This window comes from Macaca nemestrina, assembly GCF_043159975.1.
Source record: "Macaca nemestrina isolate mMacNem1 chromosome 14 unlocalized genomic scaffold, mMacNem.hap1 SUPER_14_unloc_2, whole genome shotgun sequence".
In the NCBI taxonomy this organism is placed as follows: domain Eukaryota; kingdom Metazoa; phylum Chordata; class Mammalia; order Primates; family Cercopithecidae; genus Macaca; species Macaca nemestrina.
The window spans coordinates 449,095-521,183 of NW_027257578.1; the positions used below are offsets into that span (position 1 = coordinate 449,095).

Consider the following 72,089-nt stretch of genomic DNA (forward strand, 5'->3'; position numbering starts at 1 on the left):
TTGCTTTAGTTGGTCTTTCCACCAGACTGTCACTTTAAGGATATTATAATAGCACAAAGCCACCAGCTTTACCATTAGAGAGATCTTCATTAAATTATCTTTGTTGTAATAAAGGTTATCTGGAGGAAATACTGGTCTGGACACAATAATAAATGTCAAGCTTTCTAATATTTTCCACTTTTAGACACAAATTGAAAGGATCATTTATAATGTCAAAAATATACTTTTTTCTAACTAATCTATCCTATGACTAAGACGCTATTAGCAATTAAAGTAGATAGAGCAAATCTAAATGTGGAGAGAAAAAGTAATTTCCACTTGTTTGAACAGATGAAAGCACGAATAAATTGAAAGCCTGAAATATTAGCTTGGGGGAATAAAATCACTCGGGGGAGCAAAAGCAGGATATACCAGCCTTTAACTCTACACTTCCCCCAAGAAAAAATTTATAGATAGCTATGTACAAACCAAAATAGCACTGGGAGGGTTCAAGGGACCACTTAAGAAACTATAGCAACACAGTGAAGCCAAAAAAAAAAAAAAAAGAGAGAGAGAGAGTGAAAGAAAAAACAAACAAACAAACAAAAAAAACAAAAACGAATAGCCATATAGAAAAAACAACTCCTGAAATCAGCATACCTGAGACAGCAGAAACATCTTTTTTGGCTAGGAATGAAAAAAGCAGAAAGGGACTATCAGTATCAGCCACAAGGGGGAACCACTATGGCCCTCAGTAACCCTCTCTGGCAGAAGACACTGGCATTTTTGCCCTGCAGTAAGCAACAGCCATTTCTGAGAGAAAATCCAGAGGAAAAGATGAAGATGTACCATCCCCTCCCACATCCCTTTTCCCCCACCAAAAATACCGTGACTGTTGTGCCAAACCAGGATCGGAACTACTACCTTTCTTAATCTGCATGTGTCTTCTCTGACATATGAGCAGCAACCATTTCAAAAGCTCCCACATAGAAATGCTCATACTAAATTTATTCTGTTACTTAAGAGTGTTTATGGATTTACATTCCATTTGTGGACTATCTCACTGGATCTTCTTTCCTGCAGTAAGAGGTGGTTTGGGTGTTGCTGAAGGTCATTGTCTCAATTTGTCTGGTGTTTGCAGAAGAGATGTCTGCAAAGTAGTAGAAGATCAAATTGGTGCCTGCCGAAGAAGGATGAAGTGCTGTAGAGCATGGTGGATTTTAATGCCAATTCCAACACCACTTATCATGTCAGATTATCAAGAACCCCTTAAACCTAAGTTGAAATGAAACTGATGTAAAATAAAAATACATCAAAAGTGAAGTTATTTGCATCTAAGAATATTGAAGTATACATATTAAGTACTTCCATCTTGATAACCATCTTGTGTTTTCACTTATCAACATAAATGAATAAATACTAATTTCAAATATACCCAATACTATTTCTTTGTGAGTCATTAACAGATCTTAACAAAACCTTTAAAAATGAGAAAACTGTTACTTTTGTTTTCCAAGATGGTGGATTGAAGGCATTGTTAGCCTGCCTCTTGCACTTGGAAAGACAAAATGGTGTGTAGAGATTCACACTGAACTTTCTTTCAAGAAGCAACACAGGAACTTAACAGGAAAATTGAAATAAGCCACAGACCATTTGAAAGAAGCAGCAGGATGCAGCTTACACCATAAGCTAGGCAGAAAATTTTGAGTTTCCAGGGTGTGAGAGGGGGATAAACTGACTGTAAGATATACACTTCCATTGGGAAACCTATCAATCTAGGCCATGGGGGAAGGCCTTAATCGTACTCAGGGCTGGAGTTGATTCAGTGAAGAGTGACGAGTATATGAGGAGTGGCATTGGGATGTGCTTTGAGTCTCCAGCACGTTCCCAGTTTCTGGCAGGATGGAGGGAAGCCATTTCTGATTCTACCTCAGAGAGGACCTCCCAGAAGTCTGCCAGCTAACTCAAATGGTGGTCACAGGTTGAGAGAACCTCCCAACTGAAATGTTTGATATAATTTTCTGTGGGGACAAACTCCCCAGGCCAGAACTGAGAGGTGAGTGGGACGTGTGATGCAGCAGCAAGCACAGGAGCTGGATGCCCCTGCTCGGCAGGTGGATCAGGAGGGGTTTGGCCTGAAGGCTGCAGTTACTGTCTCAATAGGAGAGGCTTATGGTATGGGTCAGTTTTGAGCTCTGAGTTTAGACTTCTTGAAACTTAGCTAACTACTCCCAGTGGAACACTGTGGGTGTGAGACCTGCCTCGCCAAGGATGTGGAAGCTGGATGGGGCTTACTGCCAAGCTGCTACTCCCCATTCTTCATATGGACTCTCCTTGTACAGAGGCAGAGGCAGCTTCACTTCTCTCTGGAAAATTACCCCAGTGGCCTAAGAACTGCCTTCCAATTCCCACTGGAGCCACTGCTTGTCCCATACGTAGAGAGCCAGAGCATCACTTTACCTGACCTAGTTCCCACTTGGTTTTGCTCAACCACCTACCCTGGTAGATTAACACAAATAACAGAAGAAACTTTTAGAAGCCCTTTGGCTCTACCCGTTCCCTGAGACACCAGAGTACCTCCCATGGGTAACATAAGGCAAGTCCAAATCTCACCACTACCACCACAGCTGGCAGTCTTTTGCAAGCACCACCTCCTGGCTGAAAGCCAACTGACACAGTCCATTAGAGCATCTTGAATTCAGAACATACAATGTCATGACAGGCCGGGGAGCCTCCTCTGCCCTAATTTGGCTCTCTATCACACATTCTCTCTCACACACACACACACACACACACACACGTCACACACACACATCAACCTACTGGCAAACCGAGGTAAACACACACACACACACACACACACACACACACACACACACACACCTGCTCAATTCAGGCCATTATCCCTGATGAACATCGATGCAAAAATTCTCAATAAAATACTGGCAAACCGAATCCAGCAGCACATCAAAAAGCTTATCCACCACGATCAAGTGGGCTGCATCTTTGGGGTGAAAGGCTGATTCAACATACACAAATCAATAAATGTAATTGATCACATAAACAGAACCAAAGGCAAACACCAGACAATTATTTTGATACACGCAAAAATGCCTCTGATAAAATTCAACATCCCTTCCTGTTAAAAACTCTCAATAAACTACGTATTGATGGAACATACCTTAAAATAATAAGAGCTATTTCATACAGCCAATATCATAAAGAATAGGCAAAAGCTGGAAGCATTCCATTTGAAAACCGGTACAAGACAAGGAAGCCCTCTGTAACCACTTCTATTCAACATAGTATTGGAAGTTCTTGCCAGGGCAATCAGGCAATAGAAAGAAATAAAGGGTATTCCAATAGGAAGAGAGAAAGTCAACTTGTCTCTGTTTGCAGATGACATGACTTCCTATTTAGAAAACCCCATCATCTCAACTGAAAAACTTCTTGAACTGATAAGCAACTTCACCAAGGTCTCAAGATACAAAATCATTGTGCAAAAATCACAAGCATTCCATTACACCAACAATAGTCAAGCAGAGAGCCAAATCAACAATGAACTCCCATTCACAATTGCTACAAAGAGAGTAAAATACCTAGGAATACAACTAGGAGTACAACGGATGTGAAGGACCTCTTCAAGGACAACTGCAAACCACTGCTCAAGGTAATAAGAGAGGACAGAGACGAATGGAAAAACATTCCATCCTCATGAATAGGAAGAATCAATATTGTGAAAATGGCCATACTGCCCAAACATTATAGATTCAATGCTATACCCATCAAAATACCGTTGACATTTTTCACAGAATTAGAAAGAACTATTTGAAATGTCATATGGAATCAAAGAATACCCCATATAGCCAAGACAATCATAAACAAAAATAACAAAGCTGGAGGCATTACGCTAACTTCAAACTGTACTAGAAGGCTACGGTACCAAAACAGCAGGCTACTGTTGCCAAAACAGACATATAGACCAATGGAGCAGAGCAAAGACCTCAGAAATAACACCACACATCTATGACCACCTGATCTTTGACAAACCTGACAAAAACAAGCAAGGGAGAAAGGATCTCCTATTCAGTAAATGATGCTGGGAAAACTGGCTTGCCATATACAGAAAACCAAAACTTGACCCCTTCCTTACACCTTATACAATAATTAACTCAAGCTGGATTAAAGATTTAAATGTAAAATCCAAAACCATAAAAACCCTAGAAGAAAACCTAGGCAATATCATTCAGGACACAGGCAAGGACAAAGATTTCATGACAAAAATGTCAAAAGCAATTGCAACAAAAGCCAAAATTGGCAAATCGGATCTAATTAAACTAAAGACCTTCTGCACAGCAAAGAAACTATCATCAGCATGAGCAATCAACCTACAGGATGGGAGAAAATTATTGCAACCTACCCATCGGACAAAGGTCTAATAACAAAAATTGACAAGGAACTTAAACATATTTACAAGCAAAAAAAACAAACAACCCCATCAAAAGTGAGCAAAGGATATGAACAGAAACTTATCAAAAGAAGACATTTATCTAACCAACAAATATATTTTTTAACAGCTCAACAATACTGATCATCAGAGAAGTGAAAATCAAAACTACAATGAGATACCATCTCACACCCATCAGAATGGTGATTATTAAAAAGTTAAGAAACAATAGATGCTGGTGAGGCAGAGAAGAAAGAGGAACGCTTTTACACTGTTGGGGAAACTGTAAATTAGTTCGACCATTGTGGAAGACAGTATGGTGATTCCTCAAGGATCTAGAACCAGAAACACCATTTGACCCAGTAATCCCATTAGTGGCTATATACCCAAAGGAATATAAATCATTCCACTATAAAGACACATGCACATGTAAGTTTATTGCAGCACTATATACAATAGCAAAGACATGAAACCAACCCAAATGCGTTTCAGTGCTAGACTGGATAAAGAAAATGTGGTACCTATACACCATAAAATACTATGCAGTCATAAAAAGGAATGAGATCATGTCTTTTGCAGGCACATGGATGAAGCCATCATACTGAGCAAACTAACACAGTAACAAAAAAATCAAACACGGCATGTTCTCACTAATAAGTGAAAATTGAACATTAAGAAAACAAGGACACAGTGAGGGGAACAACACACAATACGGCCTGCTGGGGACTGGGGGTGAGGGAAGAGAACTTAGAGGATGAGTCAATAGGTGCAACAAACCATGATGGCAAAGGATACCTATATAACAAACCTGTACGTTCTGCACATGTATCCCGTATTTTTTAAATTTAAAAACAGGAAATACTTATGTACATACATACGTACATACATACATACACACACACATTCTTCCCGGATCTTCATTCCTGGTAAGCCAAGGAACCTGGAGAAACACCAGAATTCTGTCCCTCTGAAAATGCAGGACAGGTCTACCTTCATCAGCAAAAAATTTTGGACCAAATGTGGTAACTGCAGGTCCACCCCACAATGAGTAACTGAAAATTGAGGCAGTATTTCAGATCCAAAAAAACTGATGAAGCAATTCGTGACACATTTGGGTTGTTTTTGCCTTTTCCTACTATGAAGAATGCTAGTAGGAAGAAGGAAGAACGGTGTACAAATATCTGTTTGATTCTCTGCTTTCAGAATCCTTTGCTTGTTTGTGTGTTTGTTTGTTCTTTCCTGAGACAGGACATCACTCCAGTCAGCCAGGCTTTTCCAGTCTGTAATTTTTGTTCTTTCCTTTTGTCAAGTTTTAGAATATTTTATTTAATTTCTATTGAATTTTAAGGCATTTTTAGATGTGTATTAAAACATTATCTCACATGCTGTGTGTTACATTTCATTTATTTTCATCGTCCCTTTTTTATTTTATTCTTTTATTTTATTATAGTTTATATTCTAGGGAACATATGCACAAAGTGCAGGTTTGTTACATATGTATACACGTGCCATGTTGGTGTGCTGCACCCATTAACTCGTCATATACATTAGGCGTATCTCCTAATGCTATCCTTCCCTCCTCCCCGCACCCCACAACAGGCCCTGGTGTGTGATATTCCCCTTCCTGTGTCCAGGTGTTCTCATTGTTCAATTCCCATCCATGAGTGAGAACATGTGGTGTTTGGTTTTCTGTTCTTGCAGTAGTTTGCTGAGAATGATGGTTTCCAGCTGCATCCATGTCCCTACAAAGGACATGAACTCATCCTCTTTTATGGCTGCATAGTACTCCCTGGTGTATATGCGCCACATTTTCTTAATCCAGTCTATCATTGATGAACATTTGGGTTGGTTCCAAGTCTTTACTGTTGTGAATAGTGATGCAATAAACATGTGTGTGCATGTCTTTATAGCAGCATGATTTATAATCCTTTGGGGATATAGCCAGTAATGGGATGTCTGGGTCAAATGGTATTTCTAGTTCTAGATCCTTAAGGAATCGCCATGCTGTTTTCCACAATGGTTGAACTAGTTAATAGTTGACAGTTCTACCAACAGTGTAAAAGTGTTCCTATTTCCCCACATCCTCTCCAGCACCTGTTGTTTCCTGACTTTTTAATGATCACCATTCTAACTGGTGTGAGACGGTATCTCATTGTGGTCTTGATTTGCATTTCTTTGATGGCTAGTGATGATGAGCATTTTTTCATCTGTCTGTTGACTGCATAAATGTCTTCTTTTGAGAAGTGTCTGTTCATATCCTTTGCCCACTTTTTGATGGGATTGTTTTTGTTTTTGTTTTTTTTCTTGTAAATTTCTTTGAGTTCTTTGTAGGTTCTGGATATTAGCCCTTTGTCAGATGAGTAGATTGCAAAAATTTTCTCCCATTCTGTAGGTTGCCTGTTTATTCTGATGGTAGTTTCTTCTGCTGTGCAGAAGCTCTTTAGTTTAATTAGATCCCATTTGTCAATTTTGGCTTTTGTTGCCATTGCTTTTGTTGTTTTAGACGTGAAGTCCTTGCCCATGCTTGTGTCCTGAATGGTATTGCCAAGGTTTTCTTCTAGGGTTTTTATGGTTTTAGGTCTAACATTTAAGTCTCTAATGCATCTTGAATTAATTTTTGTATAAGGTGTAAGGAAAGGATACAGTTTCAGCTTTCTACTTATGGCTAGCCACTTTTCCCAGCAGTATTTATTAAATAGGGAATCCTTTCTCCATTTCTTGTTTTTGTCAGGTTTGTCAAAGATCAGATAGTTGTAGAAGTGTGGTATTATTTCTGAGGGCTCTGTTCTGTTCCATTGGTCTATAGCTCTGTTTTGGTACCAGTACCATGCTGTTTTAGTTACTGTAGCCTTGTAGTATAGTTTGAAGTCAGGTAGTGTGATGACTCCAGCTTTGTTCTTTTGACTTAAGATTGTCTTGGCAATGCGGGCTCTTTTTTGGTTCCATATGAACTTTAAAGTAGTTTTTTCCAATTCTGTGAAGAAAGTCACTGGTAGCTTAATGGGGATGGCATTGAATCTATAAATTACCTTGCACAGTATGGCCATTTTCACTATATTGATTCTTGATTCTTCCTATCCATGAGCATGGAATGTATGGAATGTTCTTCCATTTGTTTGTGTCCTCTTTTATTTCATTGAGCAGTGGTTTGTAGTTCTCCTTGAAGAGGTCCTTCACATCCCTTGTAAGTTAGATTCCTAGATATTTTATTCTCTTTGAAGCAATTGTGAATGGTAGTTCACTTATGATTTGGTTCTCTGTTTGTCTGTCATTGGTGTATAAGAATGCTTGTGATTTTTGCAAATTGATTTTGTATCCTGAGACTTTGCTGAAGTTGCTTATCAGCTTAAGGAGATTTTGGGCTGAGAGGATGAGGTTTTCTAAATATACAATCATGTCATCTGCAAACAGGGACAATTTGACTTCCTCTTTTCCTAATTGAATACCCTTTATTTCTTTCTCTTGCCTGGTTGCCCCAGCCAGAAGTTCAACACTATGTTGAATAGGAGTGGTGAAAGAGGGCATCCCTGTCTTGTGCTAGCTTTCAAGGGGAATGCTTCCAGTTTTTGTCTATTCAATATGATATAGGCTGTGGGTTTGTCATAAATAGCTCTTATTATTTTGAGATATGTTCCATCAATTCTGAATTTATTAAGTTTTTAGCATGAAGAGCTGTTGAATTTTGTCAAAGGCCTTTTCTGCATCCATTGAGATAATAATGTGGTTTTTGTCTTTGGTTCTGTTTATATGCTGAATTACGTTTATTGATTTTTGTATGTTGAACCAGTCTTGCATCCCAGGGATGAAGCCCACTTGATCATGGTGGATAAGCTTTTTGAAGTGCTGTGGATTTGGTTTACCAGTATTTTATTGAGGATTTTTGCATGGATGTTCATCAGGGATATTGGTCTAAAATTCTCTTTTTTGTTGTTGTGTCTCTGCCAGGCTTTGGTATCAGGATGGTGTTGGCCTTATAAAATGAGTTAGGGAGGATTCCCTCTTTTTCTATTGATTAGAATAGTTTCAGAAGGAATGGTACCAGCTCCTCCTTGTACCTCTGGTAGAATTCGGCTATGAATCTTTCTGGTCCTGGAATTTTTTTTGGTAGGCTATTAATTATTGCCTCAATTTCAGAGCCTGTTATTGGTCTATTCAGGGATTCAACTTCTTCCTGGTTTAGTCTTGGGAGAATGTATGTGTCCAGGAATTTATCCATTTACTCTAGGTTTTCTAGCTTATTTATGTAGAGGTGTTTTTAATATTCTCTGATGGTACTTTGTATTTCTGTGGGGTCAGTGGTGATATCCCCTTTATCATTTTTTATTGCATCTATTTGATTCTTCTCTCTTTTCTTCTTTATTAGTCTTGCTAGCTGCCTATCAATTTTGTTAATCTTTTCAAAAAGTCAGCTTCTGGTTTCATTGACTTTTTGAAGGGTTTTTTGTGTCTCCGTCTCCTTCAGTTCTGCTCTGATCTTAGTTATTTCTTACCTTCTGCTAGCTTTTGAATGTGTTTGCTCTTGCTTCTCTAGTTCTTTTAGTTGTGATATTAGGATGTCAATTTTAGATCTTTCCTGCTTTCTCTTGTGAGAATTTAGTGCTATAAATTTCCCTCTACACACTGCTTTAAATGTGTTCAGAGATTCTGGTATGATGTATCTTTGTTCTCATTGGTTTCAAAGAACATCTTTATTTCTGCCTTCATTTCGTTATGTAACCAGTAGTCATTCAGGAGCAGGTTGTTTAGTTTCCATTTAGTTGAGCAGTTTTGATTGAGTTTCTTAATCCTGAGTTCTTGTTTGATTGCACTGTGGTCTGAGAGACAGTTTGTTATAGTTTCTGTTCTTTTATATTTCCTGAGGAGTGCTTTACTTCCAACTATGTGGTCAATTTTGGAATAAGTGCGATATGGTGTTGAGAAGAATGTATATTCTGTTGGTTTGGGGTGGAGAGTTCTGTAGATGTCTATTAGGTCTGCTTGGTGCAGAGCTGGGTTCAATTCCTGTATATCCTTAACTTTCTGTCTCGTTGATCTGTCTAATGTTGACAGTGGGGTGTTAAAGTCTCCCATTATCATTGTGTGGGAGTCTAAGTCTCTTTGTAAGTCTCTAAGGACTTGCTTTATGAATCTGGGTGCTCCTGAATTGGGTGTATATATATTTTGGATAGTTAGCTCTTCCTGTTGAATTGATCCCTTTACGATTGTGTAATGGCCTTCTTTGTCTCTTTTGATCTTTCTTGGTTTAAACTCTGTTTTATCAGCGACTAGGATTGCAACCCCTGCCATTTTTTGTTTTCCATTTGCTTGATAGATCTTCCTCCATCCCTTTATTTTGAGCCTATGTGTGTCTCTGCACGTGAGATGGGTCTCCTGAATACAGCAAACTGGTGGGTCTTGTCACCACCAGGCCTGCCCTATAAGAGCTCCTGACTATTTATCCAACTTGCCAGTCTGTGTCTTTTAATTGGAACATTTAGCCCATTTACATTTAGGTTAATATTGTTACATGTGAACTTGATCCTGTCATTATGATGTTGGCTGGTTATTTTGCTCATTAGTTGATGCAGTTTCTTCCTAGCATCGATGGTCTTTACATTTTGGCATGTTTTTGCAGTGGCTGGTATGGGTTGTTCATTTCCATGTTTATTGCTTCCTTCAGGAGCTCTTGTAGGGCAGGCCTGGTGGTGACAAAATCTCTCAGCGTTTGCTTGTCTGTAAGGATTTTATTTCTCCCTCACTTATGAAACTTAATTTGGCTGGATATGAAATTCTGGGTTGAAAATTCTTTTCTTTAAGAATGTTGAATATTGCCCCACCCCTCCCTTCTGGCTTGTAGAGTTTCTGCCGAGAAATCCACTCTTAGTCTAATGGGCTTCCCTTTTTTTTTTTTTTTTTGAGACGGAGTCTCGCTCTGTAGCCCAGGCTGGAGTGCAGTGGCCGGATCTCAGCTCACTGCAAGCTCCGCCTCCTAGATTCACGCCATTCTCCGGCCTCAGCCTCCCGAGTAGCTGGGACTACAGGCACCCGCCACCTCGCCCGGCTAGTTTTTTGTATTTCTTAGTAGAGACGGGGTTTCACCGTGTTATCCAGGATGGTCTCGATCTCCTGACCTCGTGATCCACCCGTCTCGGCCTCCCAAAGTGCTGGGATTACAGGCTTGAGCCACCGCGCCCGGCCATGGGCTTCCCTTTGTGGGTAACCCGACCTTTCTTTCTGGCTGCCCTTGACATTTTTTCCTTCATTTCAACTTTGGTGAATCTGACAATTATGTGTCTTGGAGTTGCTCTTCTAGAGGAGTATCTTTGTGGCGTTCTCTGTATTTCCTGAATTTGAATGTCAGCCTGCCTTGCTAGGTTGGGGGAGTTCTCCTGGATGATATCCTGCAGAATGTTTTCCAACTTGGTTCCATTCTCCCCCTCACTTTCAGGTACACAAATCAGACGTAGATTTTTCCTTTTCCCATATTCCCATATTTCTTGGAGGCTTTGTTCATTTCTTTTTACTCTTTTTTCTCTAAACTTCTCTTCTCACTTCATTTTATTCATTTGATCTTCAATCACTGACGCCCTTTCTTCCAGTTGACCGAGTCGGTTACTGAAGCTTGCGCATTTGTCATGTAGTTCTTGTGTCATGGTTTTCAGCTCTCTCAGGTCATTTAAGGACTTCTTTACATTGGTTATTCTAGTTAGCCATTCAGGAAATCTTTTTCCAAGGTTTTTAGCTTCTTTGCTATGGGTTCGAACTTCCTCCTTTAGCTCGGAGAAGTTTGATCGTCTGAAGCCTTCTTCTGTCAACTCGTCAAAGTCATTCTCTGTTCAGCTTTGTTCCATTGCTGGAGAGGAGCTGCATTCCTTTGGAGGGGGAGTGTTGCTCAGATTTTTGGAATTTTCCGTTTTTCTGCACTTCTTTTTCCCCATCTTTGTGGTTTTATCTACCTTTGGTCTTTGATGATGTTGATGTAGAGATGGGGTTTTGGTGTGGATGTCCTTTCTGTTTGTTTGTTAGCTTTCTTTCTAATAGTCATGACCCTCAGCTACAGGTCTGTTGGAGTTTGCTCAAGGTCCACTCCAGACCCTGTTTGCCTAGGTGGCAGCAGTGGAGGCTGCAGAAGAGTGAATATTGCTGAACAGCAAATGTTTCTGCCTGATTATTCCTCTGGAAGCTTCGTCTCAGAGGGGTACCCGGTTGTGTGAGACGTGAGGTGTCAATCTTACCCTAGTGGGGGTGTCTCTCAGTTAGGCTACTCCAGGGTCAGGGACCCACTTGAGCAGACAGTCTGTCTGTTCTCAGATCTCAAACACCATGCTGGGAGAACCACTACTCTCTTCAAAGCTGTCAGACAGGGACATTTAAATCTGCAGAGGTTTCTGCTGCCTTTTGTTTGGCTATGCCCTCTCCCCAGAGGTGGAGTCTACAGAGACAGGCAGGCCTCTTTGAGCTGTGGTGGGCTCCACCCAGTTTGAGCTTCCCCACCACTTTGTTTACCTACTCAAGCCTCAGCAATTGCAAGCGCCCCTCCTCCAGTCTTGCAGCCTCCTTGCAGTTAGATCTTGGACTACTGTGCTAGCAATGAGGGAGGCTCTGTGGGCGTGGGACTCTCCAAGCCAGATGCGGGATATAATCTCCTGGTGTGACATTTGCTGAGACCCTTGATAAAGGACAGTGTTAGCGTGGGAGTAACCCAATTTTCCAGGTGCTGCGTATCATGGTTTCCCTTGGCTAGGAAAGGGAATTCCCTTCCCCCTTGCACTTCCTGGGTGAGGTGATGCCTCGCCCTGCTTCGGTTGTTGCTCTGTGTGCTGCATTCACTGTCCTGCCCCCACTGTCCAACAAGCCCCAGTGAGATGAACCCGGTACCTCAGTTGGAAATGCAGAAATCACCCGTCTCCTGTGTTGCTCACGCTGGGAGCTGGAGGCTGGATCTGTTCCTATTCGGCCATCTTGGAACTGCCTCTCATCGCTCCTTTAATGAACAAAAGGTTTTAGCTTAGATATCTTCCTGTTTGTCAAGTTTTCTGATTTTGACTTTTCAAAATATGCTGTCATATACAAGAAACCCTTGGATATAAAATTCCATGAATATTTCTCTTTTCTTGCAGTCATCACTTCGGTGGATGTCATCAATTAATCTCTGGGTTATAGCATGTTTTCTTGAAAGTGTTCTGCAGTCTATTTTGGGCACTGAGAATTTCATCAAACTTAAGTGAATATTTCTACAAATTGAACGCATAGTCCCTTTTGATGCTTTATTATATGCATATATTGCTTCCACAAGACCATTTCATGCAAAGACTTGTCATGTCCCCACAGCCAGATCATTGCAACATGATATAGAATCAATTGGTCAAAAATGGGAAGGTTATCTCTGGAATGTCTATTTGACTCCATTGATCTCTCCATTTTAATTAAGACACAATATGCTGTGTTAATTACATAACATCGCTGCACATTCTCAAATCAGAAAGTGTAGTTCCAACTTCTTGTCGTTCAATCGCGGAAAGAATGATCTTATCTCCCAGATGCACATGCTTGGAAGTACTTCTCAACACACACACACACTCTCACATCCAGACACAAAGATACAAATACACACACAGACACAAACTGTTTAATACGTACACAATTGTTAACTGGCATTGTTTTACATGAAATAAGGCAAATGTGTAGCCACTGTCCTAACTCAGTTCCACTCCTATCATATTTGCCCATAACAGGGATTAGTAAATCTGATTCAACTGTTCTATAATCACAATTTAAGCTGTGTCCATTAAATTCCCTGAGGAATGCAAAAGGATACAACCTAAGACACAAAACTTAATTGACTGCTGATATTTCATTGTTAAATTGGGTAATTGATGGGTAAATGTAGTGGAACCGGTGGGTGGGCATTAGTTATATAAGGGGTGAAGCAGCAAGATACTTCATTATTAAAAGGTGTTTGAAAGAAATTGAAACACAGGAGTGTGTGTATTCAGCTGAAATAATATTAGAAAACCCGGAAATAAATCTCACTTAGGGTGTTAAAAAATTGCATTAGGGGAGATTCTGGGTCAATCGTCCAACTGTGCAAACTGGATCTTGGAAGCAGGATCCCTTTCCTGCAATGAGACTTGTTTATTGGTGGTGGTGTTTCAGTGGAAACGATTTTAGAGAATGGCCCCTTCCTTTTGTGTATCTGCTGATTAGATTTCATGGCTGATTAGATTTCATGGGAAATCTGGGGTTTTAAACTCTATTTAAATGTTAACATAATTCATTCAAATGACAAAAAATCAACAGGTTCTTTGATGTGGAATCATCACAGATCCCTTTCTTCTTAGGTACAGTTATTAAAGTTGACCTACCAGAGTGAAACAATTATGGAGAATGGCCCCTTCCTTTAGTGTATTTGCTGATTAGATTTAATGGTACATTTATCATTAGGTATAGTGATCAAAGTTGACCTACCCAAGAGTAGAGATGTCCAGGACAGAACTCAGGACTCTGTAGAATCACAGAATCTTGGATGCAACACTGTTCAAGCACATAAATATGCTCATTCAGAGTGTTTCGGTTTGACATGTGTGTGAATTGCAGTGTAATGAGCATGACACGCAGACAGGTTATCAAGTGGACTCACCTCACAATCAGTTATGGGCATTACAGAACACTGATGCCAAGTTCCCGGATCCAGAGGAAAGAAACTCCAGCATCCTGTGTAAAGCCACGGCATCTGGATTTCTCATGCTTCTGGGGATCATGCTCCTGAAAATAGTGACTCCTTCCTCCTTGTGGAGCATCTTTCTCAGCAGCGCTCATTTCTTCTTCCAGGACTCTGTCCAACAGAAAGGGAAAGCCTTCTGATAGAGCACACCTGACCCATGAAAAGAAAAGGGAAAGAAAGGAGGCCAAAGGTCACACTCTCCCCATTCCACCATCCTCCCTAAAATCATCCTGATTTCATGGGCCCTGAGACCGGGGATGCTTCTGTACACCTCGAGGCCTTGCCACCTGGCCTAAATTCTATTCTCTTTCTCATTATCTGAAAATTTTTAAGAAAATCCCTAGAGCCAGGATCTTTATTCCTAGTAAGCCAAAAGTCCCAAAGAAACACCCAAATTCTGTCCCTCTTAGTTTGGGAAACAAGTCTACCTTCATCAGCATGACATTTTCCACCAAATGTGGTAACTGCAAGTCCACCACACAATGCTTAACTGGAATTGGAAGCAACATCTCAGACGATGAAAAATACATGCAACAATCCCTAAGACAAATGGTTTATTTTTCCCTTTCTTACTAAAACAACCGCCAGTTTTAACAATGGTATGCAAATCTCTTTTAGACGCCCTGCTTTTAAATCTCTATGTTTCCTCCTGAGACATGGACTCACTCCCATCACCCAGGCATTTACAGTGTTTAATTCTGGTTATATGCTATTCTCAAATTTACAACTATTTATTTCATCTCTCTCAAATGTTGATCCATTATCACATACGTATTAAAATATTATCTCCCATGCTGTGTGATATGTTGTTTTTATATTCATCCTTTCTTAAATGAACCAAAGGTTTTAGTTGGATTAAATTGTGATTAGTCAAGTTTTCTGATTTCATGATTTCTTAAATTGCGGTCGTATGACCTCAATCACTGGAAATAGAATGTCATGAGTATTTCTCTTTACTTGCAATCATAAATACGGGGAATGTCATCAATTGGTATGTCGGTGATTGCATGATTTCCTGAAAGTCTTTCACAGTCTAATTTGGGCACTGAGTATTTCGTCTAAGTTCAGTGCATGTTTCCAACACTTGATGCTTTATGATTTCGGTATATAGCTTCCACAAGAGCATTTCCTGCAAAGACATGTCTTGGTCCCCACTGGTAAGTCATTTCACTCGAACACAGAATCAATAGGCTGAACATGGAAAGGTTATCGCTAGAATACTTATTAGACTGCACGGATTTCTTCTTTGATATTAAGGAAACAAATACACTATGTTATTAACTGTACTTCATTGATGATTCTCAAGTCAGAAAGTACAGGTCTGACTTCCTGTCCTTCAATGCCTGAAAGGATGATCGTAACTGCCAAAAGCACATAGTTAGAAGCACATCGCAGCTCAAACACACACACACCCAGACATATAAACAAAAACAAAGAAACACTCACATGGGCATGATTCCGCATGCCCACAAGTTCACGCAAGCAAACACATACACACAAACACACACATTGTTTTGTAAGGACAGAATTATTCCCTACCACTGTTTTAAGTAAACTAACGCATTCCCCAGGAGTTTTAAGTGAACTCCCTGGGGAATACAAGGGGACATACCCTATGACTCATTCTTTAACTGAGTGCTGATATTGGATTGGTGGACCGCGTACCTGATGGGTGGGTGGGGTGTTCGCGGTAGGCGGGGGTGAGTTATATAAGGGCTGATGCAGCCAGGTGGCGCGTCATTTGAAGACTCTATCGGAAGAGATAGCGTCTTTCTGCAACGTGTGGTCCCAGCAGAAAAAGCTTGTGATCCTTGCTCCTGGCGACATGGAGGCCGATTCACTCCACTTGGGAGGTGAGTGGCAGTTCAACCACTTTTCAAAACTCATATCTTCTCGGCCAGATGCAGCTTTTGCTGAAATTCAGTGGACTTCTCTACCTGAGAAGTCACCACTGTCATCTGAGACCCAAGTCAACCTCTGTGATGATTTGGCTCCTGTGGCAAGACAGCCTGCCCCCAGAAAGAAGCTTCCTCTCAGTAGCAGGAGACCTGCTGCAGTGGGGGCTGGGCTCCAGAATATGGGAAATACTTGCTACTTGAATGCTTCCCTGCAGTGTCTGACATACACACCGCCCCTTGCCAACTACATGCTGTCCCAGGAGCACTCTCAACTTTGTCAGCGTCACAAGTGCTGCATGCTGTGTACGATGGAAGCTCACATTTCATGGGCCCTCCACTGTCCTGGCCACGTCATCCAGCCCTCACAGCCATTGGCTGCTGGCTTCCATCGAGGCAAGCAGGAAGATGCCCATGAGTTTCTGATGTTCATTGTGGATGCCATGAAAAAGGCATGCCTTCCCGGGCACAAGCAGGTAGATCATGACTCTGAGGACACCACCCTCATCCACCAGATATTTGGAGGCTGCTGGAGATCTCAAATCAAGTGTCTCCACTGCCAGGGCGTTTCGGACACCTTTGACCCTTACCTGGACATCGCCCTGGATATCCAGGCAGCTCAGAGTGTGAAGCAAGCTTTGGAACAGGTGGTGAAGCCCGAAGAACTCAATGGAGAGAATGCCTATCATTGTGGTCTTTGTCTCCAGAAGGCGCCTGCCTCAAAGACGTTCACTCTACACACTTCTGCCAAGGTCCTCATCCTTGTATTGAAGAGATTCTCCGATGTCAAAGGCAACAAACTTGCCAAGAATGTGCAATACCCTGAGTGCCTTGACATGCAGCCATACATGTCTCAGCAGAACACAGGACCTCTAGTCTATGTCCTCTATGCTGTGCTGGTCCACGCTGGGTGGAGTTGTCACAACGGACATTACCTCTCTTATGTCAAAGCTCCAGGAGGCCAGTGGTATAAAATGGATGACGCCGAGGTCACTGCCTGTAGCATCGCTTCTGTCCTGAGTCAACAGGCCTATGTCCTCTTTTACATCCAGAAGAGTGAACTGGAAAGATGCAGTGAGAGTGTGTCAATAGGCAGGGAACCAGGAGCCCTTGGCGCTGAACACAAAGACAGGCGAGCAACGCAAGGAGAGCTCCAGAGAGAACCCTGCCTCCAGGTACCCGACTTGGAGGAGCACTTGGTGGAAAGAGCCACTCAGGAAAGCACCTTAGACCACTGGAAGTTCCTCCAAGAGCAAAACAAAACCAAGCCTGACTTCAACGTCAGAAAAGTTGAATGTACCCTGCCTCCCAACGTGCTTGTGATTCATCCATCAAAATACAAGAGTGGGATGAACAACCGTCATCCTGAACAGCAAAGCTCCCTGCTGAACCTCTCTTCAAGGAACCTGACACCTCAGGAGTCCATGAACACTGACACACTCACTTCTCTGCAAGGGAGGACCAGGAGATCCAAAGGGAGGAACAAACACAGCAAGAGGGCTCTGTTTGTGTGCCAGTGATCTCAGGAAAAGTCTCCACCCAAACGCAGGAGTGCATGCGCACACACACTGACACACACACACATACACGTACACACACACACACCCACGAGGGGGTTCACGCACGCACACACACACACCATCACATCACATACACAGTCAATCCGACATAAAGTAATGAGGAGCCCAGGTTTCTGTCTACACAAGAGGGACAACTGGATAGTGATGGCTGCGTTTCAGGATGAGCCCAGACATGGGAAACATCGAGTTTTGCAGTCGTGAGTCTTCTGAACCTGTGGAGGCAGTGTCTGTGTGTTTGTGTTCATGGTAGATGACATTCAGTGTGAATTTCTGAATATGACATATTGCGGTGTAGGATTGCGCGTGAGGTTATTGCAGGGGACGGGGTTGACTATTTTCTCTTGGGTGTGTTTCATTCGTCAGTTGTTGGTGAGCACCAGAAGTTGAAATTTTGTGAACGTGGGACTTCTGTGGATCCTTCTCCCTACCTTGAGTAGTGGAAACTGGGACGCATTTGAAGAGAGGAAGGGTGTTCTTCTTTTGAACCTGCCTCGCAGTTTTTACATTGCTTGTTGAATGGACCTCAGGCGCCCTAGGACTTGTGCCCTTGGTGGAACCCACAGAATGCTGGAGACAGACAGACAGACTCACTTGCCTATTGAATGCTGTCCATTTCCAATGAATTGAAGCAGAAAATCATCCCACTGGTATGTGAGTCATTTGGAAGTAAGTCGTATTGATAATAAAGGAAATCAAACACAGGAGCGTGTGTGTATTCAACTAAAATAAAATCAGCAAGTACTGAAATAAATCTCATTTGGTGTGTATCAAAATGGCATTTGGGAGATTCCGGGTCAATCGTCCAGCTGCGAAAGGTGCATCTCTGAAGCACAGTCCCTGAGCTGCAATGAGACTTGTTCATCCAAGGTGGTGTTGCAGTGGAAATGATTGTGGGAAATGGCCCCTTCCTTTTGCGTATTCGCTGACTGGATTTCAGGCTCCGTTTCTCGTTCGGTACAGTGATCCAAGTTGACCAACCCGAGAGTAAAGATGTCGAGGGCATAACTCAGGGCTCCGTACAACCACAGAATCTTGGGTGCAACCCTGCTCAAGCACACAAATGTGCGTATTAACAGTGTCTCTGTGTGACGTGTATGCAAAGTACAGTGTGATGAGCATGACTGGCAGACAGTATGTTGCCATCGTATGTCCCCAACCACCGGAAATAGAATGTCATGAGTATTTGTCTCTTCTTGCAATCATAAATTCGGGGAATGTCATCAATCAGCCGGTCGGTGATTGCATGATTACCTGAAAGTCTTTCACCGTCTAAACTGTGCATTGAGTATTTCGTCTAACTTCAGTGCATGTTTCCAACACTCGATGCTTTATGATTTGAGTATCTAGCTCCCACCAGAGCGCTTTCTGCAAAGACTTATCTTGTTCCCCACTGGCAAGTCATTTCACTCGGATATAGAATCAAGAGCCTGAACATGGAAAAAATCAAGAGGCTGGAATGTCTATTGGATTCCCCGGATCCCTACACACACACACGCACACAGGTGTACAGTCATTTCTACATAACATAATGTGGTCCTCAGGTTTTTGTCTATGTAAAAGGGACAACTGGTTAGTGATGGCCACATTTCAAGATGATCCCGTATCTAATATGTTGTTGTGGAGTTGTGAGTATTCTGATCATGTGAAGGGACTGTCTCTGTGCATGTGTTTTCACAGTAGATGACATCCTGTGTGAATATCTGTAGACTACATTTTGAGGTGTAGGTTTTCCCCTCAGGTTACTGGATGAATTTGAATTTATTGTTCTGTCTTGGTTTGTTTTGATTAGTCAATTGGTAGGCGAGAGTAGGTGAAATTTTGCTAAAGTGGGTTATAGGTGAATCATTCTCGTGAATGTGAATAATTGAGACTGGGATGCATTTGTAACATTGGAAGGGTGTTCTTACTTTTTATTCCAACTTTTTTTGCATTTGTTTTCAACTGATCTCAGGTGCCCTGGGTAGAACCTAGGTAATTCTTGGAACAGACAAACAGATGCTGCTAATTTTATGGTATGAGTTTAAGTTTAATTTAAAGGGAAAATTGTCTCACCAGTATGTAATTCATTTTCAAATAAGTTATACTTATCATCAATGGAATAATACACAACACACTGAAGTGTGTGAGTATGAAACTACAGTCAAATTAGAAAGTTCTTAAATAAACTGCATTTCATGAGTAAGGGATGGAATTTTCAGAAATTCGAGATCAACCATCTAGCTGTGAAATCTGTGTCTTTGAAGCAGTATCCCTGTCCTGAGAGTTGTTTTTCTCTGGTGGTATTTCAGTGGAAACTACTTTGGGGAATAGCCCCTTCACTTTTTATATTTGCTTGTTACTTTTCATTGTAAATCTGTGTTTTTAAACTGTATTTAAATGTTAATAGAATCCATCCCAATAAAACATAACCAACAGATCTTCTCATTTCTAATCATCACAGATCAATCTCTTGTTAGTTATGGTGATCAGTTTACTTACCTGAGAGTAAATGACACCTGGGCAGAACACAGGGCTCCATAGAAGTACAGAATCTTGGGTCCAACCGTGTCCAAGCATCAAAATGTGTATATTAACAATGTGTCTGTGTGAATTGTGTGTCAAGTAAACGGAGTTTAGTAAAACTTCCAGTAGATTATTAATTTGGCTCACTTAGTAATCAGCGAATGAGCTTTAAAGAGTATCAATGACCAGTGCCTACCCCTTAGAGATAAGAACTTCCAATGTCTTGTGTGAAACCATGGCATCTGGATTGCTCATGATTCTGAAGATAATTCTGTCCCCCATGGTTTCAGAATCACTGCAGGAGGTGGAAACAGATAACACATCAGTCCCTTGCTCTCTCTGCTCTCTTCACTCAGGAAAAGTCTCACTGGGACCAAGGAAAATCCTATGGTTTCCTAGGGAGAAGGATTTTTCTCAGGAGAGAAAATGGTGACTCCTTCCTCCCTGTTGAGCCTCTTCCTCAGGATTGCCCCTTTGTCTCTCCAGGACTCTGTTCATCAGACCTGAGATGCCCCCTGGTTGAGCACATCTGTCCTATGAACAAATAAGGGGAAGGAATGGTTCCAAAGACTGTACTATGCTCACTCCACCATCCCCTCTGAAACTATCCTGACTTCATGAGCCTTGGGTCAGAACCTGTTTCTTTATATCTCTAGGCTTTGCCTCACAGCCTAAATCCTGCCCCATTTCCTACATCTTGTAACTTTTGACAAAACCTGTAGAGTCTAGATCTTTATTCCTGACAGGGCAAAGGGAGACACACCAGAATTCGGTCCCTCTGAGACTGCAGGACATCTCAGCTTCCATCAACATGAAATTTTGCCTCAAATATAGTTACTGCAGGTCCACCTCACAATGAGTAATGGAAGTTGAGACAACATCTCAGACCCTGTACAGTTTTTGACCAAGCTCATTTAGTTTGGCAATGCTTTTACTCTATAAATCAGTTGTGAAAACACTTAGGATTCATGTTATTTAGTCTTTTAATCAGTCTGTTATTTTCAATGTATTTACTACACATTAGCTTAATATTTCTGATAAACTTTGTTGCAAAATTCTCAATATAATAGTGGCAAACCAAATCCAGCAATACATCAAAAAGCTTATTCACCAAGATCAAATCGGCCTCATCCCTTGGGTGCAAGGCTGGTTCAACATATGCAAATCAATAAATGTAATTCACCTCATAAACAGAACTAAAGACAAAAACCCCATGATTATTTCAGTTGACTCAGAAAAGGTCTTTGATAAAATTCAACGTTCCTTTATGCTAAAAATTCTCATGAAACTAGGTATTGATGGAGCATGCCTCAAAATAATAAGCGCCATTTATGACAAACCCACAGTCATTATCATATTGAACAGGCAAAAGCTGGAAGTATTCCATTTGAAATTTGGCACAAGGCAAGGATGCCCTCTCACCACTCCTATTCAATATAGTGTTGGAAGTTCCGGCCAAGGCAATCAGGCAAGAGAAAGAATAAAGCATATTCAAACAGGAAGAGAGGAAGTTGGACTTTCTTTTCTTGCAGATGGCATGATCCTATATCTATAAAATCTCATCACCTCAGCCCAAAAGATTCTTAAGCTACAAGCAACTTCAGCAAAGTCTCAAGATACAAAATCAGTATGCAAAAATCTCAAGCATTCTTATACACCAACAATAGACAAGAAGAGAGCCAAATCACAAATGAATTCACATTTACAATTGCTACAAAGAGTATAAAATACCTACCTAGGAATACAGCTAACAAGGCAAGTGAAGGACTTCTTCAAGGAGAACTACAAACCACTACTCAAGGAAATAAGAGAGGACACAAACAGATGGAAAAACATTCCATGCTCATGGGTAAGAAGAATCGATATCATGAAAATGGCCATACTTCCCAAAGTAATTCATAGATTCAGTGCTATTCCCATAAACTACCATGGACATTCTTTACAAAATTAGAAAAAACTACTTCAGAATTCATATGAAATGAAAAAAGAGCCCATATACCCAGGACAATCCTAAGTAAAAATAACAAAGCTGGAGGCATCCTGCTACCTGACTTCAAACCATATTACAAGGCTACAGTAACCCAAACAGCATGGTAGTGGTACAAAACAGACACATAGACCAATGGAATGGAATAGAGATATCAGAAATAAGACTGCACATCTACAACCATTTTATTTTGGATGAAAACAAACAATGGGGAAAGGATTCCCTATTTAATAATAAATGGTGCTGGAAAAACTATCTAGACATATGCAGAAAACTAAAACTGGACCCTTCCTTATACCTTATACAAAAATGAACTGAAAATGGATTAAAGATTTAAATGTAAAACCCAAAACTATAAAAATCCAACCCCATATAAAAGTGGGCAAAAACTGGGTGCAGTAGCTCATGCCTGTAATCCCAGAAGTTTGTGAAGGTGAGGTGGGCAGATAACTTCAGGCCAGGAGTTCAAGATCAGCCTGGCCAACCTGGTGAAACTCAGTCTCTACTCAAAATACAATAAATTAGCCAGATGTGCTGGCAGGTGCCTGTAATCCCAACTACTCAGGAGGCTGAGACAGAAGAACCACCTGAATCTGGGAGGTAGAGGTTGCAGTGACCCGAGATTGTGCCACTGAACTCCACCCTGGGTGACACAGCAAGACTCTGTCTTAAAAAGCAAAAATAAAAATATTTTAAAAAGTGGGCAAAGGATATGAACAGACACTTATGCAGCCAACAAACATATGAAAAAAAAAGCCCAACGTTACTGATCATTAGAGAAATACAAATCAAAACCACAGTGAGATGCCATCTCATGCCAGTCAGAATGGCGATTATTAAAAAGTCAAGAAACAACAGATGCTGGTGAGACTGTGGGGAAACAGGAACACTTTTACACTGTTGGAGCGAATATAAATTCAAACGCTGTGGAAGACAGTGTGGTGATTTTTCAAAGACCTAGAATCAGAAATACCATTTGACCCAGCAATGCCATTACTGGGTATATACCCAAAGGAATATAAATTCTTGTATTATAAAGATACTTGCATGCATATGTTCATTGCCACACTATTCACAATAGCAAAGACATGGAATCAACCCAAATGCCCATCAGTGACAGACTGGATACAGAAAATGTGATACATATACACCATGGAATACTATGCAGCCATAAAAAGGAATGAGATCATGTCCTTTGCAAGGACATGGATGAAGCTGGGAGCCATTATTCTCAGCAAACTAATGCAGGAACAGAAAACCAAATACACATGTTCTCACTTATAAGTGGCAGATGAACAATGAGAAAACATAGACACAGGGAGGGTAACAACATACACTGGAGCCTGTCTGGGGGTGAGTGAGGAGGGAGTGCGTCAGAATAAATAGCTAATCCATGTGGGGCTGAATACCTAGGTTACGGGTTGATAGGTACAGCGAACCACCATGGCACACACTTACCTATGTAACAAACCTGCACGTCCTGCACATGTATCCTGGAACTTAAAATGAAATAAAATAAAATTTTTAAAAACTTTATTTTTTCAAAGTCGTGTTTGCAATTTTCAATGTGAACTTTCTAGTAGACATTTATCATATATAGAATTATATAGTTGATTTTTGAACAACTATGGGTCTGCCATTCTTTAAAATGCAAATTCTTTATGAGTGTGTGTATATGTACACATATGTGTGTATATATATTTGTGTGTGTATATATATGTGTACGTGCAGATAGATAGATAGAGAGATAGATAGATAGATAGATAGATAGATAGATAGACAGACAGACAGACAGATAATGCTCCTGGTCTTCTGTTTGAGTAGGCTGAGAAGGAGGAGGGGGAGGAGTGATTGTTCTTGAAGTCTCAGAGGTAGCTAGGTGGAAGAGAATCTGCACAAATGAACACATGAAGTTCTCATTTGTAAGTGTGATTTAAATAATTGTACACCTGGACATAGAAGTGGAATGATAGACACTAGAGATCTGGAAGGGTGAGAGGGTGGGAGGGGCAAATAATAAACAATGGTTCAGATATCTGGATTCCTTGATCCCAAATGGTGTACAATTATTTCTCTTTAATTTGTGTCCATTTACCAGCAAGTTTGAGAGGAGTGAGCCAAGCTCAGAAAGGCATTCAGCTCTAAAATCAGATGTGCATGGCAATGGGCAGAAGTACCCTCTCCCTTTCTCAGAACAAATCCAAGCTTCCTTTATACCCCTTACGTACAGGAAAGTTATGTTCCAAAATGTATTTCTGCTGGAGGCAAAACATTTTATATTTTATGAAAAAAAAAACTTGTAACTTGGTAGAACTTAGAAATTAATATTGGAAAAAGAGTAGGGCACTCTCTTTGGGACTTAATCTTTGAGACACTTCAGCAGCATATACAGCTTGTAATTCGTCCTGAGAAAATCCAGATAGTATAAACTTGAGAATGTTCATGAGGAACGGAAAAGTACACATTTACTCACATATTTTACATTAAAGTTTATCAAGGGTAGAAATTCAAAAATCTGTTTTACTATGAATGTTCATATGAAAGTACAGACATTCACCTAAATTTTCCTGAAATTATTTAAAAATTAATTTGTCATTGGTAACAGAAACTTCCAAACATCTCCATTTTACAAGTTTCATTATCCATATTTTCTCTAAAATATTCAGAAGTAGAAAAAAATACATAGATTAAAATAGCTCCTATTTTTCAAATTTAAAATAATTGTTCAGTAACTGGGAAGAAAGGTTTACACAAATTGGAAATTCTGTATGTACATAGAAATTAATAAGATGAGAAAATTATGGCAAATAATAGGGGGCTTCAATAAGTTCATGCAAAATAACAATTATGAAAAAACTATGCATGAACTTTTAGCTTTTGCTTCAAAACACACATATGCTAGTTTATTTTAACTTTTCTTTTATTTTTGAGACAGGGTTTCACTCCTCTCACCGAGGTTGCAGTGCAGTGGAGCAATCTTGGCTCAAAGTAACCTCTGCTTCCCAAGTTGAAGCGATTCTCCTGCCTCAGCCTTCCAAGTAGTTGGGACCTTGTCTGGTTAAATTTTGTATTTTTTGTAGAGGCTAATTTTTGTATTTTCTGTCGAGGCAGGGTTTTGCCATGTTGGCCAACCTCCCAAAGTGCAGGGATTACAGGCGTGAGCCACCATGCCCGGACCTGTTTTAACATATATGAACAGGATTTAAAACATCAGTCTGAAAAGAGCCACATGAATTCTGCCGAACTTGAATCCTGCCAAACCTGAAATAAGAACAAACATCAAATTTATGGTGAAGCTGGGGTACAAAAAACGGTGAAATAAATTATTCTTTATGAAAAGTCTATGGGAAAAATGACCTGAAGGATCAGTCATTTACAAACGGATACCTGATTCTAAGAAGAGGTAAGACAATGTTGAAGATGAAGCCCACAGAGTAGGGGCACCCATTCCAATTTTTGAGAGAAAAAAAATTGTTTCTATGCCCTAATTGAGGAGAACTGACAATTAACGAGAGATATTATAGCCAACGCCACAGACATCTCAATTGGTTCAGCTTACAGAACACTGACTATAACGTGAAAGTTGAGAAACTTTACATTTGATGAGTCCCGAATACCCTTGTGCCTAGATCAGCTATGGACAAAAGCAGAGCTATTAGTGACTATTTTGAACAAGCAGAATCAAGATCCTGAAGCATTATTTTGAAGAATTATAACAGGGAGTGAAATTGACTTTATCAATAGGATCCTGAAGGCAAAGCACAATTAAAACAATGGCTACCAAGAGGTAGAATTGCTCCAGTCAAAGCAAAAGCAAACTTCTCAAAAGCAAAAGCCATAGAAGTTTTGGGGATGCTCAAGGCATTTTGCTTGTTGACGTTCTGTAGGATCAAAGCACCATAATATTTGCTTAGTAGGAGAGTTCTTATAGAAAATTAGCAAATACTTTTGCAGAAAAGTGCCCTGTAAAGCTTCACTACAAAGTCCCTCTGCACCACAACAACACTTCTGTTCCTTCCTCTCGACAAACACCAGTAATTTTCAAAGAGTTTTCATGGGAAATTATTAGGCATCAACATTACAGTCCTGATTTGGTTTCTTCTGACCTTATTTTTCCTAATCTTGAAATAACTGTAAAGGGCACCCATTTTTCTTTAGTTAATAGTAGAAGACTGCATTGACATGGTTAAATTCCCATGACCCTCAGTTCTTTAGCAATGGACTGAATGGTTGGGATCATCCCTTAATGCAGTGTCTTGACCTCAGTAGAGATTATATTGAGAAATAAAGTTGATATTTATATTTTTATTTTTAATTCCATTTTCACTGACATTTTTAAATCCCTTCACAATTCGCATTTGTCTCAAAGGTATTTAAATTTAGAAATCATATCCAGTGAGGTTGGTGCCACAATGGCCGAATAGGAACAGCTCCAGCCACCAGCTGCCAGCGTGAACAACACAGAAGATGGGTGATTTCTGCATTTCCAATTGAGGTACCGGGTTCATCTCACTGGGGCATGTTGGACAGTTGGTGCAGGACAGTGGGCACAGCCCAACGAGTGAGAACCGAAGCAGGGCAAGGCATCACATCACCTAAGAAGTGCAAGGGGGAAGGGAATTCCTTTTCCTAGTGAAGGGAAACTGTGACACAGAACACTGGAAAATTGGGTCACTCCCACCCAATACTGTGCTTTACCAAGGGTCTTAGCAAACAACACACCAGGAGATTATATCCCATGCCTGGCTCGGAGGGTCCCAAGCCCACAGAGCCTCTGTCATTGCTAGCACAGCAGTCTGAGATCGAACTGCAAGGTGGCAGTGAGGCTGGGGGAGGGGTGCCCACCATTGCTGAGGCTTAAGTAGGTAAACAAAGCAGCCAGGAAGCTCGAACTGGGTGGAGCCCACTGCAGCTCAAGAAGGCCTGCCTGTCTCTGTAGACTCCACCTCTGGGGCCAGGGCATAGCTAAACAAAAAGCAGCAGAAACCTCTGCAGATGTAAATGTCCCTGTCTGACAGCTTCAAAGAGAGTAGTGATTCTCCCAGCATGGAGGTTGGGATCTGAGAACTGACAGACTACCTGCTCAAGTGGGTCCCTGACCCCCGAGTAGCCTAACTGGAGAGCCTAACTGGGAGTAGCCTACCTGGAGTGGACCTCAAGCAAACTCCAACAGACCTGAAGCTGAGGGTCCTGACTGTTAGAAGGAAAACTAACAAACAGAAAGGACATCCACACCAAAACCTCATCCATACATCAACATCATCAAAGACCAAAGGTAGATAAAACCACAAAGAGGGGGAAAAAGCAGTGCAGAAAAGCTCAAAATTCAAAAAATCAGAGCACTTCTCCCCATCCAAAGGAACGCAGCTCCTCACCAGAAACAGAACAAAGCTGGATGGAGAATGACTTTGACAAGTTGAGAGAGGAAGGCTTCAGTTGATCAAACTTCTCAGAACTAAAGGAGGAACTATGAACCCAGCACAAAGAAACTAAAAACCTTGAAAAAAGATTTGACGAAAGGGTAACTAGAATAACCAATGCAGAGAAGTCCATAAACGACGTGATAGAGATGAAAACCATGACACAGGAACTACGTGACAAATGCACAAGCTTCAGCAACCGACTTGATCAACTGGAAGAAAGTGTATCAGAGATTGAAGATCAAATGAATCAAATGAAGCAAGAAGAGAAATTTAAAGAAGAAAGAGTAAAAAGAAATGAACAAAGCCTCCAAGAAATATGGGATTATGTGAAAAGACCAAATCTACATCTGATTGGTGTACCTGAAAGTGATGGGGAGAATGGAACCAGGTTGGAAAATACTCTGCAGGATATCATCCAGGAGAACTTCCCTAACCCAGCAAGGCAGGCCAACATTCAAATTCGGGAAATACAGAGGATGCCACAAAGATACTCCTCAAGAAGAGCAACTCCAAAACACATAATTGTCAGATTCACCAAAGTTGAAAAGAAGGAAAAAATGTTAAGGGCAGTCAGAGAGAAAGGTTACATTACCCACAAAGGGAAGCCCATCAGACTAACAGCAGATATCTTGGCAGAAACTCTACAAGCCAGAAGAGAGTGGGGGCTGATTGTCAACATTCTTAAAGAATTTTCAAACCAGAATTTCATATCCAGTCAACTAAGTTTCATAAGTGAAGGAGAAATAAAATCCTTTACAGACAAGCAAATGCTGAGAGATTCTGACACCACCAGGCCTGCCCTACAAGGGTTCCTGAAGGAAGTACTAAACATGGAAAGGAACAAACAGTACTAGCCATTGCAAAAAGATGCCAACATGTAAAGACCATCGATGCTAGGAAGAAACTGCACCAACTAATGAGCAAAATAACCAACTAACATCATAATGACAGGATCAAGTTCACACATAACAATATTAACTTTAAATTTAAAAAAGCTGGATGGAGAATGACTTTGACAAGTTGAGAGAGGAAGGCTTCAGTTGATCAAACTTCTCAGAACTAAAGGAGGAACTATGAACCCAGCACAAAGAAACAAAAACCTTGAAAAAAGATTTGATGGGTTAAATCTTTAGATAATTTATCTTTAAATCTAAAGATAAATGGGTTAAATGCTCCAATTAAAAGACACAGACTGGCAAGTTGTATAAAGAGTCAAGACCCATCAGTTTGCTGTATTCAGGAGACCCATCTCACGTGCAGAGACGCACATACATAGGCTCAAAATAAAGGGATGGAAGAAGATCTACCAAGCAAATGGAAAACAAAAAAAATGGCAGGGGTTACAATCCTAGTCTCTGATAATACAGACATTAAACCAAAAAGATCAAAAGAGACAAAGAAGGTCATTACATAATGATAAAAGGATCAATTCAACAAGAAGAGTTAACTATCCTAAATATATATGCACCCAATACACGAGCATCCAGATTCATAAAACAAGGCCTTAGAGACTTACAAAGAGAGTTAGACTCCCACACAATAATAGTGGGAGAATTTAACACCCCACTGTCGACAATGGACAGATCAACGAGACAGAAAGTTAATAAGGATATCCAGGAATTGAACTCAACTCTGCACCAAGCGGACCTAATAGACTTCTACAGAACTCTCCACCCCAAATCAACAGAATACACATTCTTCTCAGCACCACATTGTACTTATTCCAAAATTGACCACATAGTTCGAAGTAAAGCACCATTCAGCAAGTGTAAAAGAACAGAAATTATAACAAACTGTTTCTCAGACCACAGTGCAATCAAACAAGAATTCAGGATTAAGAAACTCAATCAAAACCACTCAACTACATGGAAACTGAACAACTTGCTCTTGAATGACTCCTGGGTACATAACGAAATAAAGGCAGAAATAAAGATGTTCTCTGAAACCAATGAGAACAAAGATACAACATACCAGAACCTCTGGGACACATTTAAAGCAGTGTGTAGAGGGAAATTTATAGCACTAAATTCTCACAAGAGAAAGCAGGAAAGATCTAAAATTGACACCCTAACATCACAATTAAAAGAACTAGAGAAGCAAGAGCAAACACATTCAAAAGCTAGCAGAAGGCAAGAAATAACTAAGATCAGAGCAGAACTGAAGGAGACAGAGACACAAAAAAACCCTTCAAAAAATCAATGAATCCAGAAGCTAGTTTTTTGAAAAGATCAACAAAATTGATAGGCAGCTAGCAAGACTAATAAAGAAGAAAAGAGAGAAGAATCAAATAGATGCAATAAAAAATGATCAAGGGGATATCACCACCGACCCCACAGAAACACAAACTACCATCAGAGAATACTATAAAAACCTCTACGCAAATAAACTAGAAAACTTAGAAGAAATGGATACATTCCTGGACACATACACTCTGCCAAGACTAAACCAGGAAGAAGTTGAATCCCTGAAGAGACCAATAGCAGGCTCTGAAATTGAGGTAATAATTAATAGCCTACTAACCAAAAAAAGTCCAGGACCAGAAAGATTCATAGCTGAAACCTACCAGAGGTACAAAGAGGAGCTGGTACCATTCCTTCTGAAACTATTCCGATCAATAGAAAAAGAGGGAATCCTCTCTAACTCATTTTATGAGGCCAGTATCATCCTGATACCAAAGCCTGGCAGAGACACACCAAAGCAAGAGAATTTTAGACCAATATGCCTGATGAACATTGACACAAAAATCCTCAATAAAATACTGGCTAACCGAATCCAGCAGCACATCAAAAAGCTTATCCACCATGATCAAGTGGGCTTCATCCCTGGGATGCAAGGCTGGTACAACATACTTGAATCAATAAACGTAATCCAACATATAAACAGAACCAAAGACAAAAACCACATGATTATCTCAATAGATGCAGAAAAGGCCTTTGACAAAATTCAACAACACTTCATGCTAAAAACTCTCAATAAATTCAGTATTGATGGAACGTATCTCAAAATAATAAGAGCTATTCATGACAAACCCACAGCCAGTATCATACTGAATGGGCAAAAACTGGAAGCATTCCCCTTAAAAACTGGCACAAGACAGGGATGCCCTCTCTCACCACTCCTATTCAACATAGTGTTGGAAGTTCTGGCCATGGCAATCAGGCAAGAGAAAGAAATAAAGGGTATTTGATTAGGAAAAGAAGAAGTCAAACTGTCCCTGTTTGCAGATAACATGCTTCTCTATTTAGAAAACCTCATCATCTCAGCCCAAAATCTCCTCAAACTGATAAGCAACTTTAGCAAAGTCTCAGGACACAAAATTAATGTACAAAAATCACAAGCATTCTTATACACCAATAACAGACAAACAGAGAGCCAAATCATGAATGAACTCCCATTAACAATTGCTTCAAAGAGAATAAAATACCCAGGAATCCAACTTACAACAGATGTGAAGGACCTCTTCAAGGAGAACTACAAACCACTGCTCAATGAAATAAAGGAGGACACAAACAAATGGAAGAACATTCCATGCTCATGAACAAGAAGAATCAATATTGTGAAAATGGCCATACTGCCCAAGGTAATTTATAGATTCAAGGCCATCCCCATTAAGCTACCAATGACTTCCTTTACAGAATTGGAAAAAAAACACTTTAAAGTTCATATGGAACCAAAAAAGAGCCCGCATTGTCAAGACAATCCTAAGTCAAAAGAACAAAGCTGGAGGCATCACACTACCTGACTTAAAACTATACAGCAAGGCTACAGTAACCAAAACAGCATGGTACTGGTACCAAAACAGAGCTATAGACCAATGGAACAGAACAGAGCCCTCAGAAATAATACCACACTTCTACAACCATCTGATCTTTGACAAACCTGACAAAAATGAGAAATGGGGAAAGTATTCCCTATTTAATAAATGCTGCTGGGAAAACTGGCTAGCCATAAATAAAAAGCTGAAACTGGATCCCTTCCTTACTCCTTACACAAAAATTAATTCAAGAGGGATTAGAGACTTAAATGTTAGACCTAAAACCATAAAAACCCTAGAAGAAAACCTAGGCAATACCATTCAGAACATAGGCATGGGCAAGGACTTCATGTCTACAACACCAAAAGCAATGGCAACAAAAGCCAAAATAGACAAATGGGATCTAATTAAACTAAAGAGCTTCTGCACAGCAAAAGAAACTACCATCAGAGTGAACAGGCAACCTACAGAATGGGAGAAAATTGTGGCAATCTACTCGTCTGACAAAGGGCTAATATCCAGAACCTACAAAGAACTCAAACAAATTTACAAGAAAAAAACAAACAACCCCATCCAAAAGTGGGCAAAGGATAAGAATGGACACTTCTCAAAAGAAGACATTTATGCAGCCAACAGACACATGAAAAAATGATCATCATCACTAGCCATCAGAGAAATGCAAATCAAAACCACAATAAGATACCACCTCACACCAGTTAGAATGGCAGTCATTAAAAAGTCAGGAAACAACAGGTGCTGGAGAGGATGTGGAGAAATAGGAACACTTTTACACTGTTGGTGGGACTGTAAACTAGTTCAACCACTGTGGAAGACAGTGTGTCGATTCCTCAAGGATGTAGAACTTGAAATACCATTTGACCCAGCCATCCTATTACTGGGTATATCCCCAAAGGATTATAAATCATGCTGCTATAAAGACACATGCTCATGTATGTTTACTGCAGCACTATTCACAATAGCAAAGACTTGGAACCAACCCAAATGTCCATAATGACAGACTGGATTAAGAAAATGTGGCACATATACACCATGGAACACTACGCAGCCATAAAAAAGGATGAATTTGAGTCCTTTGTAGGGACATGGATGTAGCTGGAAACCATCATTCTCAGCAAACTATCACAAGAACAAAAAACCAAACACCGCATGTTCTCACTCATAGATGGTAACTGAACAATGAGATCACTTGGACACAGTAAGGGGAACATCACACACTGGGGCCTGATGTAGGGTGGGGGGAGGGGGAAGGTATAGCATTAGGAGGTATACCTAATGTAAATGCCGAGTTAATGGGTGCATCACACCAACATGGCACATGTATACATATGTAACAAACCTACACATTGTGCACATGTGCCCTAGAACACAAAGTATAATAAAAAAAATCATATCAAGTGTGAAATAAAGAAAATTATATATATAGAGGGAGAACAGAATCTATAAATATGCATATTTGTGTACATACATCCATATACATACATATCTGTGTGCATGCAGTAATTTTATTCTCCTAAAGCAATGCCTCTGCCTTCCACCCTCACTGTACATGTCCTAGTCCTGTGATGTCCCTAGAACTGAGCACCTGATTTCCTTCTCTGCCTCCCACATGAACAGGGAATAGAAATGGAAACTATACTCTGTGGTTACTGTTGTGAAAATCCATGTCCCCCACAGGCTAGTTTTGCATCTTACATTCCAGTTCCCATTGTAAAAAAAGCAAGCAACAAACAAAAACTACAAAAGAAAAAATGAAATATTTGAAAGTCTAGAGCCACAGAGGTTCCGGATTCACCCACCACCCACAGTGACCTCCGCCGCCCTCCAGACCTGAAGGCAGTTGCGCCTGAACAGCCTGCCTCTTCACCATCCATGAAAAGAGGTGACCTTAAACTTCAATAGATTTTACTCTGTTCAAAAGGAACCAGGTCAACATTCAAAGTCAGTGGTCTGGCAACTCTAAACTTTGGCCAGAAAGTATTGGAAACATTTAACGTGCAGTGGATGAAGCAGCCTGGCTCCACTGCACACAACACACTCGTGGGGACTCAAAGGAGGATACTCAAGATCCGCTGGGTGGAAGTGAGGACAGACCCAGAAACACGGGGGGTAGGGGGGTCAAACCAGGAAGGCTCAGGCCCTGACCTCCTCCTAGGCCCTGCCCCTCCAGAACTTGCAGTTTTTTCTGACCCAGAAGTGGATTTCACTGATGGAAAAGAAGTTCAGTATTTCTGGTCCAGCCCAGTAAGCTGCTCCCGTCGCCCAGCCTTCCACACCCCTGCAGACGTCACAATGCCTACTCCCACTAACCCCACAAGGGAGCTATGCATCGCCTAGAGACGGTCCTTGGCCTGCAACCCCGCGATGGGGTCCAGGGTCTGTGTCCATTTCTGGTTAAAATTGCTCTAAGGCTGGTCGCTGTCTTGGCCTTCCCTGCTTCCTCTCTGTTTACTTCTCCCCTCCTCACCCCCTATGAAGCTTTTACTCAGGAGATGGATTATCGCCCCTCTTCGAGTATCAAGGACACCACCACGACACCGCACTGTCTCCTTGACCCTGGGATTCTGCAGACCTCAGTCTTCCTCTGAGGTCCCCTCACTCCCTACCTCATTTTTTCCATCCTTCTGGGGCCTGGGTCTGCTATACCTCAGGCTTCCTCTTCACAGTCACAGACGGAAGGAGCCCCCTTCATCCTTGGGCTCTGGCCACAGTTCACCTGCTGCAGGACATTCAGTGGCTTTCAGTAGTTCATCCAGACATCCAGATGGAAGTGGGATTTCCTGGAAGAAAAGCAGGACCCCAGAATTACACTGAATTCTAACACAAGAGCCCAGAGTCCCCTTCTGCATGGGACATTAAGCTGCAAACACTACATAGGCACTTAATGCTCAGCTGCCTTTTTAACATCTGGTCCAGCTGTGTCCCTCCTCCTTGGAATATCTCAGAAAATATATCTCCACATAGAGTTGTTTAAACGCATCATCCTATGTGATTCCAGACCATCGGGGGTACAATGGGTCCTCACCAGAACTTCCACTCTGCTTGGAAGACTTAGAAAATCCTGGGGCTGCTCAGAGGGTCAGATTCCCATTTCTGTGTTTCAGAAAAACTTCAGTCTTCCCCGGACAAGTGAGGAGACAGAAAATGTCTAGTCTCTGGCACATCTTTTGCAAGCAATGGCGGCTCCCAGGAATCAAAACCATCAATGAATATATTTTTGAGACTCTGGTCAAAAGAAGAGTCATTCTGCAATTTCAGGTAGGATGGAGTGGTTTTGTGGCTCCTGAGGTGATTTTGAAAAGATCTGGACCCTCACAAGAACCATGGAGGACATTTCTGGCATTTCCAGACCAGGAGGAGTGACTGGTGGACCTCCAGTGTTACTAGGAAAACTTTTTGTTGAACAGCTTTGCTTTGGCTTTCAGGCCTTCACATAGGTTGCTTAGATCATGGAAGTGCTTCTGCATTTCTGCATAGGCTCAGGATGCCTTCTCAAGTCGTCCCTGCAATTATGAGACAGTTTCTGTCTCCAGAGGTCACTTAGAATAACACAAGAGGCTTCACCTTCAAAGGGACACCAGACAATATAGCCACAGTTCAGCCAAGATTATCTGTGTTTACATACCTGTAAAGTAACACTCCTAGTTACCTCCATTAACGTGGACATCTTTCATGAATAGAGAAACTCTAGTGATTGTTCTATAACAGCTGCCACAAAAATTAACCAATAAAAATAAATGATAAATGAAAAATATTTAATAATTATGATAGTGAACGCAATGACCTAAATAGTAAGAATTTTAATACTGGTGACAATATGAACATAAGGATACAAAAATCAATGTGGAGATTCTCCTAAATATATGAAAAGTTCACAAATTGGGTCCTCCTTGTGTAATTCGGAGTCAGAGCCAAAGAATTTCACTATGAAATGTGTTCCATGACGGCAAACATGAGAAACAGGTGAAAGGAAAGCAAGCCACAGGAGAGCATGGGCTAATAGGACCACTTGTGTGCAAACCTCTCTAGTCAAGGACTACCAGCCAGAGGTGAAGAGAGTTTGGCTTGTGTCTTGCCTACCACTGGGCACACAAAAGCTTTCGGTAGTGCAACCAGATGGCTGGTTTGGCCTGGCTCCCTGCAAAGAAGACATGTATCTGATCCTCACCAGCCCATCAGTCCTGGAACTCAGAATCCTACATGCAGTAAACATGAAGCTCCAACTCCATAGCTGACTTCACCTCCTTACTGTCCTTCTGCCATCTGGTGTTTCAGGTGCTCTCCAGATCTGGACTTCTTGGCTCCCCTACCTTTATCAAGTGAAGTCAGGATGTATCATTCTCAGAGTTCTCCTGCCAGTCCAAGGTGAAACTCACCAATACAGGCATACCCTGGATGGACTTCCTTGGAATATTTAGAAAACAATGAGCTTGCTCGGGGGTGGTGTGAGCTCTAGGAGTAGAGTTACGGTTTCCCATGGAAACCTGAGAGGACTTAGAATAGTCCCAGAGGCCTAAGCAGTCCAATCTGCCCTGGAAACATCAGGAATGATGTACTTGGTCTTCCTGAGGCTCCAAACTTTTTCTAAATAAACTCAGAGGTTACAGAACCATTTTTCTCTCAGGAACTGAAGTGGAGTTATTTGCCTTCTGCCAGCATCTCACTTTTTTTATTATCTAAGTTAGCTTTTGAGCCCAGAAGTAGATATTCCTTGTATTTGATTTACACAGGGAGCTTCCTAGAATGCCCATGCGTCTGGATACTTTCTGCATTCACTCAGGTATTCACAAAATGCTGCCGTTCTGCTGAAAATCTATGAGATGATCATTTGATCACCCGAGCAACTTTAGAATGTGTCTTCTATGGAAGCCCTGGAGCCTCCCTTCTGGTATTTCATCCATTGCTGGTACTGAGTACCCAGGGTGAAACCCTCCATCAGACATTGTCAGCAATTCCAGTATGGAGATGGCACTTACGTGATGGGGCTCAAGAATCAGATGGTAGAAGACCAGCCAGGAGGTGAAGTCTCAGTAGGCTTGGGGGCTTAATGTTCGATGCACACCAGACTTCTGAGACTCAGGAAGCGGGTGTGGATCTGTCTGCCCAGTGCTTCTCATCTACAGCCTGGACCAGCCATTTCTTGGGGCGAACTACTGAAAGCTTTTGTATGACCTGTGTCAGGCAGGACTCTGGCCAGACCCTTTTCCATAGTCCATTTGTAATGTATTTCCACGTGGCACAGGCATCTCCACTTTTGCCCAAGCCCTCGTGTGGCTCAGGATTATTCTCCCTACTGCCACTCTTCTTTGCCATCACAGAAGATATTTCAAGATGCAGCCCCAAGCCTCTCCCTGTAATCAATAACATGAGGGCTCATATGGGAACAATGTCACAGGCTTACAGGAATATGCTCTTAAATATCTGCTTTTTTATTATTCTCTTCATTAAAATGACATTTATATCACACCATTGTGATTGCTATTAATGTTATTATTATGTGGGTACAGTTCTTTATCATGGATACATTTGTGGTAGTTATTAGGCAACGTTGAATAATTTTGTTTATGTTCTGAAGACTGTTGAATTTGCTGAAGATGATTAAAAGACAACCTGAAAACATACATACCACAGCAACCCCAAGACTCCTACTGTACCAGCTGGTGTCCTGTAGAAGAATGGGCTTCCTGACTTATTCTTTTCTTTTTCGGGCAAGTACCTATTCATACCAGCATAGGAGATGGATGAAGTGCACCCTGGTCTTGCCATGGGCTCAGAAAGCATTCATACATATGCTTTATGTGCTAGGAATTCTATGTGTAGGCCTGTGAGCCCTAGAATGCACTTTCTTTCACCAACTAGTCCACCTTAAAGTTTTCTAAGTCAAATTCCCCCTCCATGCTTGGATAGGTCATGAATGGCTTTCTGTTACTCACCTAAGATGAAGGGATACTGCTAAATCAGGTTTGTGGCCAAGAAACTTTTACCTGGAGTGGCAGGAGAGGGACTACCTGTTCACCAGAGTCTCTGCAACATTTTCTTTTTCTTCTTCTTCTTTTTTTTTTTTTTTTTTTTTTTTTTTTTTTTTTTTTTTTTTTTTTTTTGCGATAGAGTCTCACACTGACACCCAGGCTGGAGTCCAGTGGCACAATCTTGGCTCACTGCAACCTCCGACTCCCAGGTTCAAGCGATTCTCCCGCCTCAGCCTCCTGAGTAGCTGGGTTACAGGTGCATGCCACCACGCCTGCCTAATTTTTGAATTTTTAGTACAGACGGGGTTTCAGGCTGGTCTCAAACTCCTGACCTCGAAATCTGCCCGCCTCGGCCTCCCAAAGTGCTGGTATTACAGGCATGAGCCACCACGCCCAGCCTCTGCAACATTTTCTAAGTCAGTACAGTAGTTCTTTGAGCCACTTTTTCAGTCAAAGAACTCGTGAAAAAGTCCTCCAAGAACTTGTGACCTTCTGGAAATTGTCAAAATCTCTACAGGTGTCCAGAGTCATCCAGAGCTGTATTGCAAACCACTGACTGGGTTCCACCATTAGTAAAGCAAATGCAAAATATGCCATGCCCACCAAAAAGAACCCAGAAGCCGTGGTATTTAGCTCTTTCCATCTTTCTTGCCTCCTGCAGGTGGGAGAGTACAGAGTATGATGCCCTCCTACGCCTCTGGAGGACATGTCAGTGCCTAGAGGTACCAGTAGAGAGGGACCATGAAAGAGCAGATGACAGTCAGGTGGCTGGGAATGATATTGTCCTGGGGTTTTTTGCTTGTCATGAACTCTGCCGCTGGGCAAATGTACGGGTCTGGACACGTATCTTCTCTGGATCCCTGCCCCATCAGCCAGCTATCTTATCTCCTGAAAGCTGGTAGGTGTTGGTCAGCATGGTGTTGCAGGACCAGGGTTATATTAACATTCCCTCTTAGGCTGAAACAGCAGAAGTTAACACAGGAGTCCCCAGGTGTGCACATGCCAACCTCCAGATTGTTTTTCTTCTCGTTCTAGATGTTCATCCTTGCTTTCTGGGACTTGAAATAACCCTACACCACCAAATATTTATGCCTATTATCCACTTAGGGAAAACTTGTATGTCCCAAGTCCATAGGGTTAGTATTATTATCAGTATTATAACCACTAGTACTAGTATCATGATGATCATCATTCCTGTTAATATTCATCAATATTTTTATTAGTACCATTGTTAGTATGGATTTTTCATTATTGTAGAGCAAGGAATATAGTTTATCCATTCACAAATGGTGTTCAGTTACTAAAGATGACTACAAGGCATGTTCTGCAGACATATACACACACAGCTGTGCTGGAGACCCAGCTTTGCCACCAATTGCTCTTTCATAAGATGAGCTCCCCCAATACCCACCAGTTTTTCAGGACTCGACCTGAGCTGGTTGGGCTAGACCTGCAAAAGTTTCCTATTCTCAGCTGTACCTGGAAAAATTTTAAAGACTCTTCCAAGGCCCAGTAATAGCTTTTGGCAGCTTCCAAGACCAGAGAGGGTTTCTTGGCCATTCAGAGCCATTCAAATATTCTAAGTAAACTCAAGGAACCAGAAACCCCACTTGCAGTCATGAAATACCAGTGAATGGCTTCTGTGAGTCTCTTCAAGTTTTTCAAAGATAACTGCCTGGAAAGGCTGGCCAGGAAGTCACCCAAGCCCATCCCTCTGCAGGATGTTCTGTGTCAGCCAGGGACCCAGTGAATTGCCATTGAACAGAAGGGTGGAACAGAGACAGCATGCCTGAGCTTCTGGAAACATTCTAAGTGCCCTTGTTGGCCCAGAAAAGACTGGTGCTGCCATACGAGGCACAGATATGGCAACCTAGCCACTCTAGGAACCACACAAGATTTAAAGGCTCCCAGGAAGTCCAGGAAGGGCAAACATGGCCTTTTAGAGCCATCAGATTTTATTCTAAGTCTACATGGGAGACAGTGCACTTGGCTTCATAAAAACACCAGTGGAGGTGATATCACTTGCCCCAGTATCCGGTCTTTTCCACCTCATCTCAGAGCCAGGCTGCCACCATTTCCCAAAGCTGCTGTGCAATGAAAGGGGAATATTCTAGGTGCTCTCCTGTGCCCATGAAATTCTGTGGCTGCACTAAAGGCAGGGGTTGTCCTCCGGAATGCTCTTCAGGAATCTGACAACACTAGTCAAGATTAGAGAAGTTCAATTCAACGTCATACAAAACCAATCACAAAAAAAAAAAAAAAAAAAAAAAAAAAAAAAAAAAAAGCATAGTGAGACAAAATGATGAACACACCTGCTAATAATCATGAATGACAATAACAACAATGATGATCTTAGTGATAATGCCACCAACACTGTTAATGGCAATAACAATAAACCTGAGGTAATGGGTGTTAGGGTCCCTATTCACCGATGTGAAGGATGGCGCCAATTTCTGGCCTTCCAGAAATAAAGGAAAAGTAAACACCTGAAGGAGAAGGAGGTGAACCTGGAGCTCCCGCCGGCCTCTGGGCGCTCCTTGGTGGAAGGAGAGGGACTTGGTCCTGAGCCTGCCCAGGATCCACCCGCACCAGAACTCGGGAGTCCCAGTCCCTGGATGGGCTCAGTCCCACCCAGGCCAGACGCCCCGGAGCCCCGGAGCCCGGGTCCTCCAGCCCTCGCTGCCGCCGCTCCTCGCGGAGCCCGGGCCCCCCGCGCCACCTCAACCTCAGCGCGGCTCTGCGAGGGCAGCGCCAAGGATGCTTCGGGCCCAGCGGGGGCATCCTGCCCCAACGGGATACTGACGCCCTGAGGGCGCGGAACAGCGCGGCCTGTGCAGGGCCCGCCATCTTGGGCCTTGCAAAAAGAGCTGCCTCTTCAACGCCCCCACCTGGAACCTCCCCAGAGGCCCCAGCCCCAAAGCCAGGGCGGCGACGCCTTCCTCACGCTGGGTAAAGAAAACTCAGGTCCTCCCTGGAGACCCGGCTCGCCGCGGCAAGCAGACCGCGCATGCGCCCTGCATGGCCGGACCGATGGGTTTCATTGCCCTTTGCCATGAGGTGGCAGCACAGGACGTTTGGCCTTTACTGCTTAGCGGTGGACCTGAGTCTGAATCAATGAAATTCAGGTATGGATCAGTACCTTTCTTTTGGAAGATCAAATGGAAATTGAGTACGATATCTTGTGCTTTAATTAAAGAAGATGGGAATAAAGAAACAAATTCGAAAGTTAGTATACAAAAGTCGATTGATTCCCTCTACGCGAAGGGAAGAAGAGCTTGAATAAGAGAAGCATTCTGTGTTATGCTTTAATGCTGGAGATCTGCCACCATGCATTTGTCAAATCCCGTAGAATTTCACAGCACAAATAGTACATCCTAATGTGGCTCAGGACTACGTAGAATGTCAGCCACAGTTTGAGGGTAAATTACATATTTAATTAAATAGATTAAACAATAAATAATGTTATGAGCTCTACCTGGACACGATCCTTGCCTCTCAAACCAGTTTGCCAAGGGCTCGAATTTCTTGCTCGTTATCCTCACACTTGACATAAACCCTGGCTGCTGAGTAAAATCAATCACTTGTGGAGATTTTTAAATATAATGATGTGTCAATTTCAACCATGGATAAGGCCATTTAGCCTTAGTAAGGCCTATCGTATTAAGATTGTGCCTGTTTTGCAAGATTTCAAGTCATCATCCCACTTATTATTCAGGAAACGTTTTCTCTTGAGTTTTAGGTTCAGTACTGAGGCTCCTTGATGGACAATACATTTTCCAATTCTGAGGACAAGGCAGAGGAGGCCCCGTCTGTGAGAACTTTCATTTTGCTTCTGGAAAAGTACATTGAATCAAATATAGGAAAGGCTTGCATGGTGGCTGACAGGTTCGGCTGTTTTAGCATGCTGGTGTTTTACCTTCTGGACAGAAGTAAAAGGAACACAGCTGTGTCTGTCTCTGTGTAATAACTCAGGACTTACCTGAGTAAACTCTGGGGTGTCATGAGATGAACTGCTACCTCCACTTAGAGAGGCTTCAGGGACAAAATTTCAAGAGATTTCTGAGGGATAGAAGAGCAGGGCTGCCTTATTCTCTGATCCCAGGTAACTACTCAGAGACAGAGGCAAAGGCTGGGGACACCCAAATGCATATACTAGGTGTCTTTGATCCAGCCTCCGTTTCCTTGCTAAATCTATGCAATGACACACTGAGAAATCTGGCGAGTGGGGCTGAAGATCCCTGATGTGTCAGTTCCAGGGTTGGATGGAAACAAGTGGTTTTAGTGGACATGGAAGTAAAGGGAGGTGAGCTGTGAGGAAAGAGCCGTTGAAGACTGGGGAGACTCAGAAGTTGGGGTAGAATCTCGACCCATAATCCAAGGAGTGCAGATGCAAATCAATTTGTTAGGGCTGCATAAATGAAAGAAGGACTTTACCAACACACTAAGTTTTTCCAACAACCGATTGTATTCTTTGAATATTTGTAAGTATTGATATTTTGGAAATGTTTAATGAGATTTCATATATAATTCTGCATTCAATTTATGCCCAGGTCACTTTGCTATTATACGTTTATGTGCTGCATTTTTATGAATAGACATTTTCTCAAATTTCTGAATTATTTTGCCAAACTATATGTTAAGAGTTTTTTCTAGAGGTCCACCTTCTTGACTCACTTTTCTGATGAGAAACCTATCAGGTTTCTCCATAGTGATTTTCAATTTTAATAGCTCCTCAATGTGAGAAACTTAATGTTAACTAAGAAATGAATTACCCCTAAAGAATCTTCTCCTTTCAAGATGCTAACCGTGTTTTGTCCAGTGTGAAATCTCACATGTGCCACAAGCGTTACTCTGTGAAGAAAGGATTTCTCTTGATTTTTCAAGGCATAACTTCTCCAGTAAGAAGTGTTTGGTATTCCAAGAGAATTCATTGCCCTTGGAAAGACTTTCCCTTCTTATTTAGCTTATAAAGGATTTCCTCTCTTATTTTCCATTTTAACAGCATTTTATCACTGTGTTTTCTTGTGAACATCAAGCCTAGTGCTTGGCTGAATGTTTATTCACAGAAAATACAAATAAAGGGTTCATCCAAGTAAAGTTTTCTTACGTTATCTGACAACAAATTGCACATAAAAACATTTTCACACTGAACGCAGAGCTAGAGATTCTCTACCTGAAAGTCCCACACGTTTTAAGTTATTAAAACTGTTGCTGAAGACTTTTAGTTTATTATGTTGACAGTTTCAGCTCTCTCGTGTCATTTATGATCAGATCACTAACAAGCCTTTGGTACATATATGTCGTACAATTTCTCTTCCAGATGAATTTATTGATGTGGACTGAAGAATAAAGGTAACTGAAGTAACGTCCATGTTGATTATAGTAATTCTTCAAAATGTGAGTCCTTTGGCATGTTTAGATGTTACAACTGCAGCTGAAGTCTCTTCCATATTCCTTACATTCGTCATTCCTAACACCATGTCATCTAAAGTCAGAATATGTTCTGAAGACATTTATCATTTTCTCTCCAGGGTGAATTTTTTGATGTTATTTAAGATTAGTACACTGACTGAAGGCTTTCCCACATAAATGGCATTCATATGGCTTTTCTCCAGTGCGTGTTCTCTCATATCATCTAAGGTCAGAAGATAGACTGAAGGCTTTCCCACATAGAAGACAAGCATGTGGTTTCTCTTCAGTGTGAATTCTTGTGTGTCCTCTAAAGCCAGAGGTTTGACTAAAGACCTTCCCACTTTTATCACATTCATAACGCTTTTATCCAAGGTGAGTTCTCTCATGTCTTTGAAGATTAAAGGTTTGAATAAAGCCTTTCCCACACTGATGACACTTATACGGTCTCTCTCCCCTGTGAGTTTTCTCATGTCTTCTAAGGTGAGAACACTGAGTGAAGGATTTTCCACAAAGATGACATGCATATGGCCTCTCTCCAGTGTGAGTCATGTGCCATCTAGGGTGAAAGTAATTAGTATAGGCCTTTTCACATATATTACATTGATATGATTTACCTTTAGTATGAATTTGTTTATGTGGTTTAGGGAACAACTGATTACTAAGGGATTTTCCACACTGTTTGCTGATGTAGGGTTTCTTTCCACTCTGAGTTAACAAACGCTGAGTCATTGTGGAACTGTGAGTGCAATCTTCTCCCAAATCATTACATTCAAAGGGATCCTCCAGAATGAGAGAGTTCTCCTTTAGGGACAAAGATTAAAAGCTCTTAATGATTTACCAACATACATCTATACATTCATTTCACCACCTTTGAATTCTAGACCAACTATTCAGTGGTAGAGCCCAGTTGAAATCTTTCCAATGTTACTTGTGTGAAAGGAAATTAAATTTTGGCACCCCAAACTCATTGAACCAAAGGGAAAAATCGAGCTGGGAACAGGGTCACACAAACCTGCCTCCTCCTTCTGGTTCCTAAATAGTATGGCTACAAGATGAAAAGCTACATGCCTCCCCCATATTTTGCCCACAAGGAAATTCCTCATGAGCTGTTAAAGTTACACCATGGCAATGCAAACTGATAGCTTGTCTTTATAGGCGCAGTCATCCCCAGTTCACCAGACACAAATGCATATCCGATGTTTCCCTGCCCCATTTTGCCTATGTTGTCTTATATAAAATGCAGCTCTCCTGCATTATTCCTCTGCCTCATTTGTTTATGTCATCTTATGTAAAAAAATCCAGATTCAGTGAGCCAGAAAAATGCATGAATGACTATTTTTTTTCTATGAACCTTTTACATGAAAATTGTGTACTTCTCAATATCCCACCCTTTCCCCCTTTAAATTTAGAGAAAATCATCTTTGGAGAAAGGTATACACCTGTCCCCCAGGTACATGTCCTTAACTCTGGCAAATAAATCTCCTAAAATGATTGAGACTTGGTATTGAGAATGAACTGTCATTTTTCTCGTTTGACACTTGCGTACACATTGTCTCCTGCAGACACAGATATTTTCTCTTTTGTAAGATCCCAACTGCAGAGTTATTCTATTGATTGTGATGATATCAATATCTTTCAAAGTCTGAACATGAGCAATGTATATGCACTTGTTCTATTTTAAAGATCTCATGTTATGGTTTAGAACACAGGTCACTTTATTCACTGAATTCACACTATCAATTTTTTTTTTGCTTAGAAAGCACTTAATGCCAGCCTAATTACACTCAGGTGACTGTGCGTCATTACTAACTTAACCCATTACCAGGTCTTTAACTTAGATGACTGGTGTACACAGCTATAAAACTCACCATTGTCATACCGGTGGATGCGGCTTTTCTGATAGGATGCATGAATATCGTGTGTTTTTTCTTAAGGGCACTTTCCTTGTCTGAAATAATTGAAAAATAGTTACCTTGGTATTATGGTAATAAAATTGTTTGAAAAACCCCAAGGCCCTTTTACTTTTTTTCAAAAATTGACACTTAGATGTGGCAAATGTGTCAAATGAAGAAAATACTTCAATAGAAGAAACAGATTGTACAGCGTCGGCAATTAGAAAAGTGCTTTAAAATTAAAATGTGAAAAGAGATAAAATGGAGATGAGATATCAGGCAGGTAAATAGAGGGATAGTCTTCACAGGGGTATCGGGAAAAGAGTCAGCATGTGACAGTTTAATCCCAACAGGTACATGAATTATCCTTTTCCCGAAAGTAAAAGAAAAGGCAAGAGGACACAAGAGTGCCATCTGACATATGAACAAAATGATAATAACATCTAAGGAATTCTGCTCCAGTAGCTTAACCTACATTTTAGAAATTACCACTCATTTAATAAAACTGCTAATTAATATTTGACTGATATTATTCATTGACAAAGCACTTCCTCCTGTTAAAGCACAGGACCTTGTTCCTTACACAGATTCTGGCCTTGGAGAAATTCTCTTCCTTCCCGCCAGAGCTCTTTTCCTTGCTCCAGCTGCAAAGTTATATAGGATTTGCTTATCTGTACCCTGTTAGTGGAAACAGTACATGTGTTTTGAGTTCACTGTCAATAAATGTGCATTATCACCAACTGTAAGGCAGGCTACCGAGGAAGAATAAAAACAGTGAAGGTCAGCTCAGGCCACAAGACCTAGAACACAGAAAACTCCCCAGGATTTTTCTGACCCAACGTGAGACTAGAAAATAAATCCAAACAAAAGGTCCATCAGGAAAAGGAAATTCAAAACAGTCAGGACCTATGAATGCTGAGTCCATGCCTAAGTTCCAAGACACAATGCATAATACACAGTCTTTTCAGAAAGAGATTAATTAAACCTCTGCACAGTATGTTTATTATTATTCTCATGCAGAACAAAAAAAACATTCGATTTACAAAAATAATTGGTGTTCTATACAGAAAAGATATTGCTATTGTTTTCACTAATTGGTCTCAGCCTAAGCATAGCGACTGAAGCAGAAGAGTTATTTAGAAAATAGTTAATTTAATACATTGAAAATATTCATTAAGTTCCTAGGTCTGTTCTGAGTATTAGAGACTTAGTACCAAGGAAACCATGAAATCCCTGTCAAGATTACATTCTAATTGCGTGACACACTAAATAAAACAAAATAAAATAAAATAAAATAAAATAAAATAAAGATATTTCTTTAGACAGATTTAGAGAACTCAAACTTTTTTCAGATAAGATCTGTGAGAGAATCAGAGAAGAGATTAGAGTGAGATATGGGGAAGCTGTTCCAACACTTATTGAATGGATGAGTCAATGTGTGTCTACATACATATGTGAATGTTGAGGGACTCACCGAGGGACACCAGGTGACACACGTTTTCCAGCATTACATCTCTGTACAGTTTTCTCTTGGATGTGTCCATCATGGCCCACTCTTCCTGGGTGAAGTCAATAGCTACATCTTCAAAAGTCGCTTTGTTCTAAAACATCACAGACATTTTAGTTTAGACAGAGAATCCCTTTTAATGTCCAGAGGAGGAAGGCTGAAATGACATAGGTAGGAGCTGGGTATGCAGAACACTCAGTGTTTTAGGTTCCAGCCAGTTCATTCTCAATACTAAGCTGGTATCTGCCTTTCAAATTCACTCACAGAGACATACCCACTCTTACTCCATTAAACTTTCCTATGAAGAAATATAGCATGAGATGTGGCATAATATAGCCCAGATATTTTTTAGTAATGTGTTAATCACCTGTACATAACTGATTATAAAATTTTCACTTGAACTTTCATAAATAAAACAAATTTACCATGAATTTCAAGTAAATTACAGATTTGTCACAAGGCAAATAACCATGATTTACTACTTTTTAAACACGACCGTGATTAAACGAATTATTTCTCTAGATAAAACACAGGTTTCTCACCAATCAAATGGTTAAAAGACCTATTGTGTGTTTTGAATAATCTAAAGAAGTAATAGAAAACATGTTTCCTATCTAGCAAATATTTATTAAATACAGGTCATTGGTCCCTTATTCATTACAAAGTTAGAAAGTGATGAACCAGACTCCAGCATTCTTCAGAACTGAACAAGTTTTACACAGAATATAGGATTCAATTCATACATATAGTCACTCTAATGTTATGTAATTCAGGTGTTCATGACAAGGCTTAAAGACAGTCCAGCCGCACAAGACAAGACCGCTGAGGCTGCTATACTGAGGAAGTCTTAGTCTGATGATTCCTGTGATATGAAGCCTCCTGTTCTCAACTTTCTCTGATCAACCCAAACATCAGTTATCACTGCCTCTCTTTTAACTTTACCTTGTCACTTGGCTTGTTCAAGGATAAAAAGGCCTCTTTACTGTTTTGTTTTTTTCTAACCAGCCCTTATAGAGCATTTCCACAGAACGCTAAATTGTACTATATCTACTATATTCCTTCTCCTGAGTGTGCAACCATAATTAAGTAATTGTATTTCTTGTATGTTACTTTCAGTTACCAGAAGGCAAAAAGGTTAATTATCAGAAGGCAAAACGAATGGGGATAAGAATAATAATGACTTCTTTAGTTGTCCTTTTGCAAAGTTTTTAAAAGCATAAATATATTTTATCAAACTCTCCTTTTTCCTCAACACTGTGCAGCTCTTGCCCAAGGCCTATCACACGGGATTTATTGAACTCAGCTGCTAGAACATCAGCCTCATTATTGGGCTGTGATCTTCTGCTCTTCACGCATCTCTATTGCCTGCATTCATCACAATCCTAAGTCTATGTCAGCCAACGGGACAGTTAATGGGTCAATTATTTCCCTATGAGGTTATAGGATGGATAGAAGAAAAAGAAATACATAAATGAGACCTCCATGTCTTTTCTTGTAAATAGCCTGCATAGGGGCTGGAATAAAGTAGTGTAATATTAGAAATTATATTGATAATTTAGGAATCATTGACACATGATACCCAACCTAGAGTCCTGAGAAAACTTAATTGGAGGCCAGATAGCTGAAAGTCTCCTGACTGCATTTGGAACACCCAGGCTGGGTGGATTTTGCATCATAAAAACAAACAAAAAAAGAATAAAAATGAAACACCCATGCAAACTGGAGAAAACTGCCCATTTGCCAGCAATATGGGTATAATTTCAGTAGAAAGAGCCATCCCCCACTCACTAGTGAATGTATTGTCAAGAACTCAGTTTCTCTCTGTCTTCTTCTGGATTTCCACTTGCAGACGCTTCAGGCACTAAGAAAAGCTGAGGTTGGAGAAAGAACACGTGAGACACCAGCCTTGTACATAATTTTCAGACCAACCTGTGATGAAAAGCCAGACCTTCACTGAAGGGTGACACCACCTGCACCACAGCCTGACCAACAGACACAAACACACAGAGGCCTCTCCTCTTTTCCCATGGTCAAAATTAGGAAGCCTATGACTATGGTTTCTGACAAAGAAGGAACACAGATATCTTATGAATGAGAGCATCAAAAGCACTGGGTTTTGTATGTGAATTGACACAAGTCCAGATATTCAATTCCCTCACTGATTTTAAAACACAGGGATCCCTGACTCCGCCTACATGTGGAATATGATTTCCACCTGTAGGTAAACACTGTGGGATTTCTCAGATTTTATTATCCCAGCTTTATGCCCTAGCAATGTTTCTCCAACACCAATCACGGCCTTCTGAAACCTTACTCCACTTTTACTTTCTCTCAATTTTGACTTTTGTATTTCCCTTTGGAACTCAGAAATCAATCAAGTAAGAATCTGTTTTAGGGACAAGTGCGGTTGCTCTCGCCTGTAATCCCAGCACTTTGGGAGGCCAAGGCAGGTGGATCACCTGAGGTCAGGAGTTCGAGACCAGCCTGGCCAAAATGGTGAAACTCCATTTCTACTAAAAATACACAAATTAGCTGGGCATGGTGGTGTTTGCCTGTAATCCCAGCTACTCAGGAGGCTGAAGCAGGAGAATTGCTTGAACCCAGGAGGCAATTACAGTGAGCCGAGATCCTAACACTGCACTCCAGCCAGGGCAACAGAGCAAGACTCTGTATCACACACACACACACACACACACACACACACACACACACACACACATACACACACACAAAATCTGTTTTAGGATGGGGATAATCAACTCAGGAATTTATTTCACTTGGAGGGTCAACACTCCCATCCTGCTGATCTAGCCCTTAAAATCCCCCGCATCAGAAATTCGCAGCAGTACCCTGCGTCATGGTGTTTTTGTCCTGTGTATACAGTCACAATCCTCTAGGATGCTCAGAAAATACAAAATGACTTAGGGCTGAGAGAAATTTAGCGGCTCAATCTGATATTTTACTAAGGTGGTATCTAAAATTCTTGCAATCATGGTTTATATTAGTCTTTGTTAGTTGCAATATCTCTGATTATCATGATACGTATTTGCTGAGAAATACTGATGTTCATGTGTATATTCATACATAGATATGTAGGTATATAGATGGATATGTTTATATGAACGCATGTGTTTGAGATGGGGGAAAACATGCATGTATTATTTCCCTGCTAAAAATATAAAAAGAATTAAATATATTTTATGTACAAATGATAATTATGTGTCATAAACAAAAAATTAACTGACCTATTTGTACATGAAATCCAGGAAAAATAAAAAGGGTAGCTTTGTATTAATTGTGACATTGTGCTTACAGATATACACAAATTTCCTTATTTAACCCTTATAATAACCCTGCTGATTATAGTTTACTTACCAGTTTAATAAATGATCAACAGAGTTTGACAAATATGACAAAATTACAAAACTAGAAAATGACACAGCAATACTTTTAATTATATTCTGCCTTGTCACTGCCTCTTCTTGCTTTTTTACAAAATTACTCCCCTAACCAAGGTTCTCTATGATTCTGGGGACTCCAGGATTTAGACCCCAGTTCCCAAACTTCACTGTGTTTATTTTTACTGCCACATTTTAATGCACATTTACAGACTTCAACAAGCACTTTTCAATATCAACTTTTTTCTTATTTCTTGGACTATTTCCTACATCTGTTCATCAAGACTCCAGTAACATATGACTCCATCTGCCTGTCCCTTCCATGAATGTACCTGACAGTACATGTATTATGTAGTCTATAATTCAAGCAGAACAGATATTCCTTCAAAACAGTAAGGTATTAGAGAATGCCTACAAAGCTTCAGTGAAACCAGCTGTAACCCTTAATACTATTACCATGTAAACTCTTCCTCGAATATCAAAATAAGATTTGGACTTTAGAGAATATCTGTGTGTGATTATAACCCAAACATGAACTAAAAGTAATTTAAATGGTCATATACAGACTGTGCCAGGGACAAAAAAGGACAAATATTATAGGAAAATTAAAGCACACTTATTTCCTAAAGGACTCTTGTGTGGAATCTATAAAAACTATTTCAAGATATAGAGATTAAATATATTTCAAAACACATACATACACAAGCAATCTTTAGGAGAAATTTTTTAAAACTTATGTTATGAGTCTAAAATTTTCATTAATTCATGGAAAAAATGTATTGACAAACTTCTCACCAGAGCAGGAATAACAACTTACGTATTTGGTGACTTCAAGATAAGAGCCTGCACAGCTTAGTATCTCCCTCCAGATCTCTCTCTCTCTCTCTCTCTCTCCTTTTTTGTTTTTTGACAGAGTTTCGCTTTTGTTGCCCAGGCTGGAGTGCAATGGTGAAATCTCAGCTCACTGCAACCTCCACCTCCCAGGTTCAAGCTATTTTCTTGCCTCAGCCTTCCAAGTAGCTGGGATGACAGGCATGCGCCACCTCGCTTGGATAATTTTGTATTTTCTGTCGAGATGGGGTTTCTCCATTTTGGTCAGGCTGGTCTGGAATTCCTGACCTCAGGTAATCCACCCGCCTCAGCCTCTCAAAGTGCTGGGATTACAGGCGTGAGCCACAGCGCCCAGCCCAGATCTCTTAAAAAGTCATGAGGAAGGAGCCATTCTGCATCCTCAATATTCCCTTAATATTTTAAGGACACTCATAACAACTAAGAGGCAGACTTGTGACTTCCTAGCCCTTTCAGGGCTATTTAGGCACACCTTAGTGAAGTATTAGGAATGCAGTATTAGGTCTCAAGTTCCTGGACACCAAAACCATGTTCTCCAACAGATCTTCAGTAAAAATAGCTGATGTCTATATTCTTTTGCCTGTCCTTTCCCTTCCTTTTAATTCAGAACTGCGGTCTTGAAAAGTGCTATTATTTAGTAGGTTCTCTCAATTCTCAACACCAGCACTATACAGTGTTGAGTAACATCTCAGGTGCTAGGGAAACAGCAGCCGACATTCTAGCAATGCACAAATAGAAAAGCAAAGATCACCACAGAGAAAAAGAGAATAGATTTTTTAAAACTATGAAACCAAAACGAATATATATCAGATTACACTATAAATGGAAAATCCTATTATCTTGACTGGATTGCAAGTCGAAACCTCTCATGACTTCCAACATCCAATATATTCAAAGCAGTTCAGGAATGGTGAAAGTGGAATGGAATTTAAAATTATTCTAAGGTTGCATGTGTGAAAGCACCATGCCTTGAAACAAAATATTTATTTTTAAAGTGCATAATGAACACTGCATACAAAGTTTGTGTAACAAGAGAGAGAAAAAAATCTCACATTTTTTAAAAAGGAATATGCAACATATTTACATATAATAAAATAAAATTAAACTAAAATAACAACAATGAAAGACACAATCTGACCTCTGAAAATCAAGGGAGAAATCTCTTTTAAATAAACTTGGCACAATTTTTAAAGTAAGTTATGAAAAATAATAATACCTGAATATAGTATGTAAAAGTACCAACACAATAAAGCTAAAACAATATCCGTGGAAAAATTATTTGCTGTAGATTACTTTTAAAAAATGATCAGCCGGGCGCGGTGGCTCAAGCCTGTAATCCCAGCACTTTGGGAGGCCGAGGTGGGCGGATCACAAGGTCAGGAGATCGAGACCACAGTGAAACCCCGTCTCTACTAAAAATACAAAAAACTAGCCGGGCGCGGTGGCGGGCGCCTGTAGTCCCAGCTACTCAGGAGGCTGAGGCAGGAGAATGGCGTGAACCCAGGAGGCGGAGCTTGCAGTGAGCCGAGATCGCGCCACTGCACTCCAGCCTGGGCAACAGCGTGAGACTCCGTCTCAAAAAAAATAAAAATAAAAATAAAAAATGATCTAAGTCCTTTCCTGAAGAAGGTAAATGAATGAAATTTAAAAATTGCCTGAGAAAAATCTGTGAAAGGAAATGAATATAGAGAAGCAGAATATAATTTAACTATAAAGCACACAAATAGAATTTAAAAATAAGGCCGCGTGCAGTGGCTCATACCTGTAATCCCAGCACTTTGGGAGGTGGAGGCAGGCGGATCACCTGAGGTCAGGAGTTTGAGACCAGCCTGACCAACATGGAGAAACCCCGTCTCTACTAAAAATAGAAAAAAAAAAAAAAAACTGGCAGGCGTGGTGGCACATGCCTGTAATCCCAGCTACTAGGGAAGCTTAGGCAGGAGAATCGCTTGAACCTGGGAGGCAGAGGTTGCATTGAGCTGAGATCATGCCATTGCACTCCAGCCTGGGCAACAAGAGCAAAACTCTGTCTCAAAGAAATAAAAAATAAAAATAAAATAAAAATAAGTGGCAGCCAACATGCCCAACATGATTTTCTGTGATGAAAGAAATTCTCTGTATCTACATTGTCCAATGCAGTAACTACCACACATATGTAGTCACAAAATTTCTACTTTGGCCACAAATTTGGCTATTACTACTAAGGATATGCCATTTAGTTATTTAATTATAATTAATTTACAGTTTATAGCCACATGTGACTAGTAGTTACTCTATTGGTCAATGCAGATCTAAAATCTTGGAGAAGGCAGTTAAAATAATGAGATATGGTCAAAACAAAAATGGAAAAGGTGCACAAATAGTGAACACAGAATATGAGAATGTGAAGTAACAATTCACACAGTAAAATTTAATAATGAGATGCTGCCTTGATGGGACACATGTCTAATGATATTCAAGGCTTGTCTTGTTACAGGTAGAAGAGCAGGAGCAGGGCAGGAGAGGGCTCTTCCTCTACCCACTAGAAATGTCAGGTGATGGCCTGTTAATGATCACTTTGCCTCTCTAAAAATGACAATTAGGCAGCACCAGAGAGAGGCCATTTCATGGTGGTCTACACCTGTTAACATCAAAAATGTTAACTAAATGCAGACCCCAGGAAGAAGCAACTTCTTGGGCATTTATGTTAAGAGACAAAAATGGCAAAGCATAATCTTCTGGGGACACACTCCACTGGAAAAGGAAAGAAAACTTCAGATGGACATGCACATAACTCCCTAAACGCACCGTGCATGCTCAATTCCAAAGGGTAAGGAAAGCACTGTGCATGCCGGAAACTCTCCCTAAAGGAAGAATCGTGGGAAAGAGGCAAGCCCATCCCAGGAGCAAGGTTAAAGGCCCTTCTCTTTTCTCTCTTGGACCTTCAGGCATCCACTTGGGTCTCTTCCAAGAGAATTTTCCTTTCCTTTCTGTTCTAAAGCCTTTTTAAATAAACTTCCACTCCTGCTCTGAAACTTAGCCTCTTTTTCCGCTGTATGCCCCTCAGTCAAATACTTTCTTCTGAGGAGGCAAGGACTGAAGTTGCTTATGGACCCATGCAGATATGCTGCCAGTAACTCGAATCTCTTCTACTGGTAACAGTATCATTGTAAGGGAATGAGACCAGTTCACATCTCAGTGCTCGGAGAACTCACCAAAAATAAAAAATTGGAGGATGCTGTGAACTTATCTACCTTCCAAGGCAAGTCCCACAAGCAAGAAGCAAGACTCTCTTCCCCCAAGGTCTTAAACTCTTCTGATGCTCCTTCTCTGGGAAAACGCATCCTCTGATTGGCTTCCCCTTATATAGGAAAAAACAATTAATAAACCTAATCAGCACTACATTCCAAGAGACATGCCCTGATTGCACAGATACTGAACCTCATCAAAACTTCATTCTGGAGACACATCCGGTTCAATTTGATTGGATTTTTGAGACAACTACTAAAAACCCCACATCAACTTGGAAACCAAAGAGTTAAGGCTATTTTGAAGGAAAAATAGGAAGATTCATTCCTTTTTTCATTCATAAGTACTTTTTTATTTTATTTTATTTTTTTTGAGATGCAGTCTTGCTCTGTCGCCCAGGCTAGAGCGCAGTGGTGCGATCTCGGCTCTCTGCAAGCTCCGCCTCCGGGGTTCATGCCATTCTCCTGCCTCAGCCTCCCGAGTAGCTGGGACTACAGGCGCCCGACACCACGTCCGGCTATTTTTTTGTATTTTTTTTAGTAGAGACGGAGTTTCACCCGTGTTAGCCGGGGTGGTCTCGATCTCCTGACCTCGTGATCCGCCCACCTCGGCCTCCCAAAGTGCTGAGATTACAGGCGTGGGCCACCGCATCCGGCCTTATAAGTACTTTTGAGTGTATTATATGTACTAGAAAGCATTCGCAGTCATGGGGTACAGCAAGAAACCAGACAAACTCGAGTCTTATGGAGACTCTATATTCTAAAATTATTTGGAAGTAAACTGGACCTGAAAACAAATGGGAAGTGAATAGATCTAAAAAGTTTCAATATTCATGATGATGTAAAAAAATAAAATATATTGCAGAAATGAAGTCAGGAAGTGTTAGGGGGCATATGGTACTTTTAAGGCCATTGGTATCCTCTGAAATTCAAGCAGGCTGAATACATTTGCATAACTAAAAGGAAAGCAGATGCTAATAGAAGACAATGAAGAAAGAGCCTGAAAGACATTTCAGAGACCTTGGCTGGTGGCAGCCCCTCCCTTCAAAGGTCTGGAGGCCTATAAGGGAAGACTGGTTTTGTGGGCTGGGCCTAGGGCTGCACCACCCAGGGCAAGCGCAGGACAGTGCTCACAGCATTCTACCTCCCAACCACTCCAGCTCCAGCCAAGGCTAAAAAGGCCCCAGACACAGTTTGGATCACTGCTTTGAGGGTGCAAGCCATAAGCCTCGGCAATTTCCATGGGATATTAGACCTGCAGTTGCACAAAGTACAGGAGTGCGCTGCTGATAGAGACACATCCGAGACTGGGCAATTTACAAAAGAAAGAAGTTTCATTGGACTTACAGTTCCACATGGCTGGGGGGAGGCAGAAGGCGAAAGGAATTTCTTATATCACAGCAGGCGAGTGAGAGAATGAGAGCCAAGAAAAACTGGTTTCACCTCATCAAACCATCAGAACTCGTAAGACTTATTCACTACCACGAGAACGATATGGGAGAAACTGCCCCCATGATTCAATTATTTCCCAGTGGGAACCCTCACAACATGTGGGAATTGTGGGAGTACAATTTGAGGTGAGATTTGTGGGGGGACACAGAGCCAAACCGTATCAGAAGCCTTCACCTGGATTTCAAAAGATGTATGGAAAAGCCTGTATGTCCAGTAGAAGCCTGCTGGGGTGGAGACCTCATGGCAAATGTCTACTATAGCAGTGCAGAGGGAGAATATGGGGTAGGAGCCCCCACAGAGTCCCCACTGGGGCACTGCCTAGTGGAGCTCTGAGAAGACGGCCACCATCCTCCAGACCCCAGAATGATAGATCCACTGACAGCTTGCACCCTGAGCCTGGAAAAGCTGCAGGCACTCAACGCTAGCCCTTGACAGCAGCCATGGGGACTGACCCTTGTATCCAAAAGAAAATAATTGTTCTACCATAAAGACATGTGCACTCATATATTTATTATAGCATTATTTGCAATAGCAAAGACATGAATATTTTCTCTATCATTGGATAGAGAAAATGTAGTATATGTACACCATGGAATACTATGCAACCATTAAAAAATTATGTCCTTTGCACCAACATGGATGCAGCTAGAGACCATTATTCTAAAATAATGCAGGAAGAAAAAACCAAATACCATACGTTCTTAGTTATAAGTAAGAACAAAGCGCTGATTACACATGGATGTAAAGATGGCAACAACGGATACTGGGGACTACAAGAAGGGGAAGGGAAGGTGGGGACCAAGACCTGAAAAACATATACACCATGAAATACTATGTTTTCTACCTGGGTTACAAGATCATTCATACTCCAAGCCTCAGCATCACACAATGTGCCAATGTAAAACCCTGCACATGCATTCACTGAATCTAAAATAAAAGTTGAAATTTTTTTTAAATAGGTGAAGATCTGAATAGACGTTTCCCAGAAGAAGAGATACAAATGGCCAACAAATATATGACAAAATTCTTACCATCTCTAATTGTCAGGGGGATGCATACAAAAACCACCATGAAATGTCACCTGACACCTCTTAGAATAGCTGTTATCGAAAAGATGAATAGCAAGTACTAGTGAGGATGTGGACAAAAGATAACCCTTGTATACTTGTGGTGGAAATACAAACTACTATGGCCATTTTGGATAATAGTATGAAGGTTTCTCAAAAAATTTTTAAATAAAACTACCTGCTGATGAGGCTGTTGAGATATAGGAACACTTTTACACTGTTGGTGGAATGTAAATTAGTTCAACCATTGTGGAAGACAGTATGGTGATTCCTGAAAGACCTAGAACCAGAAATATCACTTGACCCAGCAATCTCATTACTGTGTATCAACCCAAAGGAATATAAATCATTCTGTTATAAAGATACGTGTACACACATATTCACTGCAGCACTAGTCACAATAGCAAAGACATGAAATCAACCCAAAGGTCCATCAATGATAGACTGGATAAAGAAAATGTGGTACATATACACCATGAAATACTATGCAGCCATAAAAGGGAATGAGATCATGTCCTTTGCAGGGACATAGAGGGAGCTGGAAGCCATTATCCTCAGCAAACTAACCCGGGAACAGAAAATCAAACACTGCATGTTCTCACTTACAAGTGGAAGCAGAACAATGAGAACATATGAATACTGAGAGGGGAACAACACACATTGGGGCCTGTTGGGAGGCAGGTGGAGGGAGAGTATCAGGATAAATGGGTAATACATATATGCATTGGAATATTATTCAGTGTTACATAATAATGAAATCATGTCATTTGTGACAACATGGGTGGACTTCAAGGGCATTATGTTATATGAAATAGGCCAGCCACAGAATGACAATTACTATATGATTTCACTTGCATTTGAAATCTAAAATAGACAAACTCACAAAAGCAGAGAGGAGAATGGTGGTTGCCAGGGGCCCTGGTGCAGGGGAAATGGGTAGATGTGGTTAGAGCACAAAGTTTCAGATATACCATAGAAGTAAGTTCTGGAGGTCTCATTTACAGCATAGTGCTTAGAGCTAAGAATACTGTATTGCACACTTAAAATTTGCTAAAAGGGTGGATTCTGTGTTCTTACCAAAATTTCTTACCAGTAATAATAATAATAATGGGGGGGGACTTTAGGAGGTGAAGGATATGTCTATAATCTTAAGGGTAGTGGTGTTCATGATGTATACTTACCCCAGACTCACTGAGATGCATACCTTAAACATGTACAGCTTTTTAAATGTAATCATAGCTCAACAAATTGGGTTAAAAAAATAAAAAGAGGGGGTTGGTTAAAAAATTTAAAAGGAGGGGTAGATGTTCCCTTGTTTTTCTCTCTTGGCTATTTTCTTTCCTGGTGCCTGGAATTAAAAAATGATAGGTGGGCATTTAGCAGCCAAACTGGAGCATCTTCTAAAGTACAGCAGAGCAGACAGCTGGAAGGGGCCTGCGTCCCTAATGAATTTGGCAAGCATCTGTACCAGCCGTGATAGGTGTAACTATAGATTTAAGTGAGAAAGAAATAAACTTCTGCCTTGTTTAAGCCACTTTGTTCAGACATTAATTTCATATGCATATAGAGAATATATAGAATATATGCTCCTTATGAGTAGGAAAAATGTTTATGCCATATGGTTCGTAATGGGTATTCCGCAATGTAGGATGATGCTGATTATGATGACAATGATGACAAACAGCATGAAATAATAAGTAATGAAAAAAAGTGGCTTAATAGTTGTATATGGTTACTTTATTTAAATATTCTGCTGCTAATATCATTCAATGTATTTGTATGCCGGTGGGAGTTTTATTTGATGTAGACTAAGAAAGTTTACATTATTTAATGAAAAATACTAGATCAATTTTAAAAAACAGTAAAAATATCATGAGATGGAACTAAGCATCTGTATTACAAAGCAAGTGTCCCAGTTGATTTTATGCATAATAATGATTGAGAATCCCCTGATCTAGATCCAACATATCTCAACCTTTATAGGTGCTATCAAGGAAGCACCTAAGGAAGACAATTTTCCTGACTATATCCATACCTCCAGTTGGTAATAGATCTAGAGATCTAGAACCCAAATCCAGACCTCCTGCTTCCATGTGCAGTGGTCTTTCGCTGTTCTGTTTTGTTCCACTTGGTGAAGAGGATTTGAGAATAAATGGCCACATGATTCAACTCCCTCCTCTGCTCTGAGGAATATAGCCTTGTCCTAGCAAGCAAGAAGCTCATACAGTAGTGGAAGAGGCAAATATACATTCACTAATCTAACATACAAGGCAGTAAGCACTGTAACATCAACAAAGCACTTTGGGGTTTCAGATCAGGAGCAAGTGGGGTGATTAATTCTTAGCAGGGCTAGAAAAGTCTGGGAAGTGTTCACTAACAAAATGTCTGGTCATTAACGAAAGCAACTGGTTTCTCAACACAGTCTAATTTATTGTAACAATATAAATGGTTGTTTGTTCATAAACTTTCATCTTTTGCCAAAATGTTTGTAGCTTGTGCTCCCATTTAACAAGGTTTTCTGGCCAAAATTGTGCATCCACATCAGTCCTCCCATCAAAGCAATTTTGCATGCATAGAACACCTCTATCTATGAATATCCCCAATGAGGTACAGAAAGGCTCTTCTTGTCCAAACAGAGACATTCCACTGGTGCTAGAGAGCCATGGACGGAAGTTTTCTCTGCCTCCTGGAAATGAAGCCAAACTTTCTTCTTTCTTCAGCCATGAGGATTCCTGTCCTCCTCTTCACCATTTTCTTCTTTATGAGCCAAGTTCTACCAGGTAACAAAATAAACTTGGTAAGAATGGAGCACCTAACACCTTACAGGGATTCAGAGCAATCACCATCATCTATGACCAGATAGGGGATCTCATAGGAAATCTGGAAGACACACCAGTCTCCGGCTACCTGGTTAGGCCCAATTCTGTCCAACCCACCTGTACAGGCCCCGCACACCCAGTGCCCACCAGGTCCTGTCAGCCAGGAGGACCCGTGCTCATCCCCTGAAGTATCCGTGGGAGCCTGCATCCCACAGGGACCCACATCTCGGGGCCAACCTCCATGGGGGCCTCTTGGTTGTGGTGGCAGGGGTGAGGGGTAGTTGACTTCCAGCCCTCCCATCCTGGCCACTGTATTTGTGGGGATCATTCAGGCCTGGGAGCTTCCTGGGGACCCCAGAAGGAAGAGAACAGGGTGGTCATGGCAGCCTCAGCTCCAGGCTCTGGGCCAGAAGTTGATAACGACCAATTGAGAGCAACCACTGAATTCAGTCCTCTTACAGATACACGAGAAGTTGGCGAAAAACTGAATGTCGACCATTCTATGGTCATCCAGCATTTGAAACCAATTGGAAAGCTGAAAAATCTTGATAAGTGGGTGCCTCATGAGCTGACCAAATATTTTAAAAATCATCCTTTTGAACTGTCATCTTCTCTTATTCTATGAAACAACAATGAACCATTTCTTGATCAGATTGTGACATGCCACGAAAAGTGGATTTCATCCAACAGCCAGCTCACTGGTTGGACTGAGAAGAAGCTCCAAACCACTTCCCAAAGTCAAACTTGTACCAAAAAAAGGTCATGGTCACGGTTTGGTGGTCAGCTGCCGGTCTTCTGATCCACTACACTTTTTGAATCCTGGTGAAATCATTACATCTGAGAAGTATGCCAAGTTAATCGATGAGATGCATGGAAAACTGCAGCACCTGGAGCTGGCACTGGTCAACATGAAGGGCCCAGTTCTCCACAATGCGTGACCACCTGTCATACAACCAGGACTTCAAAAGTTGAATAAACTGGGCTATGAAGTTTTGTCTCATCTGCCATATTCACCTGAACCCTCGCCAACCAACTACCACTTCTTTAAGCATCTTGACAACTTTTTGCAGGGAAAACACTTACACAACCAGCAGGGTGCAGAAAATGCTTTCCAAGAGTTCATCGAACCCTGAAAGCACGGAATAAACAAGTTTATTTCTCATTGGCAAAAATGTGTTCAATGTAATGGTTTCTTTTTTTTTTTTAAGACCTAGTCTCACTCTGTCGCCCAGGCCAGAGTGCAAAGGTGCAATCTTGGCTCACTGTAACCTCTGCCTCCTGGGTTCAAGAGATTCTCCTGCCTCAGCCTCTTGAGTAGCTGGGATTACAGGCACTTGCCACCACACTGGCTACTTTTTGTATTTTTAGAAGAGACGGGATTTCACCACGTTGGTCAGGCTGGTCTCAAACTCTTGACCTCCTGATTCACCCGACGCAGTCTCCCAAAGTGCTGGGATTACAGGTGTAAGCCACTGTGCCCAGTCCATTGTAATGGGTTCTATTTTGATTAATAAACATGTGTTGCAGCCTAGTTATAAAAATTTAAAATTCACGGTCCAAAACCACAATTACTTTGGCACCAACCTAATAATAGAAGAATTAAAAGAGGCCTTTATATTAGAGAGCCCATGGATGATAAAATAATAAAGAATATTACAATCTCCATAACCCACAAACTTGGTAAATTAGACCAACTGGATGAATTAAAAGGCACAATCTATTAATACTAAAACATAGGAGAAATAGGTAATCTAAAAATATTGATATCTACTTTAAAAATGGAATCAATACCTAATAACCTTACAGAAAACCTATATATTCCAAAATCCTGACATTCTGTCATGTTGTTCTAACTGGTGGGATTCGGGGATTTCCATTTTGATAAGAACATAGGTGAGTCGCACACACTTACTTTTACTGCTCATTGGTCAGGAAACCTATGTCCACTATAGGATACTGCAGAGCGATGCGTTTTGGAGAATTTAGGCAAGATAATATGATTTTCAGAGTTAAAGGAAGGCAACTTGTTTTATGTACAATAATTCCTCATAATATCACAGGGGATACCATATTTAAACTTTGGGGTATCCCCAGGTACAATTCTTATTTGAGCCACATGTGAATTTCAGACATGCAGGTTTCCCAACTTTGGTGGCTTTCAACAGATGTGGAAGTTAATTCACAACCTACTTTGTGGAGGCATAAAATTCAATGAGCACTCATTTAGCATTTTATTTGAAATATTATTTTTGTAAACTTTGCATTTCCAATTAGGTGAAATTTTAAACCTGTTTCAGTTCTTATCCACTTTTTTTTTTTTCCCTGAGACGGAGTCTTGCCCTCTCACCCAGACTGGAGTGCAGTGTCATGGTCTTGACTCACTTCAACCTCCACCTCCCAGGTTCAAGCAATTCTCCTGCCTCAGCCTCCCAAGTAGCTGGGATTACAGGTGCCCACCACCACGCCCGGCTAATTTTTGTATTTTTAGTAGAGATGTGGCTTCCCCATGTTGGTCAGGCTGGTCTTGAACCCCTGATCTTGTGATCTGCCCACCTCGGCCTCCCAAAGTGCTCGGATTACAGGCCTGAGCCACCGTGCCTGCCCTCTCCACTCTTTTTAGGCAGAGGGGAGTAAGGTTTGCTTTAAGTTAGGAGGGACTCCCGTGTACCCAACCCATTTGTGTAAATTTCTTCCTTCAGAGTTCTTCAAATCAGCATCACCATTGTTAAAGGCCTCTCACATGGTAATAATTGTGCTACAGGGTTTTATGAACATGAAGTTTATGTTTGGCTGAATTAACCTCCTTGCTGTGGCACAAGGGGGGCGATAGGTGTTTTCACCAATTATGAAGTGAGTTCACTGTGCAATGGCTACCAACTTTTCTGAGTACAATGAGACCAAACACATTCATACATAAATTCCATAAAGTGAATTTATTACTTACAAATAGCAAACAAAAGACAATAGAAGCCTAGGATTCAATATGAAGCGCTACCACAAGATCAGGAAGGCTATCCAGAGCAGATGGATGGAGTTTTGACTGTAAATGCTTCACTTGCACTACAACTGAGGGACCCCAGAAAGCAGCCCACCTTGGGTTTTCTCCCACGATGTGGTTTGCTGGACACAAACGTTAAAGGCCACTCTGTTTTGAGCAGGGACTCTAACAGAGCCTGGGCTGTTCTGACCAATGTCACCAGATTATCAGGATATTGCATTCCCAGCATATCATACAGTTATCTTGAGAACTACCAGTAGGAAAGGGAGGAAAATGGCCCTGCACCCTTCAAACTGAAGGATCAGGATATTTGTTGTGACAGAGGCACAGACAGTAGCGACAGAGTGTTCTTGTGAGCCATCTACTAGCTCTCTTGAACCATGAGGCACCATGGATGTACACCTCATCAGGAGGGTGTAGGGGACAGCGGCAAGGGGAGCAGCAGCACAAGAAACAAACAAGGCCACTACTTCTGCCTACATAATTACTATTGTCTTGGAGTGTACAGTAGTTAATAATGTTCACATGGCTGCCCTAAGCATACAGAGATGGTGACCAGAGTAGATGCAGGGACTACAGAGATACAGCCTGATTTTTGCTAATTAAGACTTAAGTGTCGGTTTATGTGCTGTGCTTCTGTGCATTAATAATCCAGGGCCTCAAAACTGCCTGTTAAGCACAGGTCAAATGTCACGCTGGGGTGCAATTAAACATTCATGTGTAGGAGATGAGAGCATTTTAGTGTGGGAGAAGATGACAACACCTGAAGACCACAAAACACTGTGCAGAACAAAGGGAAGGCCCATCGTCAGCTCATGGTTCTGACTCAGGTGACTGCTGATGTGTTACGGAACCATCAGCCGACAGCAGGTAGGTCAAGTTGAGCAGGTGTCCTGCATGAGGGCTGGTCCATTCCACTCGTGTTGCATTGCCAATTGTTTCAATAGCGTCTCATGCACCCCACTGGTGAGGAAGGAATGACACCCTAAGTTTACTGGCACCGTTAAACACATAATATCTATTACTAAACAGACAAGCCAGATATCAGTTATTAATTACATACAGAAAGATGGCATAATCTCCCACAGGCCCAAACAGGGATTAACTTGGGAGCAGGGAGTGGTATCACATTAAAAAAGTGAGGATGTTCCTTTTTTTTTTTTTCCTTTTTTTTGAGACAGAATCTCGCTCTATCACCCTTGCTGGGGTGCAGTGGTGTGATCTCGGCTCACTGCAAGCTCCGTCTCCCATGTTCATGCCATTCTCCTGCCTCAGCCTCCCTAGAAGCTGGGACTACAGGTGCCCACCACCATGCGTGGCTGATTTTTTGTAGTTTTAGTAGAGACGGGGTTTCACCGTGTTAGCCAGGATGGTCTCAATCTCCTGACCTCGTGATCCGCCCGCCTCGACCTCCCTAAGTGCTGGGATTACAGGCGTGAGTCACTGTGCCCAGCCGAGGATGTTCCTTTGTTCCTACAGGAGTACGTGATTGGTTTGTCTGTTGGTTGGTAGGGAACTGAATCATGTGACACTGACTGGTAAGACTGTAATACTCTAAAATACAATATATAAACTACCATACCATAATGGTGTAATACGATCCACTACAATACCAAAGACATCGATGAAAAGCCCAACGCTATCATATGTGACTGAGAGACTGAATGCTTCCTCCCTCAGATTGGTTACAACGTATCGTCCTATGACAGTCCTCTCTCCTTCATTCAAAGTGAACGATCCAAATAACAGACAGAAATAATAAAGAATAAAGGGCAACAGATGCAAAGAACTCACGAGATGATACTCCATGATAAACTTTATGCACTTAGGAATTAATACCAACTCAGTATTAGCAAAAAATAAACATCTTTACATCAAGAGTAATTTTTCCTTTAATAAAGAAAGGTGGAATGTGTATAATGAACAAGGTATAATCAAAGTTTACCAAATGAGGCTAGTAAGACTATCTCAACAATTCATAATCATTATTCACTGGTCCATTAATCACAGGGCAATACATACAAATGAAACTTACCTGGCCGGGCACGGTGGCTCATGTCTGTAATCCCAGCACATTAGGAGGCCGAGGCAGGCAAATCATGAGGTCAGGAGTTCAAGACCAGCCTAGCTAGCATGGCGACACCCTGTCTCTACTAAAAAGACAGAGAATTAGCTGGATGTAGTGGCGGGCGCTTGTAGTCTCAAGTACTCAGGAGGCTGAGGCAGGAGAATCGCTTAAACCTAGGAGGTAGAGGTTGCAGTGAGCCGAGATTGCACCACTGCACTCCAGCCTGGGCAACAGAGTGAGACTCCATCTCAAAAAAAGATAATAATGAAATAAAAAAATTGAACTTACCTACATATTAGAAAAACATCAAACTTCAACCATGAATCCAGCACATTATCAAATGAATAGACAAAAATTCTACCAACAAACTTAATATCATTATCTATGAAACTCAAGTACTACTGCTTAAAGAGCATCTACAGAACTCTCACCTCAAGGTTTCCCTGCAAAACAACGTGAAATGCATACTCAAGAATCTTTAAGAATGAGTCACTGATAAAAACAATATACTTGTAACTTGTGTAACATTTCATATACTTTTTTCAAACCCTGCACGATAATTAATTTGCATCAGGCTTTCCAAATTAGAAAAGCTTCACTTATAGAGCTTCTTTCCCATGGGAGTTTTCACATGACTTTTCAAGTAAATGTGAAAACTGAAAATATTCTTGCAGTTTCTAAACTATTAGAGTTTTAATCCTGTGTACGTTCTTGTATTTACAAGGTCCAGCCAGCTACAGTGTGCATTTTCATATGTCCTTGAGTGGGGATGAGAGAAATGAAACATTCCCACATTCTGGACATTCATAGGGTTTTTCTCAGGAATGAGCTGATGTCTTCAAATGGAACTAACACAACTGAAGGCCTTACCACAAATTTAAATTCAAAAGGCTTTTCTCCACTCTGAGTCCTCCCAAATCTTCAAAAACAGGAAAATCTGAAGGCTTGACCACATTTCCTACATTCTTAAGGTTTCTCTGCAGTGTGAGCCTTTTCATGTTTATGAGAGAATGGGAAAGAGTAAATGTTTTACCACATTTCTTACATTCAAGGGGCTTTTTTTATTTATTTGTTTGTTTATTGATTTATTTATTTAGAGATGGAATCTCACTCTGTCACCAGGCTGGAGTGCAGTGGCACAGTCTCGGCTCACTGAAACCTCCGCCTCCTGGGTTCAAGTGATTCTCCTGCCTCAGCCTCCTGAGTAGCTGGGATTACAACCATATGCTACCACACCCAGCTACTTTTTGTATTTTTAGTAGAGACAAGGTTTCACCATGTTGGCCAGGATGGTCTCGATCCCCTGACCTGGTGATCCGCATGCACAGGGCTTTCCCCCAACCCCCTGTTGCTTTTTATGTCCTTGAAAAAGAACTAAGATCACTGAAATGTGCCACCATGCCCAGCTAATTATTTTTATTTATTTATTTATTTATTTGTTTGAGACAGAGTCTCGCTGTGTCGCCCAGGCTGGAGTGCACTGGTGCGATCTCGGCTCACTGCAAGCTCCGCCTCCTGGGTTTACGCCATTCTCCTGCCTCAGCCTCTCGAGTAGCTGGCGTGAGCCACCGCGCCTGGCATTATTTTATTTTTTGTAGAGACAGGGTTTCACCATGATGCTCAGGTTGTTTCACATTGTTTTAATCCAAGCTGGTTATAAACTCCTGGACTCAAGCAATACACACTCCTTGGCCTCCCAAAGTGCTGGGATTATAGGCTGAGTCACTACACCCAGCCTCTATATCATGACTTCTTTCATGGCGAGTAAGGTGACTGGAACGAATGTAGGCTTTACCGCATCTCTGACATTCATAGAGTTTTTCTTCAGTATGAATTATTTCATGGAGGTGAAGGGAACTGAGGCGACTGAAGGCTTGGTCACATGGTTTACATTCATAGGCTTTCTCTCCAGTATGAGTACTTCCATGGTTACAAAGGGAACTCAAAGGACTAAAGGCTTTGCCACGTTGTTTACATTCATAGGGTCTCTCTCCAGTATGAATGCTTCCATGGTCACGAAGGGAAGTGGAACAGCTGAAGGCTTTATCACATTTGGTACATGTATAGGGTCTTTCTCCAGTGTGAGTCCTTTCATGCGTCTTAAAGGAACAAGAAAATCTGAATGTTTTTCTACATTCCTTACATTCGTGGGGTTTCTCTCTAGTGTGAGTTCGTTCATGTATTAGACAACAACCGGAAACAGTGAACGCTTTACCACATTGTTTACATTTATAGGGTTTTTCTCCTGTGTGAGTTCTCTGATGTCTTTCAATTGAATTGAGAACATAAAAAGCTTTCGCACATATAGCAAATGTATAACTGGATTTCCACTGTGCATTATCATGTGTCTTCTAACACCTGGAACAGAAACGAAGAGTTTCCCACACTGTTCACATTTATATTGCTTCTCTCCATATGGTTTGTATCCGGAGTGAGCTGGGATGTGCCTATTAGGGAGGGAATGGCGCACAAAGACTTTTCCACAAATACTTCATTCACATTGTTTTAATCCAGGAGAAATGCTCTCATTCAGATCAAGCTTTGGAATTTGGCTGACAACTGTCCATACTGACTACCTTCTTTGCTTTCACACAGTCTCTGTATCATATGATTTCTGTAAAAAAAAATGACAAGCACATTATTATTGCTTGGTTTAATAACTTTCTACTTATTAATAGGTCTTTGACTTACACTGCTACCAATACCAAGGAAAATGCTTTTTTTTGTTGTTGCCATGACTGAATTATTTGAAAGTAAATGGGTTACTACTGAAAACACAGCTACCACCTGCATGGCTATGACCAAATTAGTAACATTCATGTACACAATTTTGTAGTACTATTTTCAAGTAAACTGTTTTCCAAACACTGACTGCTACGCTGAAGTACATTACATTTTGGGTGAAATTTTTCTAAAAAGAAATAAATTTCAAGTGACTCTTATTTGCTTTGATCGCTTGTTTTTAAGTTCATGACAAGCTAAGATTCCTTCAGAGGACTTTATTTCCTCTTCTCAGTGCAAATTATCTTATCTCTTTCCCAGATTTTTCAAAGCGATCTTCAATATTCTGGCCTTTCCATTTGCTTCCTAAAATACAGACCCACAAAATTATCACAAATTATTACAAACTATAGAAACATTACTAGATTTAATGTTCATTGTACATAGTGCCCATGCCTGATTTCTTCACCAAATCATTCCCTTGCCACATTCCAAATCACAAATAGCACTGATGATAGGGAAATAATTCTGTAATTAAGTGAAATGTGTTGTCATTCTCACCTACAGAAACCAGGTTCCTGCAAGTTTCCTGCATCACTTCTCTGAAGAGAATCTTCTGAGAAGAATCTAGCAAAGCCCATTCCTCCTGGGTAAAGTTCACAGCCACATCCTCAAAAGCCACGGAGTCCTAGAACATCCCACACATGTGGATAGAAGGATGGGTGGGACTGACAGCACTGGGAATCTATAGTCAATCCATAAGCTGTTTACATGATTCTAAAATTTCCAAGCATTTATTCTGTGACTTGATTGTCACAACTCTTACTCTGTTCACACATACTCCCTCCCACACAGCAGTACTAATGCTAGAATTGAACTATTCAAAAAGGCAACAGCAAAGTAGAAACACCCATCTTATTAGAGAATCCAGGGAGTAAGATGTGCTGCAAGGAGTTACCTTTTAACTTCACTTTGTACATTTCTAGTATCTGTCATAATAAAGTCCTACCTGATGTGCATAAGGGAGTTAATATTATCAGTCCTGAGACTACTTATTCTTAAAAACGCCTGCTCACAAAGTTTCATCTTTGTTTGTATTAGTAACTTACATTTTGAAAGGGATTCCACCAACCCAAGTAATAAGAATGACTCACTGCATCTAAATGGCTTATGCAATATATTTGCCAAAACTTTTTCTGCTGAAGGTCCATTATATTGTGTCACTGCAGTGGTGCTTAGGGAACCAGACACCAAAACACAGTCTGAACACTAAGTGTTCAATGAGTTTCCCTGGTAGACAATATTTTACACGTGCTGTCACTTGTTAACTGAGGAATTGAGCCCATTCCATGTGATTACACCAAGACAGAGTAGGCTCACTAAATTTAACTGAGTAGTAAATTAAACCAATAATTGATATTTGGTAATACTAATGCCACAATTTTAAAAATTTCCATTGCACAATATCAAGGTAGAAAAGAATAAGAGGAAACGTGACACATGTTTTTTAAAATGACATTTATATCACCACTTCCAGATGTTATTCCTATGAAATCACATAAATTCCCAACTCAGGTTGTTTTTAGGCAAGAAAAACTACTTTTTCTTACGTAGTAAAAATGACAAATGTCTAATGATTTTTAGTCATCTAAAAAAAGAGTGATGGCTTGTCTAACATACTTCTAAGATTTTCAAACGAAAATATTCAGGACAGCACAGTATTAGCAGAGAGATGAGCAAGCAGATCAAAGGGAAAAAAAAGTGTTAATGACCCAGCATTCATATGGAAAGTTGATGAATGATAGAGTAGGCACTATAGAAGAGAAAAAGAAATCACATGCGTTTTAAAATATGAGACAAACCAGGCTGGCATCTACTTGGGAAAATGCATTGCATTCTTCTCTATTCCATGAACCATAATCAACTTATTATATATTCAAATATGAAAGATAAAACCAGAACACTTTCAGAAGTCACAGGAAGATTTTTTTTTTTTTTACGAAGGATTAGGCAGAATTTCTTTTATGTAAGAAAACAGTAATAAAGGAACAGACAAACTCAAACATATTAAAATTTAGGGAATAAAAAGAAAATAGAGTGGGCAGGGCATGGTGGCTCACCCCTGTAATCCCAGCAATTTGGGAGGCTGAGGAGGGCGATCACCTGCGGTCAGGAGTTTGAGACCAGCCTGACCAACATATCAAAACCCTGTCATTTTGTTGTTTGTTCGTTTGTTTGTTTTTTGAGACGGAGTCTCACATTGTCGCTTGGGCTGGGGTGCAGTGGCAACATCTTGGCTCACTGCAACCTCCACCTCCCGGGTTCAAGCAATTCTCTTGCCTCAGCCTCCCGAGTAGCTGGGATTACAGGTGCCTGCCACCAGGTTCAACTAATTTTTTTGTATTTTTAATAGAGACAGGGTTTCATCATGTTGGTCAGGCTGCTGTGGAACTCCTGACCTCATGATCGGCCCACCTTGGCCTCCCAAAGGGCTGGGATTACAGACCTGAGCCACTGTGTCAGGCCTAATACCCCGTGTTTACTAAAAATACAAAAATTAGCTGGGTGTGGTGGTGGGTGCCTAAAATCCCAGTTAATCGGGAGGCTGACACAGGAGAATCACTTGAACCTGGGAGGCGGAGGTTGCAGTAAGCAGAGATGGCGCCGTTGCACTCCAGTTGGGCTACAGAGCAAGACAGTGTCTCCAAAAAAAAAAAAAAAAAAAACAAACAAACAAAAAACAAAACAAAACCCTCAGATATCCAGAGAAGAGGATACAGATGTGTCCACTGTCATTAATTCTTCACCATACTACAAGAGGGAAACTGACATTTTGGTGAATCTTTGTAAATCATCAATTTATCTATCACACTTTTATTTCACTGGTAGCATTGACAGAGCTAAGTCCTACAATTCCATTTGAAATCACCCTTGAAAAGAACAGACCTTTAAAACTTACTACACTCACTCCGGGGAAGAAATAAATACGAATTTTTAGCAAATAAAATACATCATTTTACTTTGCCTCTTTGGAAATAGTATGTTTATCTTTCAAGCTGTACAAGTAAAATGTATCTTACAGTCAATGAAAAACTGAAACTCAAATCAGCGGACAAGCCTTTTCAAGGTAACAAATTCAGGGAGAGGCAGTGCTGACTCCAACACAGACCTTTCTAAGTGTCACGGCAGCCATTCTATCCCTCGGGACACCCATCCTGTTCAGTAAAGTACTCAGTGACCACCTAGGAGGCACTGGCACTGCTCTTTGTCCTCCTGTGTGCCTTCAGTGCATTTTCATGTTCAGGTTGTTGCACATCCTCTCTGTTGTGGGTTTTCCTTTTCCTTTGGGACAGTTTTTCTCTCTTCACAAGTCTGAGACAATCTAGAGAGCAGAAATCATTTCTGCCTTTTCCTCTCAATATCAGCATCCCACTGGCAGACCATCAATGTGTCTCCAAGGAATAAAAACTCTGGCTGGAGGAACAGTTTTAATGACCTAGCTTTAATGACATTACGTTGTATTGTCCATTCATTTTAATGTCCTAAAATTTTAATAACCCTAAGGGGTCACCATTTTAGATGAAATTATACCAGGAGATTCCTCTAAGGCCAAGAGCATCCAGCTACTCCCCTGAGAGACTCTACCCCCTACCTCAGGCTGTCCTTGGCGATGAGATGACCCCGGGGCTGATAGTCACTAGACCCTCCAATAGACATGGCCACTGTGGGTATCCTGGGTCATCCCCAGACAGTTCTAAAATTCCAGGACTAGGAAAAGACAGGAGGGTGGCTGAGAACACAGCACCCTGTAAAGTTTTCACAGGGGGACCTCAACCTAAAGACATTTTGGTAATATGTACACTTAGGAAAGATGAAAAGAAGAGAGGCACAAAGAATTTTTTTCTACAGTAGAGTGTCAGATGATTTATTCTCCGCTTTCCTCTCCTGTAAAGTGCTTGGAAACAGAAAAATATTTTGGCCAAGGTGGTTCGTGCCTGTATTCCCAGCACTTTGTGAGGCCGAGGTGGGAGATAAATTAAAGTCAGGAGTTCGAAACCCACCTAGCCAACATGGCAAAACCCTGTCTCTACTAAAAATACAAAAATTAGTTGGACGTGGTGGTGGAAGCCTATAAGCCCAGCTACTTGGGAAGCTGAGGCAGGAGAATCGCTTGAACCTGGGAGTTAGAGGTTGCAGTGATCTGAGACTGCGTCATTGCACTCCAGCCTGGCTACAGGGCGAGACTCCGTCTCAAAAAAAAAAAAAAAAAAAAAAATATATATATATATATATATAAATATACATTTAAAAGTATTACATGTAGATAGTATTTGAAGTTATGGGACTGACTGTAGGTAGAAACAAGAGAAGGCAAGGAAAGTTTTTATATTTATATTTATATATAATTATATAAAATTAATATACATAATTATAATATATAAATATATCATATAGGCTGGGCACAGTGGCTTACACCTGTAATCCCAGCAATTTGGGAGGCCGAGGTGGGCAGATCACTTGAGGTCAGGAGTTCGAGACTAGCCTGACCAACATGGAGAAACCCCATCTCTACTAAAGATACAAAAATTACCCAGGCATGGTGGTGTGTGCCTGTAATCCCAGCTACTCAGGAGACTGAGGCAGGAAAATCACTTGAAGGGTGACAAGGGTTAAACTCCGTCTCAAAATAAATGAATAAATAAAACAAGAAATATATATTTACGTCTAAATATATAATTGTAATACATAAATGTATATATAAATATACATTTATTATAAATTTATTGATATATGAAATATGTTTATTTCTGAGATAGTGTCTGGCTCTGTCACCCAGGCTGGAGTGCAGTGGCACTATCATAGCTCATTGGAGCCTTGAACAGATGGCTCAAGCGATCCTCCCACCTCAGCCTCCTGAGTGGCTAGGATTGCATGCACACACCACCATGCGTAGCTAATTTTAAAATTTTTTGTGGAGACAGGGTCTTCCTTTTTTGCCTAAGCTGGTCTTGAACTCCTGAGCTCAAGTGATCTTCCTGCCTCAGGCTTCCAATGTGTTAGATGTGGGCCACTGCATCTGGTCTAATGCATTTTTTAATTTGCGAGTTTATATTATTTGATATTTTGAAGTATTGAATGTGTTGAACAACCAACTTGCAGAATTCTCGAACAATGGATGGTCAGCTCTCATGTCCTGGTTCAAATCGCCCCAGCACACCATGGCTAGAAACCTTTCAGCCAACTTCCAATTATGTCTCCTGGGACAGGACAATGTCACTTGGCCAATCCCCACAACGAGGGACTCCAGAAAGGCAAGAAACTATTCTGTTCTCTATAATGGAACCTGACCAGGGAGAAGGCAGCTGGGAGGGCCAGCTGGGTCCTCCAACCAGCAGCGTCCACCATCGACCCACTGCCCTAG

General features: G+C 41.0%; 1 protein-coding gene and 1 pseudogene across 1 annotated transcript; one reads left to right on the top strand and one right to left on the bottom strand.

The window, feature by feature from the left end:
- Positions 1-15,954: 15,954 nt before the first annotated feature.
- On the top strand, positions 15,955-17,544 carry LOC139361182 (ubiquitin carboxyl-terminal hydrolase 17). Its single transcript, XM_071089657.1, has one exon. The coding sequence runs from the start codon at positions 15,955-15,957 to the stop codon at positions 17,542-17,544; it is 1,590 nt and encodes a 529-aa protein (XP_070945758.1).
- A 25,344-nt stretch (positions 17,545-42,888) lies between these two features.
- Positions 42,889-59,181, bottom strand: LOC139361177 (zinc finger protein 705A-like; annotated as a pseudogene).
- Positions 59,182-72,089: the final 12,908 nt, after the last annotated feature.

Excerpts from the sequence above, each read along its gene's own strand:
- LOC139361182 (XM_071089657.1), top strand. The coding sequence starts at position 15,955 with ATGGAGGCCGATTCACTCCACTTGGGAGGTGAGTGGCAGTTCAACCAC.